The sequence below is a fragment of the Physcomitrium patens genome, chromosome 6 (genome assembly GCF_059467195.1).
Source record: "Physcomitrium patens ecotype Gransden chromosome 6, ASM5946719v1, whole genome shotgun sequence".
NCBI classification, from domain to species: Eukaryota; Viridiplantae; Streptophyta; class Bryopsida; order Funariales; family Funariaceae; genus Physcomitrium; species Physcomitrium patens.
In genome coordinates this window covers 19,598,949-19,671,037 of record NC_143415.1, presented here as the reverse complement: position 1 = coordinate 19,671,037, position 72,089 = coordinate 19,598,949, and the positions used below count along the sequence as shown (strand labels likewise).

General features: G+C 31.2%; 2 protein-coding genes and 1 pseudogene across 6 annotated transcripts; 2 read left to right on the top strand and 1 right to left on the bottom strand.

Annotated features, from left to right (window-relative positions):
• The first annotated feature begins 29,445 nt into the window (after positions 1-29,445).
• LOC112283891 (uncharacterized) lies at positions 29,446-33,494 on the top strand. 3 transcript variants are annotated; one of them, XM_024523213.3, is made up of 6 exons: positions 29,446-29,788; positions 30,120-30,235; positions 30,980-32,280; positions 32,595-32,691; positions 33,032-33,091; positions 33,304-33,494. In XM_024523213.3, the coding sequence occupies exons 3-6, from the start codon at positions 31,166-31,168 to the stop codon at positions 33,382-33,384; spliced, it is 1,353 nt and encodes a 450-aa protein (XP_024378981.1). In that variant the 5' UTR covers positions 29,446-29,788; positions 30,120-30,235; positions 30,980-31,165; the 3' UTR covers positions 33,385-33,494. The 3 variants fall into 3 exon arrangements, with proteins under 3 accessions (XP_024378981.1, XP_024378980.1, XP_090107637.1); XM_090251511.1 differs by having other exon boundaries at positions 29,650-29,788; positions 30,120-30,375; XM_024523212.3 differs by lacking the exon at positions 30,120-30,235 and having other exon boundaries at positions 29,557-29,788.
• Positions 33,495-34,051: 557 nt separating this feature from the next.
• LOC112283892 (suppressor of disruption of TFIIS-like) lies at positions 34,052-34,925 on the bottom strand (annotated as a pseudogene).
• A 29,916-nt stretch (positions 34,926-64,841) lies between these two features.
• LOC112283116 (spermidine synthase 1) lies at positions 64,842-69,755 on the top strand. Of its 3 annotated transcripts, none has more exons than XM_090251509.1 (11): positions 64,842-65,172; positions 65,970-66,374; positions 67,183-67,249; positions 67,374-67,468; positions 67,610-67,712; positions 67,823-67,911; positions 68,016-68,172; positions 68,347-68,422; positions 68,610-68,668; positions 68,835-68,974; positions 69,129-69,755. In XM_090251509.1, the coding sequence occupies exons 2-11, from the start codon at positions 66,172-66,174 to the stop codon at positions 69,205-69,207; spliced, it is 1,068 nt and encodes a 355-aa protein (XP_090107635.1). In that variant the 5' UTR covers positions 64,842-65,172; positions 65,970-66,171; the 3' UTR covers positions 69,208-69,755. The 3 variants fall into 3 exon arrangements, with proteins under 3 accessions (XP_090107635.1, XP_024377221.1, XP_090107636.1); XM_024521453.3 differs by having other exon boundaries at positions 64,845-65,172; positions 66,058-66,374; XM_090251510.1 differs by having other exon boundaries at positions 64,871-65,068; positions 66,058-66,374.
• The last annotated feature ends 2,334 nt before the right edge of the window (positions 69,756-72,089 follow it).

Sequence of the window (72,089 nt, the reverse complement as noted above, 5' to 3'; positions counted from 1 at the left end):
AACCGATAGGTCTCTAGACGTTACAGAGAACCCCGAACAATCCAAACTGTTAATCTTCAATACCCCTTTGTACTTACGATCTTGTATCCACTGATTGTCCTGTTAGATTAACCCAATAAATTTCATTCACTCCGCATACTCAATCCTATAGACACCCCTTTAATCTTTCAATCACAAATGTAACTCGATTTTACAAAACAGTCAAGAGTATTCAAACCCACTTCATTTAAAAATCCCGATTCACCATTACAACACTGACTTCAGCAGCAATTGCCTCAGTCTTCCCAAAACTCTACGAAGAAGAAAAATCCAAATTCTATATCTTTCCTTCCCCGACCCGAAGCATGAAGCTCCTCTCTCTAATTCCCTTGATCTTTCAAAAACCTCCAATGAAAAAACCGAACTAGTAACCTTGCAAAAGCTTGAAAACTTGCTCCCCCCCCGATTCCCCTGAAAAAAAACCTCCCCCTTCAAAACTATATCCCCCCCTAACCTTATCCTCTGAATTTCTTCAATCTTCCGTCTTAGATCTGGAATTGGCTCCCACCTCAAGCTTGGATCCGAAATTGGCTCTCGTCGTTAAGCTTTCTCCTCCGTTTTTACCTTTAAGAAATCCATTTACCGAAAATAACGTTCACTGAAACGGCACAGAGAACAAGACAGCGTGAAACAGAATCGAACCCCGTAATCGGGACCACATTGAGTCGCCCGACCAATTCAGGTCCTATATTGGGAGAGATGCCCGTAGTAACCTGGATGTTCCCGTAATTGGGTCAAATTGGTCCTCGCGTCAGATTGGCTAAGACCCGTAGTAAGACTTGGATTTCCCGTAATTAGACTGCATTGGGTTGACCGGCCAATTCAGGTCTCATATTGGATAAGAGGACCCGGATTGGATTATCGAAATTGGATCCAATTGGCTCCTCGAACCCGTCGTGTGAATTGGTCCTTCTCTTCCTGCTGACTCCCGTTATTGGAATCGAACGGAGCATTTCAGTATGCCCCGGCTGACTGTAACGGAGTGACTGAACTTGATCACTCAGTATTTGTACTGGAGTTGGTTAATGCTCCCAATATTCAAGGTAACTGAATATTAATAAAATTCCCCTTTCTTTTTATTTTCACTGTATACTCGTGTTACAACACGACAGCGGATCCATGAAAAAAATACCAAGTCTTTTTTGTTTGGCCATTCAACTTTCAGCAATGTATCAAGTGGTATATGATCCAAATGAAGAAGCAACTATAATTTTAAAATATACTGAAAGTTAAAAGATAACATTAACTTCGTTTTTTGAGACATGTGTAGCAATAACAAAATCTAAAGAATATACATACCAACAATTTTCACAATATTTTTCTTGGCATAAGATAAGAAGGATGTGGATGTTAAAAAAACATGGATTAGCTATTGAAAGATTATATTTTGCAAATCTGGTAATAAAAAAAAGATACTATTTGAGACTTTTGTTAATCCACATTAAAAATCTATAATTATTTGAGTACTTGAAGTTTATTTATGGAATTTTCTATCCAACATTTAAAAGTACATGTATATCTTTAGGATTGATTGAAGATGATAGAAAGCAACAACAATGTTAGGAAGGAGCATTAAGAATACAAACTGGATTTTAATTGAAGGTATTTTTTTTTATTTTATCATTGCATGAAAATTTGATAAATCTATTAAACATAAAAAGAGATTTAAAAAAATCATCTTGGATGATTTCAATATCCATTTATAAAGAAAACATAGAATTGATAATCCAATGGAGAAATAAATTAAAGATTTTAGACTTTTTTTGCTTGATAAGATTTTACAAGACTTTGACAAAACACTTGCATGGTTTTTTTTAATGCCATTATTTAGAAATAATTGAAATGCAAAAATTAATGGAAATTGATTTATTGCTAAAGAAAGAATATAGGACATTCAACAATTAAAAATAAATTTAGAGCAATATATTCTACAATTGAATCTTCAACAAAGAAAGGCATATAATGATATTATAGCCTTCATAATGGAAGAACATGGATGTATATTTTTCTAAAAAAACCTATAAAAATTGGTAAGATATTTATTTATAATATTTTGATGTCACAAATATATATCTACTGTAATTATTATCTAGATGATATAAATAGGTAGAAGTAGGTAAAAGTAGAATAATTTCATAATACTTCCCAAAAAAGCTTCTTAGAAGCTTTTTAGATACTATTTTGACTTTAAATGTGTTTGTAATTGATTGATAGGCTAAAAAATTAGTCAACAAGCTAATTAAGTATGACATGAATTGGTAGCTTGTGGAACAAGTTAACTATGTAGCGTCCATATAAAAAACTTGCCTTGCAAGTTAAGATACATATCATGCAAATTCAACATGTTTTTGGAGGTCCTATAGAATGTCACTTCATAGATCTTAGGTAGATAGTATATATAGAGCTAAGAGTAAAGTATTCTTCATTCTTATCAACTCGTTTTTTATTTCTAATTTAATTTCAAGTATTTCTAATTTCTTTATTTTTTAGCAATAGCTATTCTAGTTTCTTTTTTAATATACATAATTCTTTATTTTTATTCTAATATATTTCTTTGAAAAAGTTATATTTATTTATTTTTTTCCATCAAGTTCTTGTCCTTGATAAATTGACAAGAGTACACTTACAATATTAGAGCTTTGACTTTTTTTGATTAAGAATGAATTACATCTTTTTCTTGATAAGACTTAATTGTATTAAAAGTTATAGATTTCTTCTTTTAAACTAATAATGTCTTTAGTATTTTTTTCTTTTTTTTTAAGACTTTTCTTCTATTTGTCTTCAACAATATTAAATATCTTCTCTTCTTTAAGTATTATCATAGTAGAGCTTCTTGAAATAAAGAATGCAATAGCATAGATAGAAGAGCAATTGACAGAGTTAATGCTTGCAATGCATCAACTCAATTTACCACCACAAAGAGCAACAAAAATGGCAAGGAACAAAGTTATAGAGATAATTAGAGCTATTTCAACATCTCCATCAAATTATGTCACTTCTCCTATAGTAAAATATCGTTCTAGTATTAGAGAATCAAAGGTTGGACTATTTAAAAAGTTTGATGGTACAAGATCTAAGTTTCAAAGATTTATTAATCAAGTATAATTTGTAATTGAACTTCAACTCTAAATCTATAGAATTCTAAGATTGTAAATTAGATTCATTAATATAATCATTTCAGGTTCAACATTATCATGATTTTTATCTTTTTTTGAACAAGAAGATCCAATATTGGATAATCTAAGAATGTTTTTGGTAGAGCTTTAATCCATGTGTAGAAAATATGATGCAATTTGTATTATAATCAATAAGATCTGTATTTTGCGATAAGACAATTGATAAATAATATTATATGCATTATAATTTTGATAACTTGCAACTGATATCAAGTGGAATGATGCATTTGTTAGCCAATTTTTCTACAGATTACAATATGAGGCAAAAAAATTGATGCTCAACTTACTTGATCCTCAAACATTGAGTCAAGCAATTGGTTTTGCTATGAGATGTAATAATTGACTTTTTGAATTTTGATACGAAAGTCATACAAGTGTACCTCAATGTTACTATAATTCAATGAAAATGCCAATGTCTTTTCAATACACACATTTAAAAGTAGAGAATATGCAAATTGATGCATTATATTTCAAAATTCTTATTGAGCAAGAAAAGACTTATCATCATTAAAAAAGATTGTATTTGTATTATAGAGAATCTAAGCACATAACTCAACATTGTTCAACAAAATGATACAATCACAAAATAAGGAGTATAGTTGTTAAAGAAGATAGTGTGTTGGAAAACAAATTTATTCAACTACAATAGAGTGTTAGGGACATAGTCCTTAGACCTTTCTAGAGACAAGTTTCTAGAACCTTCTAGAAAAAAGTCTCTAGAAACTTCCAAAAGATTCCTTGAATATTCTCTTAAAATATTCTTTAAAGATTCCCTAAAGATTCTTTGAAGATTCCCTAAAGATTCTCTTAGAAGGCTCTAGAAGATTCTTAGAATATTCTAGTAGATTCTAGGAAGTTACTTGAGAAGCTTCCTAGCTCTTGGATAGTTGCTCGAGAAGTTTCATAGTTCTTGGGAAGCTTCTTGATGCGCTTCCTTAGAACCATAGGCCAGTAGTATATATAGGGGTCGAGGCTGAAGAGTTCTTCAGACTCGACAACACATCTCTTGAAACTCTAGCTCAATTCTCTTGGCGTTGCTCTTGTACTCATCTGATAATCTAGTTCTTGTCATTTCTTCTTGAACTTCTTGTTTAGATTTCTTGTTTGTATTTTTGGTCCGTAACAGTTTGTCGAGACTACCTTTATCTTAATATCAGAGCTGAATCCTTCTTGTTTGAGAGCGGATTACTCCTCTTCTTGAAGGTATTCTAGCGCTTTAGGGGTTGCGGATTACCTTCCTCTAAACTGATATTTTCTCAATCACAATATCAGAGCTTAGTTCTTTGAGGCAGAGAGTGGACTACCCCTTTCCTTGGAGATACTTGAGCGTTCTAAGGGTTGCGGATTACCCTCTCTTAGACTGATATTAATTCCTTCTTTTTGTTTAGCATAGCTAGTAAAAAAGACTGTTAACATCGATTTCAGAGCTTTGCCTTCTTGATAGAGTGCGGATTACCCCTCTTCTCGAAAGCATTGAGGCATTTTTAGAGGTTGCGGATTACCCTCCTCTAAAACTGAAATCGTTTAGTGTTTTTTATTTTCTTTTCTCCGAGTAGGTTTTAATGACAGGTAGTGCTACAATTTTCTCCAAGAGACTTAGCAATTTCTTCTTCTCTCAAAATCTTAATCCATCTATTATCTAAATATGGAAGTAGACCAGGTCATAGACAGTGCATCTCCACAAGTAGACAATAGAGTGGCAACTCTTGCAGATCTTCAAGCTCTTATGAATAGTGTACGAAAGGAGATTGCATTTCTTCGCAATCCAAGTAAAGAACCTCAAATTGATCTAGTGACCGAAGAAGCTAGACGCAAAATTCATAGCCTACAACAAGAGATTATTCAACTGAGAGAAGCAAGACATGTGTCACATACGACCTCTATGGAGACTTCAAGGATTAGTACGAAAGAACCAAAAGCGAGTATGCCAGACAAGTTTGACGGAACAAGAGCCAACTTTCGAGGTTTTGTGCAACAAATACGGCTTTACCTACGCCTATACCCTTCTCGTTATCCGAATGGATTTACCCAGGTTGCTTTCATAAGTACTCTTCTATCAGGAAATGCTCGCTCTTAGTTTGCTCCACTATTGGAGAAAGATTCTCCAATATTGTACGACCTAGAGGCTTTCATAGAGAGACTTACTGCTGCATTTGGAGATAGCGATCGAGAAAGAGTGGTTGAAAGAAAGATACAAAATTTGCGACAAGGATCACGTTCTGCTGCAATCTATGCTGCAAAATTTCAACAGCTTACATGTGATCTTGATTGGAATGATAAGGCATTCATGACACGATTTCGATATGGACTGAGAGATGATGTCAAGAACTTATTGATCACCATGCCTAAGGCGGATACTCTAGAAGAACTTATATCTCAGGCAATTATTTGTGACAACCGCCTCTTTGAATTACGACAAGAAAGACCATCAAGCTGGAGAAATGATAGAGCATTTGCTACATTTTCAAAAGGTCTAGAGAATCACTCCACAGATCCTGAATCCATGCAAATTGATGCGGTACGTTTCAAACCCCTCACAGCTGAGGAAAGGAAGCGACGGTTTGAACAAAACTTGTGTTTATATTGCGGAGAAGCGGGCCATAAAGCTGTAGATTGTCGGAAGAAACAGAAGCCTCAAACAACAAGACTCAGGAGTACAAGCATGCAGGAAAACAAGGATGCCCAGCCACAATAGGGACCGTGCGGCTGGACATCTCAACATCCAAAATTAATCAAGGTCCCTTTCTCTCAGCTCAACCTTCAGATTGTTTTATGGTACCTTTACATCTCGGTATTCAAGAACTACAAGTCGATGCTTTATTAGACTCGGGTGCATCCGCTTGCTTTATAGATGAAGAGTTTGCCAAGCTTCACAATATTTCTCTTGTAAAGAAACTTAAGCCTGTCCATGTAGAAGTCATAGACGGACGACCATTGTCTTCGGGCAATGTTATCCATGAAACTAAACCATTGAAGGTACGTCTTGAAAACCATGAGAGCAATATTGTGTTTAATGTTATCAAGACCCCTTCATGTCCTATCATTTTGGGACTATCTTGGCTTGATAGATATAATCCATTGATAGATTGGAAGTTGCGGAAAGTGACATTTCCAACAAACTCCTTGAAGATGGAATCTGCTAAGACAATGTCTAGAAACAAATCCTTGTTTATAGGTGGAAGGGCTTTCATGAAGGAAGCCAAGCAAAATACACCTCTTGTCATCTTCGCAACTCCGACTCGAGAAGATGCAACTCCGACTTTGGTTATTCCAAAGCAGTATGAAGAATTCAAAGATGTCTTTGAAAAGAAGAATGCTGATATGCTGCCAGAGCATCGATCCTATGACTGTGCCATTGAATTGCAAGAAGGAACACAACCACCTTTTGGACCAATCTACAATTTGTCGCAGACGGAGTTGACCGAGTTACGGAAGTACATTGACGAGAATCTAGCCAAGAACTTCATCCGTCATTCAAAGTCGCCAGCTGGGGCACCAATCTTATTTGTGAAGAAAAAGGATGGCTCACTACGGATGTGCATGGACTATCGAGGTCTCAACAAGGTGAAAAAAAAGAATGGCTACCCACTGCCTTTCATCTCTGGTCTTCTAGAACAACTTGGGCGTGCAAGGATCTTTACAAAGATTGACCTAAGGGGAGCTTACAACCTTGTGCGAATTAAGGAAGGAGATGAATAGAAGACAGCGTTCCGAACAAGGTATGGCCATTTTGAATACAATGTCATGCCATTTGGTCTTACTAATGCTCCAGCGGTCTTTCAACACATGATGAATGACATCTTTTGAGAGCATCTAGACGATTTTGTTGTCATCTAATTAAATGATATTTTGATATTTTCTAAGAACGAGGAAGAACATGAGAAGCACGTTCGTCTGGTACTCAAAATACTACAGGAGCGAGGACTCTATGCCAAATTGGAGAAGTGCTTATTTCACCAAACTGAGATGGAGTTTTTGGGATTCATCGCGACTACGGAAGGCTTGAAGATGGATCCAAAGAAGGTGGAAGCAATCATGTCTTGGGAAGTTTCGAAGACGGTTAGGGACGTACAATGTTTTCTTGGATTTGCTAACTACTATAGGATCTTCATCAAGAATTATTCTGAAGTTGCTGCCCCCCTCACTCGGTTAACGTGTAAGGACAAGCTCAAATGGGGACCTATCGCAGAAAAAGCATTTCAAGATTTGAAGATGGTATTTACTACAGCTCCAATCTTGGTACATCCGGACTTTACAAAGGCCTTTTATTTGGAGACAGATGCTTCGGATTTTGCTTTGGGAGCTGTACTTTCACAGATGGGCGTAGATAAGAAGCTCCATCCAGTTGCGTTCTATTCTCAAAAATTCTCTGCTGTTGAGATCAACTATGAGATCCACGATAAGGAACTCCTTGCTATAGTAGATTCTTTCCAAGAGTGGCACCACTTTCTCGAAGGAACTGCACATCTAGTGACCGTATATACGGATCACAAGAATTTGGAGTATTTTATGTCGGCTCGGGTTTTGAATCGGCGTCAAGCTCGGTGGAGTATGTCGCTATCCAGGTTCGACTTTGTTATTACTTATCGGCCTGGGAAGCAACAAGGGTTGTCCGATGCATTATCAAGGAGATCATATCTCGTGCCAAAGGCTGGAGATGCAACATTTGATCAACAGTGCACGACATTGTTGAAGCCAGAGAAATTTCGGCTCAACGTAGCTATTGTACCAATTGATGCTGACTTCCTCGACTAGGTACGGGCCGCAACCATTGAAGATTCTCTAGCCCTTGATATCAAGCAACATGCTAGTGATGATAAATTCAAGATGGAAGGAGATCTAGTATATTTCGAAGAGCGGTTGTATATCCCAAAAAGGCCAACACGACTCCGAGTTCTTCAATCTCGTCATGACTTTCCAGCTGCGGGATATTTTGGATTCAATAAGACCTTGGAACTTATTTTCCACGATTTCTGGTGGCCTCAAATGTGGAAGGATGTGAAAGATTTTGTTGTATCTTGTGACATTTGTTCAAGATGCAAAAACCCTCGACATCGGTCTTATGGACTTCTACAGCTATTACCTATTCCGCGTCGACCATGGTCTTCGGTTTCCATGGACTTTATTACGGATCTACCACCATCGAATTCATTTGATAGCATTTTTGTTGTTGTAGACCGGCTTACAAAGATGGCGCATTTTGTCCCTTACAAGAAGACATCGTCAAGCGAAGACACAGCAAGACTCTTTCTTGATAATGTGTATCGATATCATGGTCTACCAGATGATATCGTATCGGATCGAAGAACCCAGTTTGTGTCAAAGTTTTGGAAATCTCTTTTTGAAATATTGAAGGTGGATATCAAGCTTTCTTTGGCATTTCATCTTCAAACGGACGGCCAAACAGAACGGGTGAATCAAGTTTTAGAGCAATATTTATGTTGCACCATCAACTATCAACAAGATGATTGGGTCGCATATCTACCGCTAGCCGAGTTCGCATATAACAACACCCTTCATGCGTCAACTCAACAAACGCCATTCTTTTCTAATTATGGATACCATCCGAAGCTTGACTTATGGAGTTCGTCAACGATTAACAATCCGGCAACTGAAAGATTGGTGAAGGAGCTTTCGCACCTTCAAACTACATTGAAGCTTCAATTGCAAACTGCCCAAGAATCTTACAAGGCGTCCGCGGACAAATTTCGGAATCAGGCACCTAAATTCACGATTGGAGACAAAGTTTGGCTGCTTCGACGAAATATTAAGACCAAGCGGCCATATGACAAATTGGACTATCGGAGATTGGGACCATTTGTTATCCAGAAGCAGATCAATCCTGTAGCGTATCGTCTGGAGTTACCAGCTACTATGAAGGTACATCCTGTCTTTCATGTTTCTTTGTTGGAGCCTTATCGAGAATCGTCTTTTCCTGGAAGAGTACAATGTCCACCACCTAGCATAGAAATAGAGAACCACGAAGAATACGAGGTGGAAAAGGTCCTGGATTCACGGCAAAGACGGGGTAAATTAGAATACTTTGTGCATTGGAGCGGTTACGATATTAATGAACGAACATGGGAGCCGGTCGAAAATCTCGCGAATGCACCGTAAAAGGTACAAGAGTTTCATCGACGATATCCTGAGAAACCCAAGCCGGTTCGACGATAGCTTCTTACTGAAGCTTGCTCATCCAGAAAACAGAAAAGAAGAGAGAGCACCACCAAAATCCATAGTTGATGTAGTCATTCTCTCCAAGATAGCGTAGAACTTTGTTAGTAGCCCAAGTTTGTTCTTATTGTTTTAGCCTTTGAATATGGATAGCCAAGATACTACACTTGTCATGTCATCTCAAGCAACTAGCTCACGAAGACGACCGCGAGATGAAGAACCGCCTGCACCACGACGACGTCGAAGGATTTCGAGCAACAGATCGCTGGTGATTGTATTTGAGGTCGAGCCTGCCTACAATCGTCAGCCAGAAGGAGTGTTTGCAGGACAATTTCACAATGAAGACACGGAGGTTCATGCTTGGTCAGAAGTTGAAGGCGTGGGCTACTACCGTTGGCTTCAAGGACCATTAAATCACTTGCCTCGTGAACAACAATTGGAGTTCATAGCAGAGGATATGCGACAGATCTTCATTTTCTTGCGTTGGTATTGACTGACGATAACATTGCTTCTCGGAGACCTCGAAGCTAAAGGAGGAGGTGATGTTAGGGACATAGTCCATAGACCTTTCTAGAGACAAGTTTCTAGAACCTTCTAGAAAGAAGTCTCTAGAAACTTGCAGAAGATTTCTTGAATATTCTCTTAGAATATTCTTTAAAGATTCCCTAAAGATTCTTTGAAGATTCCCTAAAGATTCCCTTAGAAGGCTCTAGAAGATTCTTAGAATATTCTAGTAGATTCTAGGAAGTTACTTGAGAAGCTTCCTAGCTCTTGGATAGTTGCTCGAGAAGCTTCATAGTTCTTGGGAAGCTTCTTGATGCGCTTCCTTAGAACCATAGGCCAGTAGTATATATAGGAGTCGAGGCTGAAGAGTTCTTCAGTCTCGACAACACATCTCTTGAAGCTCTAGCTCAATTCTCTTGGCGTTGCTCTTGTAATCATCTGATAATCTAGTTCTTGTCATTTCTTCTTGAACTTCTTGTTTAGATTTCTTATTTGTATTTTTGGTCCGTGACATAGAGATCATGTGGCTAGAACCTTTGTACATCACCTAATAAAGATCTTATTTTCTTTTTAGATACCTCTTTTTATTTTATAATAAATATTATTTTAGGACCTAAACATCACAAAATCTTTACCTTTTTAGGTTTAGGAGCTTCAATATGTTTCTTAGATGAAGAATTTGTAAAAAGATATAATATACTTTTAGTGAAGAAAACTAAATTTGTTTATGTAGAAGTCATAGATGGTCATCCATTATCTTTAAGAAATATCACTCATAAAATCTTTCTTATAGAATTAAAAACTAATGGTCATAATAGCTTTGTAATATTTAATAACATTAGATCATCCTCTTATCTAATCATTTTAGGTTTATCATGGCTAAAAAAATATAATTCAAAAATAAATTAGATTTTTCATAGTCTTGACTTTTTTTAAAGTATAACTAAGAATATAGTTGATCAAGTAGAAAGTCATAAGTCTAGTGTAATTAAACCTGTATTTGTAGGTGCAAGAGCTTTCTTTCATGCTACAAAAGAAAGATTATCTTATATCATTTATGCTCCATTTGTTTTTAATAGTGAAAAGTCTTTAAGTAGCTTCTAAACCAATATCAAGATTTTTGAGATGAATTTGAAAAGAAGAATTTAGATATTCTATCAGAACATTGTCTTTAAGACTACTCAATTGACCTTCAAGAAGGAATTCAACCGTCATTTGTACCAATTTACAATTTATGACAAAATGAATTGGCTGAATTTAAGGAATATATTGAAGAAAATCTAGCCAAGAACTTCATATGTAATTCCAAATCTCTAATAGAAACTCCAATTTTATTTATAAAGAAAAAAAATGGATCATTGCGGATATGTATTGATTATGAAGGACTTAACAAAATCACCATCAAGCAGAAAGATCTCCTATATTTGATATCTGGACTTGTTGATTGATTAAATTAAAGTAAAATCTATACAAAAATAGATCTACAAAGAGCATACAATCTGGTATGCATTGAAAAAAAAATAAATAAAAGAATGTGTTTTGAATAAAGTATGGATATTTTAAATACAATGTCATACCTTTTAGACTTATAAATATACCAAAAAAATTTCAACATCTAATGAATGATGATTTTTGAGAGTTATTAGATGACTTTGTTGTTTGATACTTAGACAATATCTTAATCTATTCTAAGAACATAAAAGAAAATAAACTTCATATTTATCATGTGTTACAAAAATTAAAAGATGCAAGACTCTATGCCAAGATAAAAAAAAAAGTATATATTCCATTCTATTAAAATTAACTTCTTAGAATACATCATTTCAAATGATGGACATATGATAGAACTTAAGAAAATTCAAACTATTATGAATTAAAAGATTCTAAAAATGATAAGAAATCTCCAATATTTTTTCGAATTTACTAACTCCTACTAAATTTTTATGAAGAACTTCTTTTAAGTTGCAACTCCACTTACACATTTGACTTTTAAAGACAAACTTCAATGGAATTAAGAAACAAAAAGTAGCATTTGAAGCCTTAAAGACAACCTTTATTTTTGCACTAATCTTGTATTGTATCAACTTTTTTAAGCTATTGTTTATGGAAATAGAAACATTAGACTTTACTTAAGATGTCATATTATCAAAAATAAGAATAGATAATAAATTTCAGACAATAGTTTTTTATTTAGAAAAATTTTTAATAACAAAGATCTACTAGAAGATTTATGACAAAGAACTTCTTGTTATTATAGATTTATTTAAAGATTAGTATTATTATCTAAAAAGAGCTTCTAATCTAGTCATTGTTTATAATGACTATATAAATCTTGAATACTTTATATCAACACTTGTTTTAAATTGTTGCCAAGCTTGTTAAAGTATGTCTTTGTCAAGATTTGATTTTAAGATCATTTACTGTCCTAAAAAATAATAAGTTTTATCAAAAATGCTTTCTAAATATTCTTATCTTATACCAAAAAAAAAAATGGATCTTTTGATCTACAAAGAATAATTCTTTTGAAGCCGGAGTATTTTTATCTTTTAGCAATAAAATCAATATTGACTATTGATTCAATCCTTATCAAATAAATTCAATTAAGTATGTCCTCACATCTTTTTATTAATAATATCAAGAATCCTTCTTCTAAGTCTCATGATACTTTCAAGTTTGAATTCAAAAACAACCTACTCTATTTCAAGGGGCACCTATACATTCTAGAAGGAGAAGTACATTTATATATTCTTTCAGCATGTTATGACTTTCCAAAGGTTGGATCTTTTGGATATAATAAGGCTTTAGAACTTATATTCATAGATTTTTGGTCGTCACAAGTGTAGAAGGTAGTGAAAGACTTTGTCCAATTATGTGATGTTTATTCAAGATTAAAAATTCCTCAACATTGACCGTATAGACTTTTTTAACCATTATCCATTCTAAAACAACGATGGTCTTCTGTTTCTATGGATTTTATTATAGAACTTTTGGTCTCAGGTTCTTATGATTCTATATTAATGATAGTAAATCATTTCATCAAGTTGGTACATTTTTTATCATATACAAAAGCCATCACAAGTGAAGAAACACCTAAATTTTTCTTTGACAATATCTATTACTATCATAGATTGCCTAAAGATATTATATCAAATAGAAAAACTCAGTTTATATTAAGATTTAAAAAAATACTTTTTAAGATTTTAGAAGTGGATATTAAACTATCTTTAGCTTTCTATCCTCAAAGTTATAGACAAAGTATGTAAATCAGATTTTAGAGTAATATTTGAGGTGTATCATTAACTATCAATAAGATAATTAGATAATTTTTTTGTTATTGGCAAAATTTGCTTACAATAACATAGTAAATTTTGTTATATAATAGACATCTTTTTTTGTTAATTATGATTATCATCCATGATTTGATACTTTTGATTTTTAAAAAATTGATAATTATGGATTAAAACATATGGAAAATCATTTATTTGAGCTATATATAATAATAAAGGTGCGACTAAAAGAAGCTCAAGAATAACAAAAGAACAACGTAAATACTTATTACAAGAAACAACCTTATTTCTATATTGGTGATAAGGTTTGGTTACTTTGTTATAATATTAAAACTATTTGCTCTTGTAACAAATTGGATTATTATAGACTTGAACCATTTTTTATTTGTAAATAAGTTAATCTAGTCACTTATCAATTTCATCTATTGAAGTCTATAAAAATCCATCTCATATTTTACTTGTCTCTTTTAGAGCCATATAAAATAATGAATATCTTTAGAAGAATATAAATACTACTGCTTCTTATAAAAATAGATACTAATCAAAAAATTGATGTAAAAGAAGTGTTAGACTCAAGGAGACATCGACATAGGTTGAATTATCTTTTTTATTGGTATATATATAATATTAGTAAATCGACATGGGAGTTAATAAAAAATCTTAAAAATATAACAGAGAAGGTCAAAGCTTTTTATCAATGATATTTATTGAAACTAAGATGAAAGATAGCAAACCTTTACTTTAGAAGAAATATAATTTAGAAAAGATTACATTCAATCTTTTATCCTTGTTTGTAGTTTTTATATAGTTGTAGTAATAAAAAGATGAAAAATCAACAACCAATAGATTCAACTCAAGAGCCATCATTTATTGATTTATCAGCTGAGACATTAGAATTATCATAACCTTCAAGATTATGTAATAGTGATGAAGACCTTCAAAATAAAAATGTTCTTTTTCAAATAGATGGTAAGATATAATGCATTTAATATCATGATTTGAGAAGACACTCTTGATGTTTGGTGATTTTATTGGAGGTAGAAACAATTCCTAATAGTATTATAAATATTTTATTTAGAAGAAGTTAAGAAGGTTTTAACAATTATGAAATAATAGGATGTTTTCTTGCCTTGAAATAGAACATTATTGATAGTTGAGAAGACCTATCAACTGCCTTTAAAGGCAATAAAGATCAAGGTATGTGACAAATATAATTCACCACATCTTAGACTTCCTCAACATATGATCACTGTTCTTCATGGTACTCATCTCTAGAAGGCATGATAATATCACACATATATATATATATATATATATATATATATATATATATATATATATATATAATTAAATAATATGAATAGGTAAAAATAGATAAAAGTAGATTATTTCATAATATCTTTTAGAAAAGCTGCTTAAATGCTTCTTAAATATTATTTTGGCTTTATATATATTTGTAGTTGATTAATAGATAAGAAACTTAATCAACAATTTAATTACATGCTACATGTGTCAGTAGCTTGTGGAACAAGATAACTATGTGGCGCCAATATACATAACTTGTCTTACAAGTTAAGATACATATCATGCAAAGTCAACATATTTTTGGAAGTCCTATAGAACGTTGTCACATGGATCTTAGGTAGATAGTATATATAGAGGCAAGAGTGAAGCCTTCTTCACTCTTGTTAACTTCTTTCTTACTTCTAAAGTCTAGTTTCAAGAGTCTCTATTTTTTTGTCTTTTGCCAATAGCTATTTTAATTTCTTTTTTAATATACATACTTCTCTATTTATATTTTGTCATATTTCTTTGAGAGTCTCACTTGTTTATTAACTAACATTGAATTCTTGTCCTTGAAAATTCTATCATAATCAATTCTTTTTAAAATTGGAGGTATCAATAATAACATCTTTAGTTTTTGCGTTGCTTTAGTATACCTTTTTTCTCATTTAAATCAAAAATCTTAACGTAATAATTTTTACAATGGATCTATTATATGAACATAATAAAGGATCCATATTATGATTGCTTGTTTTACTTATTTCAAATTAATCTAATGGGAATAAAGCCGTATAGGGGGATTTGAATACGGAAAATGACTAGTTGCTTAAGCGTTCACATTAGGATCACACAATCAATTACCTCCTGAATGTATTGTCTTTATTTCTAATATCTGAACACATAAGGAAACTATAATCTCCTCCTTCACCTTATCGGTCTCTTCCTTACAGCAATTCAGTCATACCAATAACTACTATTTCCACCAATATATTCACCCTCATAATCTCCAACTGTAATACTGCACCCTCACAGCTTTCAGCACACAATTACCCTCATTCCAATTAATGGAATTCTTCACACAGAACTGCCATTCACATTACAGTGTTTCACACAAACACAGACTCATTCTCTCTACTAAACTACAATCAGATTTCAGCATTCAATCTTTCTTCTTCTTAAATAATATCAATCACATTTCCATTCCATAATTTACTTCACAATATTCAGAAACTCTCAATCCTCTTATTCAAAGAAAATAACAAACAAAAAAAAAGAGATAGCACTAAGCTTACCCTGGCTCACAACTATCACAACGATGGCACCTTAATTAACTTCTACAATTCCTATATACTTTCTCCTGATTCTCCAGATTCTAACCGTAATTTTGTAATTAACCGCTTTTAAGAACTAAATCACTCATCCGTCCTCCTGAATTTCCTATTATATGGACTATTAATATATCTTATTAATATCTTTCAAAAATGAATTAATATCTATTCTATACATATATTATAAAATATACATCTTCTTAAAAATCTACATCCTTTGATAAAGAATCACATGTATCCTTCATCCTTCTAATTGCATTATCTTTACTTGTATCTAGTTTTCTTTTATAAAATCCACAAAAATATCCAACAATGACAACTTCTTGTACTCCAAATGTAAATTATGCTCCCAAAAAAGTAAGATGAATTTCTTCAAGTTGAGTTAAAATCTTTTTAGAATCTTGTATATATTCAAAAACATACTTTCAATTCCTCCTCTCATCTTAAGTCTCATCTTTTTATTCTTCTTTATATCCTTTGATAGGAACATCATTTAAAAAAGACATAGTTTTTTTAAGAATGAAATCTCTCAATACCTTCTTCATCCTATTTATTATATGTGCAACTAAGTTAATAGCATCTTGTACAAGAGTACACATTTTAAATAGTCTAAGTGGTGTTTTATTGTTGTTAAATCTCTACTTCTATATAAAAGTTGAAATTAATCATAGTCCAAATATAAATCATATATTGAATAAATTTCCCTTTTTATAAATGTTTCTATAAATTCATCTATTAAAGATCCTATACTTGCATTTCTAATAGTTACTACATTTACTAGTTGCATATCTTGAATAAAATATAATGATCTATTTTTCTTAGACACTATAAATCAATAATTAGAATATATAGCAAAAAAAGACTCTAAAATCTTTATTTACATCATTTCTTTTAGTAATTCTATTAATTTAGGTAAGTTTACCTTTGGCATAGGAATTAGCCTTAAGTTTGAAGGTACAAGTGCTCTTGTAAAGATAATTATAGGAGTAACATCATTAAGATCTATACATCCTATTTCATGAGGTCCAAAGACAAAAGATTTATCTCATTTTGCAAGAATTTTTTTGTAATATTTAATTTTTATTTATAAGAAGAAATCATCACATCCAATCTTCAATTCTTCAAAAGTCTCCTTTATAAATTGATGTCTAATATTCTTAGAATCACTTAAATTCTCTTTATTGGATACTTCTTTTATTTGTTCTATAAAATCTTTTGATAAAGCTACAACAATCAATTTTATCTTTTTATCTATGATTTTATATTTTATTTCTATAATAACTTTAGGTACTTGAAAAGATTCAAGTATAGAAAAAACCTCCTTTAAATGAATTTTTTCAATTTTATCATCATCTTTTAATCTAATAGATCTAATTAAATTCAAAAAATCTTCCATTCTATTTTATTTATAAATTTTTAAAATACTTTCATCATCTTTTAATGTTTTTAATTTATATAATTATTTTTAATATTTATATATTTTTTTTATTTCTTTTCTTTTCAAATCTTCAAATTTTTTACACATAATACTTTTATATTAAAAAATGCCAATAAAATTTACATCAAAGGCACCTACAACTTACAAGAGTATCTCTTCTTTTGTACCTCTATAATCTTGCTTTATAGTGGTACTTCTCCAAAATTCTTAAATCCTTCAATAAATTTTAACAACAACTTCTTCTTTAATTTATCTCGATTTTGTTTATGATTAAGAAGCATAGTTAAAAATTGTACCACTTTTCTTCCATCTTCACTACATATCCATACAATGGCTGATCTATCATCAAACACTTTAGTTTCTATATGTGTTGCCATAATATATGGTTTTCCTAAAATCATTAGATAAAATTTTGTATCTTAAACAAAGTAATATTTCTCTATTGCAACATCTCTAATCCAAATTTTAACATCTAAGCAAGTTCTATATAATTCACTATGTATATTATAAGATACTTGTATTACCCATCTATGCTCCATATCAATTACCTACCTCCACTTCTAATAAAGATCCTTGGACATAATATTTGTTTTAGAACCATGGTTGATTAAAATAATAATTGGTTCTTCTATATCTTCTATCTTTATTAATACTTTTGTAGTTTCCGTTGCGTAATTCTTTCAAATATAATAAGTTAAAGCTTCTATTTTCTTGTCACTATAATCTTCTAAATGTATTCTTTGATTATAACCATTCCTTTTATTTGGTGGTTGATTATAAAAATTATCAATCTCTTCTTCATCCTTGTATATCTTCACATCAATAACATGATTTATTCTAGCTTCATTTATTAATTATTTCTTTTTTTTAATGTTTTTAATAATAATATCATAAAATTATTTCTTTGTAATTTTTTAAATCTCTTTCAAAGTGAACTCCCTTTCAATATTTAATACATATTCTTCCAACATTTCTTTCAAATTTTTTTGTGATTCAATATCAAAGAGTAATTTATAAGCTATTGATTTATTTTTATTTTTTGTCTTTTTTTTTTTCTTCTAATATTTTTGAAGTATCTTTTGTAGGTAATTCTTGTGAAGCTATCTCATGAGCTTTATTTCCTTAAATCTTTCTCTTAAAAGAATTTTCTACTCTTATATCATCAAAATTTCTTCTTTTTTTTTTCTTCTATTAAGGCTTTATGTTGGTTCTTAGTAATATATGCATGAATTGAAAGAATCTCTACAAGATCTTTTCAATTTATTGCACCTTTTATTCTAGCTGCAATACTTAATAATGCTTCTTTAGGCATCTTTCTTTTTTGCATTGTAAAAATGGCCCAAGTGCAAAATCTACTTTTCTCTATATTTTTGTCAAAATCATCATCTATCCTAGTACCATAACTTGTATTTTTTTTATATTGCTATTCTATGTAAAACTAAATAGTCTTAAATTAATGATCTCATATCTTCTTTACCAAAACTCTCTTAATAACTGTGTTGTTTGTAAATTCTTGTTAGGCTATTCAATCCATATTAGAAATAATTTCTTAATGACATGATTAGTATCTTTCAAAACATATTCATCTCTTAATGCATGTAAAAATATCTTCCATGAACTTCCATAATGCTTTATAATTGATATAACATATTTTCGTATCTCTAGTACTATGGCAAGTCCAAATAGCTCAATTATCTTCGTTTTAGAGATCCAATTTAATTCCATTTCTTGAACATAATATCTTAGATATTTTGAGATGTCTCTTCCATTAAATTGGTCAACCTTGTTAACCACTACTTGCAATACTTTGGTTGCTAAAGCTTCCTTGCAATCATTGCTTTGCTGTTGTTTTATAGATTATATAAAAGATTGTAACATACTTGCAATTGTTGAGTCCATATACATACTTTGTTCTTTAGTGAAAACTTCAGTAGTAGCTCTATTTGAAGTTCTTCTCATAGTTTCTTCAAAATTCTTGCTTTTTTTATCTATTAAATAAATAAAAATAATTAATAAGCAACTCCAATACCTCCTACTTAAAGATTTTACATTGGATTTACTACTTATATTGAATTACATGTATTCTTGCTTGAAATATATCAAGTGCCTAGGTATAAAAGATAAGTAGAAATGCAAGAATAATCCTATCAAATCTAACAAAATCTTAAATAATCTTAAATATATACTAATAATCCTAATTGAACTTTGATCAATCAAAAATAAATTTAAAAGAAGTTATAAAAGAAATATAAAGAAGTTTCAAACTAATTCCAAAAAAAATAATAAAAAACCTTAAAGAAATATAAAAATAAATCTTAAATAAATAATAATAATTTAAAAAAAATACTAGAAATAAAAACCTTTGAAAAAATAAAAAAATATTTTTAAAATATTAAAAATAAAAATCTTAATGTAATCCTAATTAAAACTTTAATTGAATTTTAACCAAATCTTAAATCAAATCCTAATTAAAACTCTAATAAAATCCTAAATCCTTGAAAAATCCTAGATTAATTCTAAACTAAACTCTAAGCAAATTTTAGACCAAATTTAAAACCAACTCTGATAAAATCCTAGATTTTAAACAAATTCTTAATAAACTCTATAGCAAATGGAATCTCAACAATTAATAATCAAACTATTGATGTTAACTCAAATTTTGCATACTTCTTAATTTTTTTAATTAGAAATAAAGGCAAAAAAGATGAAATCAATAACACTAACTAATTGAAAGAAAAGCAAGATAATTCAATCAAGTATTAAGCAACTTCTTACTTTAATCTCAATACTGAATTTCCAATGCCAATATTTTCTTCTTGAACTATTGAATTTCTTCCAATTTTCATCTAAAATTTTGAAAATCAAGGCTAGTATCCATACAAAAAAAATTCACTTAAATCCAATTAATAGATTCTTAGAGATTATAGAAATACTTACTAATCTTCAAATTCTAATTTTTGAGAATTCAACCCACAAAAACCTTCACACACTTCAATCTAACCATTCAATTGACCACAAGGCCTTAATATTATCTTCCTAACAACCTTCAAGGTGCTACAATCCATATGGAATTTGTGCACCTTCATTTTTATAAGATTACACTAGCTCTTGGTTCTCCTATTTTTTATTAATAGATCCAATATTTTTACAATTTTGACTTCACCATGGTATTTAAAAATATCCAATTAGCCTAAAATCTAGAGTGGCCTTCAAATCTTGCTCCATTTCTTCATAATGGCTTCCAAAGTAGTAAAACTCATTTTTACCAAAGTCTTAAAAATTGCTCTAAAATTTCTAAATAAATTCTAAATAAATTCTAAATAAAATTTAAAAATTCTTATAATTATTTTATAGTATTAATATCTATTTAAGGCTATAATTTTCTATCTTAATGATTTTTTATAGTAATAAAATCAATTTAGATCCACTATAAATCCTACTTTTTATATAAATAATTAAAAAGACATGAGGTTCTTTTTCATGCTTCTTCTAGCTAATAACTAAGATTTATAGTTTTTTATAAGTAACAAATATAGATAGAAGAAAAATATAAATATTTAATTTAATAAATAATAATTAATACTCAATAATAAGTAAAAAATATTAAATCAATTAAGGTAATTACCTCCAAGACTTACCAAGACCCGATTTCTACAACTAACATTCTAATTTTCTATTTGTCTAAAGATTTCTATACTATTTACTATGTATTATGATTTTAAGCATTTTGAATATATCTTTTTGTCTTAAAATAACTAGTGAGTTGATTTAGAGACTCACAAAAGGATTCCAAAGTTACTAGATGTACATGGTTTTGTACCTTGAGATCTAATTTTGATCCAAGTTAACAACCAATCTTCTTTAGGTATCAATTCTTGGCTTTTTGAGATAAATTTTGCCAAAATCTACTCTTAATTCTTTGCTACATATGCTTATATCATTTCTTATCTCATTTATTTTGATTTGGCTCATTTTTGGTTTTACAAAGTAAATAGAAGTCCTTTCTATAAAAAAATAGTATTAAGATTAAATATTTTACTATCTTTCTATTATTTATCCTTATTTTTCTACTACATCTTTTTGCTAGGCTCTTCTATAATCACATCCATGTTTTTATTTTTTTCTATATAATCATATTATCACATGACACTAATGCATTTTTAAGTAAAAATACATATAATACAACAACATTGTACGTGAACTTATAATGATGTAACTTCTATATCAAATCTATTTCATAAAATCCAACAAAAACTTGATAAAATAGAATAAATTATATTTTTATATAATAAAATAAATTATATTTATAAAATATAATAAATTATATTTTATATAATAAAATAAATTATATTTATAAAATATAATAAATTATATTTTATATAATAAAATAAACTATATTTATAAAATATAATAAATTATATTTATAAAATATAATAAATTATATTTATAAAATATAATAAATTATATTTATAAAATATAATAAATTATATTTATAAAATATAATAAATTATATTTATAAAATATAATAAATTATATTTATAAAATATAATAAATTATATTTATAAAATATAATAAATTATATTTATAAAATATAATAAATTATATTTATAAAATATAATAAATTATATTTATAAAATATAATAAATTATATTTATAAAATATAATAAATTATATTTATAAAATATAATAAATTATATTTATAAAATATAATAAATTATATTTATAAAATATAATAAATTATATTTATAAAATATAATAAATTATATTTATAAAATATAATAAATTATATTTATAAAATATAATTTGGCTTCTTTTATTGTAATGTATAATTTAGGGATATACAAGATGCAATATTTAAGTAATGTAATTACATTCTATGAGATGACATAATCCAATTAAAAAATAAAACATGCTTGCAAATTGTTGTCTTTGCATAGATTCTATATGAGACTCTATCACACTAGTATAATAAATTATTAATTAAAAAGTAAAATATCAACATTCAAATTTTACATCTTATAATGGATTAAAAATTAAAATGATGTATTTTAATCAACTTAACATCTAAAAAGTCTCTTTTATTTTTAAACTATACATGCAAGTATACTTCTATATAGTTTTTATAATAGGATAGACTTCCTCTTCTTTGCATTACAATACAAGAAAAAATTGAAATCACCAAAAAAATTAGATATTATCAAAAAGATGAATTAAAATATGATGTATAAATCAATGAAATCCATGTCAAAGAAAAAGTAACAAAATAAAAATAAGGAAGTAAAGAAACTAGAATGGCTTATTGCCAAAAGTCAAGAAAACTTGAGACTCTTGAAACTAAACTAGAAGCAAAAAAAATAATTGATAAGAGTGAAGAGGGCTTCACTCTTGTCTCTATATATACTATTTAACTAAAAGCTACATGGCAATGTTCTACAAGACCTCCAATATATGTTGACTTTGTAGGATACATGCCTTGACTTACAAGGCAAGTTTTTCTATATATTCGCCACATAGTTAGCTTGGTCTTTAAGCTACCAAGATGTGTAGTACATGGTTAACTTATTGACCAAGTTTCTAATCTAAAAGTCAATAATGAACACCTATAAAGTCAAAGAAGCAACTGTGAAGCTTCTAAAAAGTTTCTTTAGAAGATATTATAGAATTAATTTACTTTTATCTACTTCTATTTACTTCTACCTATTTATATAGGTAATTATTGGCTTACATGTGTATATCCATGATATTACCCTTCCTTCTAGAGATGAGTTCCACAAGGAGTGATCATCATATGTTGAAAAAATCTATGATGCGACGAATTATATTTGCTACATACTAAGATCTTTGTTCTCTTTGAAGATGATTGATAGGGCCTCTCAACTATCAATAGTATCTCATACCAGGGCAAGAAGACTACCCTATTATTTGGTCATTGTTGAGGCCTTCATAACTTCCTTCAATTAAAACATTTGGAATACCATCAGGAATTGTTTCTACTTCTAATAAAATTACCAAATATTGAGAGTCTCTTCCAAAGTTGTGATACCAAACACATTGTATCTTGCCATCTATTTGAAGAAAAATATATCATTTTTGAGGATCTTCATCTTAATTGCGTCGTCTTGAAGGTTATAATAATCGTGATGTCTTATCATGTAGGTCAGCAAACGAAGGTTTTTTAGTCGAATCCATTGGTTGTTGGTTTTCCATCTCCTCGGCATCATAAATACAAAGAAGCTACAAACAAGGATTGAAATTAGAATGTTATCTTGACTAGATCTTGTTTCTTTTCTAGAGAAGGTCTTTATCTTGATTTTGATGGATATCATCAATGAAAAGCTTCTACCTTCTTTGCTACATTTGTAAGATTCTTTGTTGGCTCCCATGTGTGTTCACTAATATTGTATTCACACCAATGAAGAAGATATTCTAACTTATTTTGGTACTGCCTAAAGTCTAAGACTTCTTCTACTTCAAATTCTTCATTATTATCGTCTTCTATAGAAAAAGATCGCACTTCTCTTCTTCTTGGTATGTCCACTGTCTTGTATGGTTCAAGAAGAGATACGTGGAATAATAGATGGATTTTCATTGACTATGATAGGTGTAAATAATATGCAACTAGATTGATTTGTGAAGAAATAGAATATACTATATTATTATAAACAAACTTTATCAATGGCACAAGAGTTGTCCAATCATCTTATTAATAGTTGATGGTACATCTTAAATACTATTCCAAAACTTGATTAACAAGCTCCATTTTTCCATTAATTTGAGGATGGAATACCAAAGATAATATCCTTGAATAATCTATGATAGCGATAGATGTTGTCAAGAAAGAATTTAGCTATTTCTTTACTTATGATAGATTTTATATATGGTATAAAATGTGCCATCTTGGTAAAATAATCTACTATTACAAATATAGAGTCATAAGAACATGAGATTGGAAGATCCGTGATGAAATCCATAGAACCAAAAGACTATGGTTGTTCTAGAATAGATAATGGCTGAGGAAGTCTGTAAGGTCAATGATGGAGAGTTTTTGATCTTGAACAAATGTCGCATGATTGAAGAAAGTCTTTCACATCCTCTACATTTGTGGCCACCAAAAATCTCTAGATATAAGCTCTAAAGTCTTGTTATATCCAAAATGTCTTGCTGCTAGAAAGTTGTCAAGAATACGTACTCATGCTTTTCTTTTTGGAACATTTAATCAACTTTTGAAATAGAGTAGGTTGTTTTTGAACTCAAACTTAGAAGTATCTTGGGACCTAGAAGAAATTTTTTTGATATTGTGAATAAGAAGATCCGAAGACATACTTGATTGGATTTTTTTCACAAAGGTAGAATCAACAATCAATGTTGATTTCATTACTCAAAAGTGAAAATGCTTTGGTTTCAAGAGAATTATTCTTTGTTGATCAAAAGATGCATCTCCTTCTTTTATTATAAGATAAGAGCATCTAGAAAGGGTGTTTGACAAACCTTATTATTTTTCGAGTCAATATGTGATCTTGAAATCAAATCTTATTAAAGACATGCTCCAACGAGCTTGGCAATAATTCAAAACATGTCCTAACATGAAGTATTCAAGATTCTTGTGGTCCATAAATATAATGATTAGATTGAAAGCGCCTTCTAGAAGATGATGATATTCCTGAAATGAATCCATAATTACAAGAAGCTCTTTGTCGTGGATTTCATAGTTAATCTTAGTTGTTGAAAATTTTCTCGAATAAAAAGCTACTGGGAGAAGTTTATCATCTCTTTCTATTTGTGATAATACATCACCCAAAGCAAAGTTTGATGCATCTGTTTCCATAAAAAATATCTTAAAAAAGTTGATGCAATATAAGATTGGTGTAGAAATGAAATCTGACTTCAAAGCTTCAAAAGATACTTCAGCTTCTCTACTCTACTCAAGTTTGTCTTTGCAAGCTAAACATGTAAGTAGGGTTGTAACTCGAGAAAAGTCTTTGATGAAGATCCAATAATAGTTAGCAAAGTCCAAAAAGCATTAGATATCTCTTACCATTTTTGGAATCTTCCAATCTATAATAGTTTAAATTTTGTTAGGATCTATCACAAGTCCATCATTTAAAATAATATATCCTAAGAAGTTGACTTGAGTAGTGTGGATTATATACTTTTCTATCTTGGCATAGAATTTCACATCTCTTAATTTTTGTAACATATGACAAATATGAAGTTCATATTCATTTGAGTTCTTAAAATAGATCAAAATATCATCTAAATAATAGATAATAAAATCATTCAAAAACTCTCAAAAAACATCATTTATTAAATGTTGAAAAGCTGCCAATATATTTATAAGTCCAAAAGGCATGATATTGTATTTAAAATATCCATACCTAGTTCAAAATGTAGTCTTCTATTCATCTCCTTCTTTAATACGTACTATATTATATGCTTCACATAGATCTATTTTTGTGTAGATCTTAGCTTGATTCAGTTGATTGAGAAGTTCAGACATCAAAGATAGAAGGTATCTATTGTTGATGGTGATCTTGTTGAGTCTTTGATAATCAACACACATTCATAATGATCCATCTTTCTTCTTCACAAATAAGATTGAAGCTCGTGCTAGTGATTTGGAATGGCGTATGAAATTTTTTAGCAAGATTTTCTTCAATATATTCTTTGAATTCAACCAATTCATTTTGTGATAAACTATATATTGGTCCAAATGGTGGTTGTTCTCCTTATTGAAGGTCAATTGAGTAATTATAGGGATGATGTTCTGGAATAGTATCTACATTCTTTTTCTCAAATACATCTTGAAACTCTTGATATTGGCTTGAAATACTACTTAAAGTCTTTGCATCATTAGAAACAAGTGTGGCATAAATGATACAAGGTGATCCTTCTTTTGCAGCATGCAAGAAAGCTCTTGTATCTACAAACATAGCTTTATTTGCACTAGACTTATGACTTTTTATTGGATTAATTTTACTCTTAATTATGCTTTTAGAAAAGTCAAGAGTACGAGAAATCCAATCCATATAAGGATTATACTTTTCTAATCATGATAAACCTAAAAAGACTAGATTAGAGGGAGATCTAATTATATTAAAGATTACACAACTACTATGACCATTTATTCCTATATTTATAGGAAGTCTTTGATGAGTAATATCTCCAAAAGACAATGGACAACCATCTATGATTTCTACATGAACAAATTTAGTTTTTTATACTAACGATATTTTATTACTTTTAACAAATTCTACGTCTAAAAAACAAGCTGAGGCTCTTGAATCTATGAAGACAGAGGCTTTATAATTATTAGGTGCTAAATGCACATCTATTATAAAATAAGGAGAGGATTTTGAAGAGAAGATAGGACCTTTATTAGAAATTATACAAGATTCTAGCTGCATGGTCCTAACTGTAGTTGGACAAATTTGTTTTTTAATACATTGTCTTCTTTGACAATTGTGCTCTTTATTTTGTAGTTTTGGCGCTTCTTTGGATAATATTAAGCAATGTATTTAGATTCTCTACAATATAAGCACAATCCTTTTTGACAACAATAAGTCTTTTTTTGCTCGATAAGAGGTTTAAAATGTACCATATTGATTTATATATCCTCTACTTCTGAATATATGTGTTGAAGAGATGTTGATATTACCATCAAATTGTAATAATGTTGAGGCCCATTTGTGTGATTCTCAGATCAAAATTCAAAAAGTTGATTATTGTACTTTACAACAAATTCAATTGCTTGACTCAATGTTTTAGGATTAGGTAAGTTGTACATCAATTTCTTTACTTCATATTGTAATTCATAGAAAAATTGGCTAATAAGTACAACATCATCCCACTTGATATCAGTTGCAAGTTATCAAAATTGTGAAGCATATAATGTTATAAATCAATTGTCTTATTGCAAAATATGGATCTTGTTGATTGCAACATAAGTTATATCATGTTTTCCATACATGGACCAAAGTCTTGCCAAAAATACCTCCAGATTATTTAATATTGGATCTCAACATTCAAGAAAAGATAAAAACCATAATAGTATTGAACCTGAAAGAAGTGTAACTTGTGATCTTGGAGTTGGATAGCTTTGAGGTTGAAGTTCAATCACAAGTTGTACTTAATCAATAAATCCTCAAAATTTGGATCTTGTACCATCAAACTTTTTGGACATAGTAATTCTTGGTTTTCTAACACTTGAAGGATGTTCTACCATGGGTGGAGGAACATGATTTGGTGCAAATGTTGAGATAGCTCTAATTATCTCTATATCCTCACTTTTTGCCATTTTTATTGATTCTTGTAGTAATAAGCTAAGTTGATGCATTGCAAGCATCAACTCCCTCAATTGCTCTTGCATTTGTGCCATTGCACTCTTCATTTCAACAAGCTCTCTCATAATAATAATCAGAAAAATATGTAATACTACTCAAGATAAGTAAAAGAAAGGACTTGAGGACAAAGAAAATACTAAGAATAATATTAGTTTAGAAGAGGGTAATCTGTAATTTCTAATATGCTTATGTCTTATCATGAAAAAGGGATAATCCACTCTTAATTAAAATAAGACAAAGCTCTAATATTGTAAGTATATTCTTCTCAATTTGTCAAAGACATGAAGTGGAAGATGATGCATAAACCAATAAAATTCGTATCAAAGAAAAAGTGACAAAATAGAAATAAAGAAGTACGTATATTAAAAAAAAATTAGAATGGCTTATTACCAAAAGACAAGAAAACTTGAGACTCTTAAAACTAGATTAAAAGCAAGAAAAGAGTTGACAAGAATGAAAAGGGATTCACTCTTATCTCTATATATATTATCTAACTAGAGGCTATGTGGCGATGTTTTATAGGACCTCCAATATGTGTTGACTTTGTAGGACACATGCCTTGATTTACAAGGCAAGTTTTTTTATTTGTTCGCTACATAGTTAGCTTGGTCTTGAAGCTACCAATATGTATGGCACATGGTTAACTTGTTAACTAATTCTTTAATCTAAATGTCAACAATGGACACCTATAAAGTCAAAGCAATGTCTATGAAGCTTCTAAAAAACTATCTTAGAAGATATTATAGAGTTAACTTAATTTTATCTACTTCTATTTACTTCTACCTATTTATACAGGTAATTACTGACTTACATGTGTATGTCCGTGATAATATCTTATATGAAATGATTGCCAATAAATAAAGATTAAAATTGAGTAATTTTTACAAATATTGGCATCTTTATTATTTGGCACCAATTCTTTCTTATCAAATTGAAAGACCAAAATAAACCTTATAATTATCTTTTAAAAAGTTTAAAATAGTCATATCAATTTATCTATTTGATAGTAACTAACCATTGTATAAAAGTTACATAATTTATCTTAGTAGATTGCAAAAGTCTTAAAAAATGTTGTATGTGACAATTGCCAAAAGAAGGTTGTAAATTTTTCAAACTTAATAAGAAGACACTTTAACTCGTTGAAATCCATCTACTTTTGGGTATATCAAATAACAATAAAAGAGAATAAAAGAAGATATTTGAAAAAGTTGCAATCAAATTAGATATGTCAAAAAATATGAAGATATGATTGATAAAGAATTTATAGGTATGGCAACATTTGCAACAAATTGTTTATATTGGATTTCAGTATTTGCTTATATATCAATTATAAGGTAGGTCATTGCCAATTGGTGACTCATTGCATGAGCCACTATTAATGCAATTTAGAGTAAGTCATCAATTAAAAAAAGAGCAATATTATCAAAAAAAAAAGTGTGGCTATAACAATATTAGATGTGGCCTCAATTGCTGCCTAAAAACAAAAATAATAACAATAAAACCTTTATAAATTAAAAATTTGTACTTAAAATATAATAAAAAATCAATACAAAAAGCATGAGTATGGAGAATTTTTGTGTCATTCAAATCATTTGTATCGCTTTTCAAAAATATAGGAGAAGAAGTGAACTTCTTTCTATAAGTGTGTTTATATATTAACAAAAAATCATTGTTTGATCTAGGAAAAGCAAACAACCTACTCATAGCATAACAAAAGATGATTCTTATGAAAGCAATATTTTATCTTCTAGTTTCCATCCATCCTTGATAAGTGTTTCTTTTCCGTTCCACGAAGGGAGTTGAAAAGAGGCGAGAGCAGTGAGGGTGGAGGAGAAAGAGAGAGAGCAAGAGGAAGGGGGAGATAGTAGCAACACTTGGACTGACCCAAAAGAGAAATCACAAGGAAGAAAGGTTGAAAGGAAGGAAGAGTGAGTTACCAAGTGAGAGACTTACAGGCTAAGTTACTGAGTGAGGAATCGAGTGAGGAAGTGGGTGACTGAGAGAGGGGCTTGGCTCCGCTGTGCTCTCCTCACCTCCTCTGCAGTGCTGTGCTTTGCTGTGCGCTCCTCTTCTTCCCTTTCCTCCCTCTTCACCCCCCTCCTGCTCCTCCTCCTCCTACTACTCTTCAGCCTCGCCGCTTCCCCGCTCATTGTCTCGCCCACCATCCCCCATGCCAGCGCTTCCTCTGTTGCTTCGCCCCCGCGTTTCCTCCACTTTTGTAAGTCTTCCTCTCGCCTCTTCTTTAGGTTTTGTTCTCCACTAAACCCCACTCTTCCTTTTTGGGTTCTTCTGCTGGTTTTTCCCCTCTATTTCTGTGCTTTCTGCGGACTTTCTCATGTCACTGCTCTTCTTGACCATACCCTCTCTTCGTTCCTTCTTTTTCTCCCAGCTCGTTTCCTTTCCTCGTTTGTTTGTTTGTTTTTGTTTTTGTTTTTTTTGTTTTGTTTTGTTTTGTTTTGTTTTTTTTTTTTGTCTTTCTTCTGCTGGATGCTCCTGGTTTTTGTTCCTGTCTTGCGGCGACTTACGCCTGTTCTCGAATGAATGTGTAGGATAGTGTCGGTGTATGTCAAGCTCATCTAGTTGTTGCATGAATGGGAATCCCGTTCTTTTGAGGCTCTGCAGCCGGAAGCAAAGGTTGTGTATTTCGGATTCTAAAGAATGGAAGGTATGAAAGAATCCGGAATGTGTGACAGTGAGAATGTTACTTTTGCTCGCTTCCCTTGCTGCATGTGCTCGCTGTCCGTGAGCATTTTCATACCACAATTCCTCGCGCTTGGACGTCATTCTTCCCCCAAAACTGGTCGGGTGCGCATTCCTTGAGAATTTCTTATTTGCAATCACCCTCGTGCATCTCCAAATTAATTGACCTGCCATATTGCGTCGTTTGGGATTTGATTACATTGGTTGGATGCCTTGAGAGTGTTGACAGTTGGAAACAGTTGTCAGAAGGACTGCAACAAAGCAAGAGCAATGTCCCATTACTCATTTATCACTATCAATGCATTACTGTATGCTGAGATTTTCTGGTGTTTGGTGCAACCTCTAGATTGAGATTCATGGTTATCTTGCATAATAATTTCTCAATAGATTACTTATGCTCTACCTTTTAAATTATGTGGAAGACTTCGTATCAGTAGCAGGAGCAAGGAAAGCTACTTTTCTCATCTTTGTGGATTTCCCCTCTATTATTTTGTAGGAGTGATTCCTGAACATGATTGAACGTGTTACTGATAGAAATGATCTGTTTCCTGTCTTGGGTTTATTGAGTTCAGCTGGACAAAGTTCTTCAAATCTCTAACACCCAGCAATAAGTTTTCACTTATAGCAAAGTGCTCGTTCTTATAAAGGAGTACCCTAATCTTATCATAATTTGTAGCACCCACGGATTTTTTTGCGTTTGGCCTTGCAGGTGCAGCTGACATACTAACCTACTTTAAGTGCTGAAGCTGTTCATCATTAGTAGTTGTGGTGGTGGAGCAACATTGCTCTGTATGCATACTTGACTGTGTGTATTAGAGGGGAATGGGTGACGACCTTGATTGAATATTGAGTGAGTTCCACAATTTGAGGAGGTGAAGGAGTTACACATTTCACAATGCCTCCCAAGCGTAAAGCTCCAGCTGCAGCGACCAAGGAAGTTAACGATGACGCTCCTGCTGTAAAGAAGCGAGGTCGCGCCAAAGCTGTTGCCCTCCCTCCTCCGTCAAGGTCTGATCATGAAGCCGCTGACCCTCCTGTACCTCAGAGGAAGTCGGAGAGGAAGCCAAAGGAGATTGTTAAGGAAGTAATAGACAAACCTGCATCTAAAACGAAACCTCCACCAAAGGAGAAGGTGGTGCCCAAGGACAAACCTGCAGTCAAAGCTAAATCGGTACCTGAGGAGAAACCTGCTCCCAAAGCCAAAGCAGCCCCCAAAGCAAAACCCACAGCAAAGAAGAAAGCAGCACCTAGGAAGACGTCTAAGAAGGCTAATGAAGTGGAGGATGAAGACGAGGGTCAAGAGGAGGAGGAGGAGGAGGAGGTTGTAGCCCTTAAGTCTAAAGCTCCCGCGAAGAGGAAGGCTCCAACAGCGAGGGGAGCTAAGAAGGAAGCTGAGGTGGAGGAAAGTGGGGACGAGGGTCAAAAGGAGGAAGTTGCAGCTCCCAAATCAAAATCCCCAGCAAAGCGAAAGGCTCCAGCACCAAGGAGTGGTAAGAAGGCCAAAGAAGAGGAAGAAGAAGAAGGAGAAGAAGATGATGGTGAGGACCAAGACGACGATGTCGTAGACGCAAAAGCGAAATCTCCAGCTAAGAGAAAGGCTCCAGTAGGAAAGAAAAAGGTTGCATCGGTGAGGGAAGCTAAGAAAGCGGTAGGACCGAAGGCGAAAGAAGAGAAAATAGAAGATGAGGGTGAAGCTGAGGATGAAGAGGAAGCAGTAGCTCCCAAAGTGGAAACTCTTGCGAAGAGAAAGGCATCCTCAGTCAAACCTGGTAAGAAGACAAAAGAAAAAAAAGAAACTGAAGAAATGGGCAGCGGAGTGAAACCTCCGGGTAAGGGAAAGGCTACACCGCCAAGGGCAGCAAAGAAGGCAAAAAATGAGGAAAATAACTCCGAGAAATCGGAGAGCGCGGACGAGGATGGAGAGGAGGGAACGAAGAAAATTCTGGAATCCGATGTTAAATCTGTAGAAGATGCAGTTGGAGTGAAGAAGTCTGTGATAATTGAGCACTGGTACGTTAAAATCTGATTCTTATTGCACGTTGTAGGCTCTCTTGCCAACAGTGCAAGTTGGGATCTCAGTGAGAGGAGATGTTAAGTTTTAGGACCTGGATTCACCTTTATCTCACATACGTGGTATAAGTAAGGCAATTTTGAGGACCCACAGATTGAAGGTATTCCTAGCTTTATTACCCTGTAACTAAATATTACCATGATCTGATGGAGAGGGTCTGGTAAGGTTATATTTTGAGCCGGCTTGTTGTAGTACTTTTCCTGATTGTATTCACTTATTTGTGTTGTTTGTTTGCATCGTTGCTGTTTGATAGTAAACAATGTAATGCCTTCAAGATACGTGCACTGAAAGTTCAAGAGTCTCTTAAGGCAGCAATCCCAGGCCTCGAAGTTTCAATCAATCCAGAAAAGGTGAGATTCTGTACACTGAACTGTAGGAAAAGGAATTCTCATGTGAAGATTACATAAAGGATCTGCGTATTCCATTTGAACCTTCAAAAGAAACAAGATTCTGTGACCTACGGGTCTGTAAGTACGATAACTACATTAATCTTGATTAGAATACCCAGGGATGTTGTTTTCGTTTTTATGTTTTTCTGTAGCATGGGATGCACTTTCCAGTTAAAGCGTAGCCTTCTTGGTTTTGATGGATCTGTTTGTTCTGTGTGGTTGGTAACACCGGCATCTCATTCGTCTTGTTAGGTGATAGTTGGTTGCTCTTCTTGACGTTCGCTGAAATTTGTGTTTGCAGCCTAGGAGAGGCTGTTTTGAAATTAGGGACAGTGCTGGAACTATCTTCATTTCGCTGCAGGTACTGCTGACATGTCATGCTTTTTTTGTTTGCTTTGTCAGGCCTTGCTTCTATGACTGTCTCCTTTAAGTACTTTTATGATGCAGGAGTCTAAATCTGGTCTTGTTGCAATGAAAAGGAATATCTACGAACTCGTGTCTTTTCTCATGTCGAAATAGTTATGTTATGTATGTACACCTTTGATTAAGCGTATTTGTTGATTGTATATGCAGGGTATGCCCAGACCATTCACAAAGCTGAAAGCTCTTGACCTCGACAAGACAGCTGCAGATATTGTGAAAAAGTTGACGTAGACATTTAGCACAGTATTGTGCTTTGATACAAACTAGGCACCTTGCTTGCAAGCTAGATTTGAGTAATCAATTTTGGATATTTTGGAACTTGAAGTGCAGCCATTCACAAATCTTTCGCACATTTCCAAGCTTTAGGTCAAATTTTAATTATGATTATTCACAGAAAATCAACACAACCAGTCTACTTGCACTCTTATTTGGTTGTAGTGCTACTCGTACAATTGATTGCTTTTCGAGGAGCTATAATTAGATTCTCTTCGCGATCCTCAAATCGGCCATCGAAAACGCGAAGTGTTACACGAATGCAGAGCGCTAGTCGATGGATATATCCGAACCATAGAATGGACGGGTAGCAGTGGATTGGTCGCATTGACACAAACAAGTTACGAAAGAGTTTCCCGTATGCTTGGCCGAAGTCCCACGGTCAGCAGGACATCGGGATACTTCATATCGTCTTTGGGAGAAGAGAAACCCAGTCCATGCTCTGGTCTGATACATTAAATTACACTAAAGAAACGTATTGTTGCATCGTGCGCTACATACTTTCACTTGGATCTAGTTCAGTTTGAAGTACGTACAAGTATTACGCACAATTCTCGTAACTAATCACTGCTGAAAAGCTCGTCCTTGCGTACAATTCAGGCGACTGTAGCTACAGCAATTTCGTGAGAGATCTGGAGAGGTTCGATAAAGCGCGGTTGAGACCAAATTTCAGGGATAGACTCCTTCAGATTGTGAATGCTCACAAAGATATGATCAGTTCCATTACACTTGACAAGGCTGCCCACCAACACCGTCTGCAATTCAACCGTTTACCACCCAAGATGTTTCTGGCACTGTCATCGAAGAAGAGGGTTTTTGAGGGATCCAATTGCATCAGCTGGATGGCCTCCTGAAAGCATGCTATCGCTGGTTTGCATACAATCAGAACACTAGTGTCGAGTTTTACGTCGACGTCGTCATCCGCATCTTGGCAAACTTGTCTGTCCTTAGATATGGCGCTGTGACAGTTGAAGCTCTCGAAGCAGAGGAAGCCTTCAAATATATCCTCCAACCCCAGCAGGTTTAACACCTTGTCCGCGTGGATTTTATCAGCATTTGTGAAGATGAACTTTCATTGAGGCATGCTTCGGAGAAGCTCACGGAGGACAGGGTAGGGGTGGAGATTGTGCCAGGGAAGGCGCCCGTGCACATACTCATGATAATCGTCGTGGTCGAAATAGTAGCCTTCAGCCCAAAGTCCTGCCATGGTAGTGCCATAGTTCCTGTAAAGAGCACCGCACAAGGCGGTTACGATGGCTGGCGCGATGCACAGTTTCTTCACCATGTAAGCTTCAATGTTCAATCGACAAGCCTCAGCTAGGCCGCTGCTGATGGGGTACTATGTGTCATCCAGATCGAAAATGAGCGTTTCATAGATCGGTGCTAGCTCCTCCTCGAATCCCACTAAGTCAGTGAATTCCATCGCCACACTTCACAACAACGTCGAAGTGAACCACAATCTCACGCCCAAACACCAGGTGGTCCTCACAAATACTCGTCTGAAGAATTTTCAGCGGTAAACTAAGAACTTGGTGAAGACACGCATGGATGTGAAAGGAAGCAGCTTTTATTTATAATCCTCCACCTTGAGACTGCAGCTGAGAGTTTGGGTGCAGACTCCCGCCGTCTAGTTCGTCTAGAGTACATGAGATTCGGTTATACTTAGCCTGGATAGCCTAAAGGGCATCCCGGTAAATATCGCAGTTTTGTAGGTGAAATAATGCAGTTTCCAGAAAAATTTCGGGGCGTCCTTGCATCGTTACTTGGATCGACGGGGTGCATTGAGGGACTAGTAACCCACCACCAAACCTTGTTACACATTCTTATCTTTCAGAAGTAAGTATTTATTGGGGTAGTTTGGCAATACCACTCTTATAACTATTGTACAAAGAATTGTGTCATATCTTATTATTATTCAAAAAAAAAATTGCCAAATAACTGGTATTCCAAGGTACTGGGGAAGCAATGGGTTAAACAGAAACCTTTCTTTGATTAATAGTTTTGAATTTTATATTCTTTTTATTAGCTGCATGGGTTAAAATAGTTGTTTGAGACCAACTTCTACAATCTTGAGATTAGCATATTAAACTTGGGCGTTGACAAAGAAATTTCAAATATTCAAATTTCAATTTTGAAAATTTTATTTTGACAAAGTCTACTACCTTCTTCTATTTTAGTCTTTTACTTATTTTTTCATCATCTCTTGTCTTTGTTTTTCCTTTGTTATGGGCCTCTTGGAGTTCTTCCCATTAGATCATAGATTTTGAGCTCCCAAATTAAACAAATAAGCTCACACAAAACAACTCAAGTTACAACAAGATCTGTAAACTAATTCAAACTCAACGAACAAATTACCGCACAAAATCAATTCTAATAGTTGAAACTTTTGTCTACTACCTATTAATCCCACAAAGTTTTAGTATCTTTTCAATATTCTTCTAGTATGTTCGATGTTGCAAGCGTTGCATCGGGTGTTTCCTTTGTGGGGACACCTGCATATTGCTAATCCACAAATGAAATACCCGATTGGATGAGAACCCCAAAGGCTTTGATGTCAACTTTACTTGGGTACTGGCCCTATATAGTTAACAACTTGCTGTGGGAGTGGTGGAAAGCTTCCAAGCACTTCAAGTTGCACGAAAACTTGTGGCACAATGGGTGTTGCAGCGAGGAACAGTCGCCGGGTGGCATGGATCGCGTGACGATCGAACAAGCGCACAGCCCCACAAACAGTCCAGGCTCCACTGCTGCAATTCTGCATATGAAACTAGATTGCCCGATCTACAAACAGAAACGAGTGGAGTGAGGTAAGAGACGCACACACAATGCACATGGTTTAACAAACAAAAACAACAATAGTTGTCCGTCGGAAGAACCGCCTTAGAAAACGTGCTGTCGACAGCACATCCACATGAACAGAGGTTACCATGGCGATTTACCTAATCTTACTGCTCGTATAACCAGAAAAACTTTCTGCCATAAGGTACAGCATAGCACAACAACCTATCAGCTTAAAAGTATATCATATCTGCTTGATGAAAGGATATGGGCTACCAAAAAAAAAAAAAAAAAAAAAAATTACTATCTGATATTTTGCCGTGGCTATATTCAAATCTCTCGGAAACCAGTTTTCTGGAATCTGAAAATCTAGATTTTTTTTTTTTTTTTTCATTCTTTTATTAAATTATTTTTTAAAATTATGCATAATTTTCACCAATCTAATTCACGCTGTAATGCTAATATCTACGTATAGTTTGCAAGGTAACAAAGTGTTGTCTGATGTTGGTGGTACAGAGACCAAAAGATATCAAAATCAAAACAGTTGAAAAAGATTTTGTTGAAGCAATTAATTATTACAATATTCAATATCGGTAAAGCCATGCCATAGGAAATTTGGAATCTTAAAAACTTATGTAATGTTTTGGGCCTATTAATACTAAAACATTTTGACTTAAAGATAGATATCAATAAAGTTATTATTAAATAATCAAAAAATAAAATCTATCAAACTTCAATTTAATGTCTACCTTTTATATTACTAAAATGGTTTTATATCAAGAACTGTTATAAAAATTTGCTTTAAGATTTATTGTATACTGTATTCTAGTCCAAAATATTCTAAAAAAATCAAAAAAATTAAATACAAGTTAATATAGAAGAACCATACAAAGCATTAAGATGGTTGTTGTTGAACTTAATATAAATATATTTATTGAAAGAATGTAAAATATCTAAATAATCTAAAAATATAAATCTAAATTTCTATTATAAATATTGAATTTTAAAAATATCCTTTAGAAAAAAAAATATATTTTTAATTTTTACATATATAATATAATAAACCTAAGTATAGTAATTAAGTTTAATTGTAGTACCACTAATAATTATATTATTTCTTTTGAATATTTAATAACATATCTTTATCTACCAAATAATACACCTAATTAAAATCTTACTTAAATTTTTTCAAATGTTTAAAAAAACCTTGAAAAAAATAATTAAATAAAATGACACTAATATGTATATTAATGTTTTAGAATAATCTAAAATAAACCTTTATTTTTATTTTTAAAATATGAATAAATTAAATTAAATTCTTCAAAAAAAAACCAAAATGGTGATTTTTACAAAATTACTATTTTTCTCACCTTGAAAATTGTAGGATATTCTTTTTATGTTTCTACATAAGATCTATCTATATACTTTCATTAACTCTTAATAAAGATCATTTTTTTTCCTCTAAAAGTTGTAGCCTTGATGTAAGTTCTTTAGAATTGAAATCAACATTAAATCAAGGACAATTATTTAGCTATTAAATTCAAAATCCAACTTGATCAATTTTTTTCTTTAATCTATTCTTTTTATATTTTTATGTCTTTGTCAATGTTGAAGTAGTCCATTGATTTTGTTTACTTCAAAGTAGAACATAACTTTTACTTAATAAACCTTGTCTTATCACCATCAATCTTATCTTGTCACTATTGGTCTTGTCTTCCAAACTCTTTCTTTTTTATGTTGAAAAACCTGAAGATCTTCATAAAACCTTTTTTGTAATACTTATGATATGTTAATAGATCAAAGAAGTATAATAAAATGACATAATAGAATGTCAATTAAAAATTCTTTATTATGATAATTATAATATGAATTTATAGCTATTTATAGCTATCTTAGAATGAGTTTTATTTAATACTATTGGAATTTAGTAAAACTAAACTACTTTATTTCTAACAACCTTAAATACCTAAGGTAGTTTTAACCACCTTATATTTTTTATACATAGGTAGCTAACTACCTTGCCTTTTTATACTAACTTCTCTTTTTTTAAACCTATTTATATTAACTTTCTTTTAAATTCTTTTTATACCAAGTCTTTTCTTTTTATTTTGACTTCTTTTTGAATCAAGGTTTTTTTTTTTTTTTTTTTTTTTTTTTTTTCCTAAGTCTTTTCTTCTTCCTTAAATCTTTTTTACATCAAGTTTCTTTATTATTTGTTTTAAAAAATTATTTCTAAATTATATCTTATAAATAGTATAAAATTTATTATTTTATCTTTTAAATTAGATTAAATAGTTTAAGAATTAAAGGTATTTTAAGGATAATCCTAAGTTTAATAATTATCAATTCTTTTCTTGTAATATAAGAGTGTATTGATCTCTTGATTCTTTATGATTCATGTCCTTAATAATTTAACAAGAGTGCTAATTTTTTATTCTTTATTTTTTTAGAAGACGTTGAATGTCTCCATTTATTTTTATTTTTTTGCTTTAAAATTTATGGACTACCTATCTTTAAATTAATATTTTTTTATTTCTAACATTGATTTTGTCCTTAAAGAATGTAGAGTGCCTCTCTTTACAGAAATTTTTATTTAATATTAAAGATTGTAGATTATCTTCTTCAAATTTGACTTCTAGATTTGTTAAAGTTATTTATTATAGAGATAGAAGGAAAAAATATAGATACTATATTTGATAAAAATAAGAATAAATTTTCAATTATTACAAATCTTCATAAACTTGTCAATGCTCTTAAGGTCAAAAACTCATGTATTATCAACATCAATTATAGAGATACTATTCCTATGTCTATAAAAGAAATCATCAATGAAATTTAAAATCTATACGAAGAAGTTGTATAATTGATAAAAGTAAATATATCAACATCACAATTGAATCCAAGAAGCCTTTCTACAACAAGTATAAGGAAGGCAAGAATTAGTATATAAGAAAAGTTTGATAGAAAAGATCAAAATTTGGAAGATTTCTATAAAACATCGAGTTTTATCTAAGATTGCATCTTTTTTAATATCTTGATGGATTTACTAAAGTTGTTTTCATAGGCACACTTTTATTTGATAGTGCTTTCTTTTTATTTGTATTTTTGAGGAAAAAAATATTCACAACTCATATGTAATCTAAATTTATTCTTAAAAGTGTTTAAAACTATATTTGAAGAAAGTTATTAAGAAATTATAAAAAAGACCAAATTCCTATCTTTATAATAAAGATTATGCTCAGTTATCATATATGATTTTGAATTATAAAATCTAGTTTGAAATGTGGATTAGAATGATAAAGTCTTTATTAATATATTTTTATATGGATTAAAAGATAATGTCAAAGATTTGTTATTGAAAATTCCAAAAGATAATTTATTATTCAAGCCATGATATGTAATAATCAATTTTTTTAAAGATAACAAAAATAAAGATTAGGATAGAAATGAACAAATCAAATCATAGCAATAATTCCTAAGTTTTTAAAACTTATTTGTTAAGACTAGAACCTATGCAAATTGATACAATATGTTTCAAACAACTCATTGAATAAGAAAAAACTTGGCATCTTCAAGAAAGATTGTACTTATATTATAGAGAATCTAAGCATACTATTCAATATTATCCAAAGAAGTAATACAATCAAAAATTGATGACTATGGTTGCCAAAGAGGACGATGTATTAAAGAACAATTTTATCTAGTTATAATAGAAACCATACAATTAGAACCTTATTCAACATCTAATAAAGTTTTTATTATCTTCATAGATACCTAATCTTGCTTTACAATAGATATTTTTTTAGGACCAAAAAAATTATAAAGTTTTTACTTTATTAGATTTAGGAACCTTAGCTTGTTTTATAAACAAAAAATTGGTTAAAAATACAAAATATCCTTAGTTAAGAAAACTAAGGCCATGCATGTAGAAATCATTGATAGTCATTTTTTGTCTTTTGGAGATGTTACCTAAAAAATTATTTATTAAGATTTAGCAACTAATGGTTATAATAACTTAATAATATGTAATATCATTAAATCTCCCTATAATTAAATTATTTTAGATTTATTATAATCAAAGAATTATAATTTTCAAATAGACTAAATTTTTTATAATCTTGAATTTTTTATAATGTAATCTAGACTTCTATTCTTTAAATAAAAAGGTATAAGTCTAAATTTTTAATAATAATTCCAAGAACTTTTATCCATGCAACAAAAAAATGGTCACCTTTTATTATTTATACCACACATATTTCAAATAGTAGAAAGACTCCAATCAACATTCAATGTTAATACAAAAAATATTAAGATGTTTTTAAAAATATATATAAATATTCTTTCAAAGCATCATCTTTATGATTGCTCAATTGATCTTCAAGAAGAAGCTCAACCACCATTTAGATCAATCTATAGCTTATCATAGCATGAATTGGCTATAATAAAGAAGTACATTGATAAGATCTTTATTAAGAATTTAATACATCATTTAAAATTATTAGTAAGAGCTCAAACCTTATTTTTGAAGAAAAAAGATGGATCATTACAAATGTATAGGAATTATAAAAATTTAATTAGATAACCATAAAAAATACTTATTTTTTATCTTTGATAGTATGATTTTTTAATTAATTAAATAAAATAAATATATATATATATAAAATAAATCTATAAAGAACATAAAATATTATATATATTAGAAAATAATATAAATAAAAGACTATATTTTAAATTAAATATAAATATTTTGAATATAATATCATACCTTATATATTTATAAATATATCAGATATTTTTTAATATTTAATAAATGATTTTCTTTGAGATTTTTTACATGATTTTATCATCTATTATCTATACAATATTTTAATCTATTCTAAAAATATAAAAAAATATGAATTTTATGTTTGTTGTATATTATAAAAACTTACAAATACAAGCCTATTTGCTGAGATAGAAAATTGTATATTTTACATAATTCAAGTTGACTTCTTAAGATATATCATTTAAAATGATGATCTTATAATGGATCCTAAGAAAATTAAGACTATCATAGATTGAAAGATTTTAAAAATAATAAAAAAAAAATTCTAATCCTTTTTAAAATCAGCCAAATCCTTTTGAATTTTTATTTAAAAGTTTTCTTAAATTGCCACTTTACTTACAAATTTGACTTATAAAAACAAAATTAAGTAGGATAAAGTAATTAAAGTGGCATTTCAAGCTTTGAAAAAGAGTTTTTATTTTTACACCAATCTTATATCAAATTGACTTTTCTAGAGTATCTTTCATCAAAATAGATGCATCAAACTTTATTTTTGCTGCGGCATAATCAAATATGAGAGCAAATGACAAACTTCATTATTGTAGCTTTTTATTTTAAGAAATTTTCAACAACCAAGAAATAATTACATATTTATTTTAATAAATTATTTAGATAATATAAATAAATAGAAGTAAATAAAAATAAATAAATTTTAATAATATCTTGTAAAAAAGCTTCTTAGAAGCTTTATAGATGCAACATTGCTTTTATACTTATTTATAGGAGATTGATAGGTTAAAAACTTGGCCAATAAATTGGCCATGTAACAGGATATAGATAAGATATTTGTATTATTAATATATATAAATAGATAGTTGGAGCCATATTTGAGAAGTTTATAGAAGTTTTTAGAATTTTGGCTAAATTAGTAGACTATGTAGGATCCATTATAAAATATTCTAAAAAGAATTTAAGATGGTTATCTAAATGGGGCCTATCATGAAATATTCTAGAAAGAACTTTGGATAGTTATCTAGATATGATCTATTATTAGGAATATTTTAGAAAGTTCCAAGATAGTTGAATAAAGTATAAATAAGATTGGCCATGACCATTAAGACAACTAGTCAAATATGGCTTTTAATTCTTTTTCTTAGTAAAGTTTGGTTTTACATCTTTTTCTTCAATTTTGTTTTATTTTCTTTTATTGTAGTCTACTTTGTCTTATATTGTAATAGAATTTATGTTGTTGTGGATTAGAAAGATTTTAGATTTTTGAGATAGTCCAATTTTTTTTCATTGAAATTAGAGCAAGTATTAGACTGTTCTTTGGTAGTGTATAGATAGCCATCGTCTAGTTTGAGGTCAATTATTATAGTTACACGATGTACTATATTGAGGCTAAGACAAGCTACTCTTAAGAAGTCAGCTGAAAGGAGAGAAGGCATTATAGTAGCAAAGTTTAGTAAAGAAACTACATCATGAAAGATATGGCAAAATAATTCAAGATAGAGATTCAAATATAATACCTCTTAGGCTAGATAGTTACCTTACAAGGGCAAATAAAATCCTCTAGGTCAAGGGAGATAATATTTGCTAGGCTAAAATTGAGTAAGCCTAGTACATACTCTAAGACTTTAAGGCAAGAAGATGTATGTCAATGGCTCTTTAGCATATAACAATACTTCTAATTATGTGGGACAAATACTATCAAAGAAATTATGTATGCAACTAGCTATTTGAGAGATCTGGTAAAAATTTGGTGGCAATATCGAGTTCAAAGCTATGGAGTTCAAGGTGGATTTTGTAATTCGGAGTTTGAGACTGAGTTTAGAAATTAATTTTGGTCCATCAATGCGGAGAAGATAGCATATGATTAATTAGTAAATCTTATACAGTTTAGGTTGATGCAAGTTTATATCTCTTAATTCAAGTTCTTATATCTTTAAATTGGTAATATTTTAGAGGCAAAGATGATGGATCAATTTCTACAAAGATTGAAACTTGAGATCCAATGAGAAGTCGAACTAAAGGTTCTATAAATATTTGAAGAGGCAATTAGGATTGCAGAGAAGGGTGATGCTATAGATTTCAAAAATTATGGAGTACGACTTAGAACACAAAGTCTTATGTCGCCATCTAATACTATGGCACAAAAATCAATACTAATAGAAATTGATGTCATACAAAGATCATTAACACCATAAAGATGACAAATATTAGTGCAGAAAGAATTATATTTTTACTATTAGGAGCTAAGTCATCAAAATGGAGGTTGTTTGAAATGTCAAAATTCAAGTACCAACAAATCAAGGAAGGTTCACAATTTCAAGACTTATCAAGTCAATAATAAGATAGAGTAGGAAAATAAGGTTTCTTAGTAAAGGCACCAATGGCCAATACTGAAAATAATTGTTATCTTTTAGAGACAAATGGCATGGCTTTAGATAACTATAAAAAGAATTTATTAATATATCTAATGGATCAATTGAAAAAACAATCATGTTGAGTGTTTGTAGATTGTGGCTCCACAAAAAATTATATTTTGATTAAAATTATTGATAATAATAATAAAAAAATATATCTTATAGATGACTGAAAAAATGTATTGAGTGTAACATGTGAAGAAAAAACCTTGAAGTTGAATAATACCTATATCTTAAGAGAGAAGTTCAAAGTAATAAAGCTAAGATATGATGTCATTTTTGGTATGCCATGCTAGAAGTGGAAAATAAGCAAGTTGATTGACTAGCAAAGATGATCGCTTTCGAAGATGGTAGACATAAGGTGACTCTTCATATCTCCATATGAACTAATGAAAAAAAAAAAATCTGTACCTAAAGACTTACTTGTAGAGATGACCTTTATGAAGAAACAAATACAATATAAGCAACCGGTATATATGGTGATTCAAAATCTTACATCATTGGTAGAAAAGACAACCAAAGGAATAGAATGAGTTGATTTCTTATTGGCAAATACCTATCATAAGAGAGGATATAAAAAAGATAGCATTTTGTATGCTCTATAGACATTTTGAATGGCTTATTTTACCTTTTGGCCTCACCAATGCTCTAGCCTCTTTTATGAATCAAATAAATAAATTATTTCAAGACTTTTTGGATAAGTATGTAGTTGTATTCATCGATGATATCCTAGTATATAATAAAATCTTTGAAGAGCATAAGCAACATCCATGAGAATTGTTGCATCAACTACAAGATAGTCACTTCTATTATAAGCAATCAAAGTGTAAACTTAAAAAGTTTGACATTACCTTTTAGGAGTATGTAGTGTCTTTTGAAGGCATGCACATGGAATAAGATAAGGTGAAAGCAATGGAGGATTAGCCAACCTCCAAGGATGCTTTTAAAGTTGATTCATTCTTAAGCCTTATTAGATATTATCATTATTTTGTTCAATAATTTACACACATTGTTGCCTCATTAATAAGCCTATTGGAGAATGGTGCCTCATTTCAATAGAAATTGGAGCAAAAAAGGGCCTTTAATAAGTTGAAGGAGGTACTTATTACTCTCATAATATTGCAATTGTATGATCTCAACCTTCCTTATATACTTGATATTGATGCTTCTGACTTTACTATTGGCATGGTTCTTCAACAAGCTTTTAATAGGGGCCTTCAATCTTTGGCATATGAATTCCGTAAGCTAAAAAAGACAAAGTACAATTACTCTACATATAATAGAGAGCAACCAACAAATATATATGCCACAAAAGTATAGCAATACTATCTATTGGAAAAGCTAGTAACCATTTGAATAAACTATTAATCTTTGCTACAAAATTTATATTTCAAAAATATAAAATCATGATATCATTGTTGGAAGGAACAATTGTAGCTCTTTGATATTTGACTTGAATACAAATAGACAAACAAAGTATGCAAATCAAACCTTAGAAGATATGCTACGAGTATTTATGGTAGTTCATCATGATAATTGAGATGAATATTTGACACCTTTGGAGTTTCTTATAATAATAATATTTAAGCAAATATCTGTCATTCACCATTCTTCTTTAACATTGATCAACATCCGATTATGCCAACAACTTTTTATTGTTCCATTGATACCAACAACCCAATAATAGAAGAGTTTATATAATGGCTTATAATGACCTTACAAGAGACATAGAATGTCTCTTTATTGCACAAAATTGAAAAAAAGGAGTATGCAGATAACCACTAGTTACATAAGATCTTCTGAAAGGATGATCAAGTGTTATTCTCCAATGCCAATTTGCTACTTACTATATCAATTCAAATTTGTAAGTTGGTACCTCAATGGCTTAGACCTTTCTATATTTCTGTAGTGATTTTTAATGTCGTATATTGCCTCAAGCTTTCACTACATATTTGAGTCCATTTGATCTAGCATGTTTTGCAATTTAAGGAATTTTATATCAATTCAATGCACTTTTTGGACCAACATTAATTACTACTACTACCAGTTGTAGTTGATGACCAACAAGAATATGAAGTGGATAGCATTTTAGAGCATTGCTACCTTTGTCATAGTAATGAATGTCCACAATTTTAGTACAAAATCCTCTAAAAAGATTATTCTATGCACGATGCAATGTGAAAATCTACATAGAACCTCAACCATTGCCAATAAACAATTTTGAGATACCATTGAGAGTGAAACAAGGATGTTTTGTATTAAGAAAAGAGGATTAATTATAACAAGATATAAATAAGATATTTGTATTGTTGATGTATAGGGATAGATAGTTGAAGCTATGTTTGAGAAGTTTATAGAAGTTTCTAAAATTAGAGCTAGGTTAGTAGATTATATAGGATCCATTATGGAATATTTTAAAAATATCTTAAGATAGTTATTTAGGTAGGATCCACCATAGAATATTCTAAAAAGAACTTAGAATAATTATTTAAGTAGGATCCACTATTAAGAATATTTTAGAAAGTTCGAAAATAGTTAGACAAAGTATAAATAGGACTAGCTAGGGCCATTTAGGTAGTTGGTCAAATATGTCTTTGGATTCTTTTTCTTAGTAAAGTTTGGTTTTGCATCTTCTTGTTCAGTGCTATTATATTTTCTTTTATTGTAACATACTTTATCTTATATTATAATAGAATTTATATTGTTATAGATTAGAAAGGACTTAGATTTTTAAGATAATCTAGTCTTGTTTCAAGCCACTTATCATACATATTGACTATTTATGGTACAAATTATACATACTATATATATATATATATATATATATATATATATATACTTTATAAATTAAGCATGTATCTTATAAGTTAGACATGTATCAAAGGTCTCAAAAATATTACCACATAGCTTATAATTAGATTTTATATATAGACGCAAGTCTCAAGAACAAGAACTTGATAAAAATAAATAAACAAGTGAGACTGTTTTCAAAGAAAGATGACAAAATAGAAATAATTAAATATGTATATTATGAAAGAAATTGGAATGGCTATTCCCAAAAGATAAGAAAACTAGAGATCCTTAAAATTAGACTAGAAACAAGAAAGAAGTTGACAAAAGTGAAGAAGGCTTCACTCTTGCCTCTATATATACTATCTACCTAAGAGCTATGTGGCAACGTTCTATAGGACCTTCAAAAATGTATTGACTTTGCACAACACGTATCTTAACTTGTAAGGCAAGTTTTCACATAGTTAGCTTGTTTCATAAGCTACTAATATGTGTGGCACGTGGTTAACTTATTGACCAAGTTTCTAACCTGTTAATGAAGCATAAACATATGTAAAATCAACATCTATGAAGCTTTTAGGAAACTTCTCTAGAAGATATTATGAAATTAATCTACTTTTATCTACTTCTACCTATTCATATCACCTACGTAACAAGTACAATAAATATTTGTTCGTGACATTATTCTCCCCTCCTTCTAGAGATGAGTTCCACGAGGAGCAATGATCACATGTCGAGGAAATCTAAGATGCAACGAATTGTATTTGCCACATACTCTAATCTTTGTTCTCTTCAAAGATGATTGATAGGGCCTTTCAACCATCGATAGAGTCTCATACTAGGGCCAGAAGACCACCTAGTTATTTGATCGTTATTGAGGCTTTTATAACTTCCTTCAAATAAAACATTTAGAAGACCGTCAAGAGTTATTCCTAACTCTAGTAAAATCACCAAACATCGGGAGTTCCTTCCAAGGTTGTGATACCAAACGTGTTATATCTCACGATTTATTCAAAGAAAAACATGTCATTCTTGAGGATCTCCATCTTGATTATGTCGTCTTGAAGGTTGTGACAATCATAATGTCTTGTCCAGTACGTCAGCAAATAAAGGCTCTTGAATTGAATCTGCTAGTTGTTAGTTCTCCATCTCTTCAACGTCTTAACTTCAAAGAAGCTACAAACAAGAATTGAAAATAGAATGTTATCTTGCTTAGATCTTATTTCTTTTATAAGGAAGGTTTTCATCTTGATTTTAATTGATATTATCAATAAAAAGCCTCCACTGCATTTGCTACATTTGCAAGATTCTTTACTAGCTTCCATGTACGTTCACTAATATCATATTTATGTCAATAGACAAGATATTCTAATTTATTTCGGTGCCACCTTGAATCTAGGACTTCTTCCACTTTGAACTCTTCATTATTATCCATTTCTATAGGATGAGTGTAGAATATATAAATAAATTTTGTGGTAAGTTACTAGTTGGTTATTAAAAACCTTTAGAATTAGACTTATGGTTAGGCAGTTTAGTTGGTAATAATAGGTTGTTAGTGGAACAAATGGTTAAGAACTCAAAGGTTCATTACCTTTGGAATCTGCTGGCCGAAGGTCCATCTTTTGATAGGATAAAGAGGTTGAGGAAAGGGAGATCGGGGCCAAACTATGAGAGTCGTAAGCCGGGGAGCTAGATTGTGAGAGTCATAAGCCGGGGTAAGCTTGGTGCTACCTCTTTATTTTCTTTGCTTTTATTATTTGCTTATGAAGAATTATGATTGAAAGAAATATTGTTGAAACTGTGATTAGAATATTATAGAATATAACTTTGGACTAACCGTTTTGGAGAAAATCTGTGACCTTGAGAATTGAGATTATCGAATTGTGTTGTGTTAAGTGAAGATATTGAATTCTGTGTAATGAATTGAGAAACTGAATATAATAAGTAAGTTGGAGATCAGTAATTGAATATATATAAACTGCAAAGAGAGTAAGTGGGAGATGAACCGATAAGAATATGGAAGTATTATTGAATTGATATTTGTAGAATGGATTATGTGTTGAATTAAGATGGAAGTAGTAAGCCTTGGTATTTTGTAGTTTGATAATTGATTTCAGATAGCCAGAATATAGTCAATTGTGACAGTAACAGACCCAATTCATATAACCAGTCTTTCTCCATGTTTGAATCCACCTCTATTAGTTCAATTGCTTTCGTATATTGAAGCTTGAACACAATGAGAACAACAAGGAGGTAGAGCTTGTCTTCTTCTTAGTATGTCCACTGTCTTGTATAGTTCAAAAAGAGATACATGGAATATTGGATGGATTTTCATTGACTCCGGTAGGTGTAAACAATATGCAACTGGATTGATTTGTAGAGAAATAGAAAATGGTCCAAGCTTTCGAGAGTCCAACTTATCGCAAGGACAAGTGATCTTAATATTGTGATGAAGTAACCATACTTTGTCACCCATGTAGAATGGTGGTTGTTCTGTTCGATAAACATTTGCATTGATCTTTTATAGTTCTTGAGATTCTTTTAACTGCACCTTCATTGTTGCATGTAGCTTTGACAAATGATTTGCCAAATCTTTTGCCACAGGATTATCAGTTTTTAAAAAGTCAAAAGTATCAAGTCGTGGAAGATAATCATAATTGGTAAAGAAAGGTGTTTGTTTTTGTAGAAGAATGTATCATATTATTATAAGCAAATTTTACCAATGGCAAAAGAATTGTCCAATCATCTTATTGCTAGTTGATGGTACATCTTAAATACTACTCCAAAACTTGATTAACACACTTTGTTTGTCCATTATTTTGAGGATGGAATACCAAAGATAATTTTATATCTACTTTTAGAATCTTAAAAAGAGTCCACCAAAATCTTAATATGAGTTGAGTTTCTTATCTGATATAATACCTTTGGATAATCTATGATAGCAATAGATGTTGTCAAGAAAAAGCCTAGTTGTTTCTTTACTTGTGATAGATTTTGTATATGGTATAAAATATACCAACTTAGTAAAACGATCAACTATCACGAATATAGAATCATAAGCACCTGAGATTGAAAGATCTATAATGAAATCCATAGAAATAGAAGACCTTGATTGTTCTAGAATAGATAATGGTTCAAGAAGTCCGTAAGGTTGATGGCGAGGAGTTTTTGATCTTAAATAAATATTGTATGACTAAACAAAGTCTTTCACACCCTTTTACATTTGGAGTCACTAAAAATCTCTAGATATAAGCTCTAAAGTCTTATTGTATCTAAAATATCCTACTATTGGAAAGTCATGACGAGCTCGAAGAACATGTAATCGTAATTTTTTTTTTTTGGAATATATAATCGACCTTTGAAATAAAATAGGTTGTTTTTGAATTCAAAATTAGAAGTATCTTAGGACTTAGAAGAAGAATTCTTAATATTGTGAATAAGAGGATCAGAAGACATACTTGATTAGATTTATTTCACAAGAGTCAAATCAACAATCAACGTTGTTTTCATTACTCGAAGATGAAAATGCTCTGGTTTCAAGAGAATTATTCTTTGTTGATCAAAAGATGTATCTTCTTCTTTTGGTGCAAGATAGGAATGACTAGAAAGGACATCTCACAAACCTTGTTGTTTTTCAAGTCGCTATGTGATCTTAAAATCAAATCTTAATAAAAATAGGCTCCAACGAACTTGGTGATGATTTAAAATACGTGCTGACATGAAATACTCGAGATTCTTATGATTCATATATACGGTGATTGGATTAGAAGTGTCTTCTAGATGATGATGCTATTCTTGAAATGAATCCATGATTGCAAGAAGTTCTTTGTCATAGATTTCATAGTTAATCTCAGCCACTGAAAATTTTTTGGAATGAAAAGCTACTAGGTGAAGTTTATCATCTACTCTTATTTATGATAATACAATACCCAAAGCAAAGATTGATGTGTCTTTTTCCATAAAAAATTCCTTAGAAAAATTGACGTAATATAAGATTGGTGCAAAAATAAAGATTGACTTCAAAGTTTCAAAAGATGCTTCAATTTCTTTACTCCACTCAAGTTTGTCTTTGCAAATCAAACGTATAAGTGGAGCTGCAACTCGAGAGAAGTCTTTGATGAAGATTTGATAATAATTGGTAAAGTCCAAAAAGTATTGGACATCTCTTATTATTTTTGGAATCTTTCAATTCATAATTATTTGAACTTTCTTAGGATCCATCATAAATCCATCATTCAAAATGATGTATCTTAAGAAGTCGACTTGAATAGTATAGAATACACTCTTTTCTATCTTGGCATAGAATCCCTTATCACTTAATTTTTATAACACATGACAAACATGAAGTTCAGGTTTATCTGTGTTCTTAGAATAGATCAAGATATCGTCTAAATAACAGGCAAAAAAATCATCTAAAAATTCTTGAAAAATATCATTTATTAGATGTTGAAAAGTTGTCGATGCATTTGTAAGTCAAAAAGGCATGACGTTGTATTCAAAATGCCTATACCTAGTTTGAAACACAGTCTTCTATTCATCTCCTTCTTTAATATGTACTAGATTGTATGCTCTCTATAAATCTATTTTTGTGTAGATCTTAGCTTGATTCAATTAATTAAGAAGTTTAGATATCAAAGTTAGAAGGTACCTATTCTTGATGGTGATCTTATTAAGTCTTCAATAATCAATATACATCCGTAATGACCTATTTTTTTTTTTCACAAGTAAGATTGAAGATCCTGCTGGTGATTTGGAATGGCGTATGAAATTCTTAGCCAGATTTTCTTCAATATATTCCTTGAATTCAACCAATTTATTTTGTGATAAATTATACATTGGTCCAAATGGTGGTTGTGTTTTTTATTGAAGGTCAATTGAGCAATCATAGGAACGATGTTTTGGAATAGTATCTACATTCTTCTTCTCAAATACATCTTAAAACTTTTGATATTGATTTGAAATACTACTTGAAGTCTTTGCATCATTAGAAATACGTGTGGCATAAATGACATAAGGTGAACTTTCTTTTGCAACATGCAAAAAACTCTTGCACCTACAAACATAGGTTTTATTATACTAGACTTATGACTTTCTACTAGATTAATTTCACTCTTAGTTATACTTTTAAAGAAGTCAAGAGTACGAGAAATCCAATCTATGCAAAGATTATATTTTTTTAACTATGATAAATCTAAAATGATTGGATTAGAGAGAAATCTAATTATATTAAAGATTATGCAACTACTATGACCATTTATTGCTACATCTATAAGAAGTGTTTTATAAATAACATCTTTAGAAGACAACAAATGACCATATATGACTTGTACATGAACAGATTTGATTTTTTTTACTAATGATTTTTTATGAATTTTAACAAATTCTACTTCTAAAAAATAAGTTGAGGCTCTTGAATTTATCAAGGAAGAGACTTTATAATTATTAGGTCCTAAATGTACATCTATAATAAAACAAACAGAGGATTCTAAGGAGAGGATATGACCTTCATTAGAAATTGTATAAGATTCCAGCCGCATGGTCCCTATTGTAGTTGGATAAATTTGTTTTCCAACACATTGTCTTCTTTAATAGATGTGCTCCTTATTTTATAATTTTGTTGCTTCTTTGGATAATGTTGAGCAGTGTGTTTAGATTTTTCACAATATAAGCTCAATCCTTCTTGATGGTGACAAGTCTTTTCTTTTTTGGTAAGAGATTTAAAACGTATCATATCAATTTACATATCTTCTACTTCCAAATGTATGTATTGAAGAAATGTTAGTGTTGCCATCAAATTAAAGTTACGTTGAGGCCTATTTGTATGACTCTCAAATCAAAATTCAAAAAGTTGATTGTCATATTTTATAGCAAAGTTAATTGATTGTCTCAATATTTGAGGATCAGGTAAGTTGAGCATCAATTTCTTTACTTCATATTATAATCCATAAAGAAATTGGCTAATAAGTGCAGCAACATCTCAAATGATATCAGTTACAAGTTGTCAAAATTGTGAAGCATATAACGTTACAAATCGATTACCTTGTCACAAAATATGGATATTATTGGTTGCAACATGAGTTGCATCATGTTCTCCATACATGGATTGGAATTCTACCAAAAATACCTCTACATAATTAAATATTGAATCTCATCATTCAAGAAAAGATGAAAATCACAATAGTGCTAAACTTGAAAGAAGTATACCAATGAATTTAACTTGTGATCTTCGAGTTGGATAGCTTTGAGGTTGAAGTTCAATCACAAGTTGTACTTGATTGATAAATCCTCAAAATTTGGATCTTGTACCATCAAACTTCTGGAGTAGGGCAACTCTTGGTTCTCTAATAATTGAAGGATGTTCCACCATGGGTGGAGGGATATAATTTGGTGCAGATGTTGAAGTAGCTCTAATCATTTCTATATCCTCATTTCCTGCCATTCTTGTTGATTCTTGTGGTAATAAGCTAAGTTGATGCATCCCAAGCATCAATTCCTTCAATTGTTCTTGCATTTGTGCTATTGAACTCTTCATTTCAATAAGCTCTGACATAATAACACTCAAAAAAATATCTAATATTACTTAAGATAAGTAGAAGAAAGGACTTGAGAACAAAGAAAATACTAAGAACAATATCAATTTAAAAGAAGGTAATGTGTAACTTCAAATATATTTACGTCTTAGCATGAGAAAGAGATAATCCACTCTTAATCAAGACAAGACAAAGCTCTGATACTGTAAGTATATTCTTGTTAATCTGTCAAGGACATGAACTAAAAGATAATACGTAAACTAATGAAATTATTCTCAAAGAAAGAGTGAAAAAAATAAAAAAATAAATAAAAAATAAAATACATATATTAAAAGAAATTGAAAAGGCTTATTGCTAAAAGACAAGAAAACTTGAGACTCTTGAAATTAGACTAGAAGCAAGAAAAGAGTTGACAAGAATGAAGAAGACTTCACTCTTACTTCTATATATACTATCTACCTAGGAGCTATGTGGCGACATTCTATAGGACCTCCAAAAATCTATTGACTTTGCACAACATATATTTTAACTTCCAAGGCAAGTTTTTTATGTAGATACCACATAATTAGCTTGTTTTGTAAGTTACTAACATGTATGGCATGTTGTTAACTTGTTGACCAAGTTTTTAACCTATCAATCAAGTATAAATACATGTAAAGTCAAAGTGGCATCTATAAAGCTTCTTGGAAGCTTTTCTAAAAGATATTATGAAATTAATTTACTTTTACTTACTTCTAGCTATTAATATCACCTAAGTATTAATTACAGTAAATATATATATCTGTGACAAGCTATTATTTGTTGATTTATTAGATGAAATATTATGATTGTTACAATCTTCAAGACGATATAATTGAGATGAAGATCTTCAAGAATGATTTATTATTTCTCAAATAGATGGCAAAATATAACATGTTTGGTATCACGACCTTGAAAGAGACTTTCTATGTTTGATAATTTCATTAAAGGTTAAAGTGACTCTTGATGGTATTCTAAATATTTTATTTGAAGGAAGTTACAAAGGCCCCAATAATGATCAAATAACATGGTAGTCTTTCTATCTTGGTATGAGATACTATTGATGGTTGAAAGAACCTATCAACCATCTTCAAAAAGAACAAAAATCAAAGTGTGTAGCAAACATAATTTGCCGCATCTTAGATTTCCTCAATATATGATAATTGCTCCTTATAGAACTTATCTCTAAAAGGGGAGGTAATGCCATAGACATGCATATTTACTCTAATATTTATAATTGATTGGTAGGTTAGAAACTTTGTTAATAAATTAATCACATATTAGTAGCTTACAGAACAAACTAACTATATAGTGTACATATAAAAAACTTATCTTATAAGTTAAGATACATATTTAATAAAGTCAACATGTTTTAGAGGTCCTATAGGACAGTGCCACATAGCTTCTAATTAAGAGTATATATGGAGGCAACAATGAAGCCTTCATCACTCTTATCAACTCTTTACTAGTCTTTAGTCTTGTTTTAAGACTTTTTAGTCTTCTTATCTTTGGCAATAGCTATTTTAGTTTAATACTATATCATCTTTGAGTGGTTTTTTAGTCTTTAATGAGTGACACAAGAATGTATTCACCTTTTAGTTCTTTGGGATTTATGTCCTTGTCACATACTCATTCAAAACTTTTGTCATTGTAAGTTATAGTTTTGTGCTTTTTATCTATCTTGTTACTATATAAGTTGAATCTCCTACTTTCTATGACTTATCATTTCAAACTAATACCATCTAAAAATTTATCTTAAAGAATCTATTTAAATCTTAAGAAATAATTCAAAAAAAAATACTACATATTTTATTTTATTTAATCAAATTTAATTACCTTACTTCTTCTTTCATTTTCTTTTTTAAAATATAAATTATACTTGATATTAATGTATTATCAAAAAAATTCTAAAATAAATTAGTAATCTTATAAATAACCAATGATAGCCAAAGGTGTATCGAATCTAAAATTTTGATGTCTTTTTTTTGTTCCAAAACTTTAAAAGTCCACCACATCTATTCTAAGTCTACTTAAAAATAAAAAATTTAAAAAGATCTAAAAGTTATTTTTTTAAAGATTCCAAAAAGAGATAATTTAATATAAATTAATTAAATAAACCAAATAAAAAATTCAAATATATATGCATATATACATATATACGTACATAAATAATAAATATTATTTTGTAATAGATCAATTTTAATATTTTTTATTCTAAAATAAGTGTCAAAAGTAAAATTTAAGTGCTTAATTTAATTCACATTGATATATCTATCTATCTATATATATATATATATATATATATATTTCTTGATTTTATCTATTTCTTTGAGCTTTTGTATTTCGATTATATTATAATTTTACTAATTATTTTTTGAAATTAATTATTTAATAGAGATCTAAATTTTATAAGCATTTAAATTCTTTATTTATTTTAGAAAACATTATATTAAAGCAATTTTTAAAAGTATAATGACAAATAATACAATCTAGATGAGTATATAGATTGATATTGGGATAGTTAGATGTATAAACATAGATTTGTAGACATCTTTTACTTTGATTTAAATTATGACTTTATTTACTTTATCCTTGTTTACCTATAGAAGAAATATCTTAAGAAATTTTTTTGATATTTTGCAATAGTAAAAAATTTTGATATTTTGTAATAGTACAAATTTTTAATGTTTAATTGTGAAATATAATACTATATAATATTTGGAAATTTTCATGCTTATTATATATAATCAATTATCTATCAATAAAGTTCTAATAAAAATAACTATTATTTTTTATTTTTAAAATATTCAAATCTTAAGATGACATTATTAAGGAATATATTTTTAGGGTGATGTTTATTAGAAATTTGGTTAACTATGTATTTATTTGATAAGTACTGAATCAGATTTTTGATTTTCCTATAATTTTTATAAACTATGTTATTATTATTTATATACAAGCATAAGTATGTATATATATATATATATATATATATATATATCTAAAATCAAAAAAAAAATTACAAATCAAGTTGAAATATATGATATTTATGATATAATCTTCTATATTTATTAGATATAACCTTCTTTAGGATTTTTTTATAATTATATTAAAAAATAAATTTAATTAAAATTAAATTATTTCAAAAAATTAACTTATATTAATCAATTTATAGATTCTCTTTACTTTTAGCAGTATTACTATACAAGGATTTTTACAGATTTATTTAATTTAATTGATATATGATTGAACTTTTTTATTATTCTAATTTTGAATAGTTTTTAATAATTATATTTGTTTCATAAGATCTTACATTTTATTTTAGATACCACATTATATTATTTATTGCCTTGGATTGAAAAAGTGAATTAAGAGTTAAATTATGATATAATAAATTTTTATGGTATAAATTAGAAATTGCAACATATTCATAATACATATTTTATTTAACTTTCAACCTTAATTTAAAGTGAATCACACTTAATTTTATTTCTAAATAGATAATATTGTGAACTATTTTTTTAGATGCATAATGTATCTGTTAAACTTTAAGAAAAATAAACTTAAAATTTATTCTTATAAAGTATTAATAAGCATAAGTATTTTTTGATTTCAAATTAACTTTTACTCAATAAGTTTCAGGTTTCTACTTATTTAAGTCTCATTCAATTATTTAACACATGAAAATTATTTTTTATTTTTTATATATATTTTTTTTTATATTATTTTTTAACATCAATTTTTTTTGAAAAGAATTAATCTTTGTAATAAAGATTTAAAATTTTTGAACTTATAACCTGGAAACTTTTTAAATAGTTTTGTAAATTTTAATGCCTTCAATTATTTTTTTATTATCTTTTTTAATATTTTATTTATTACAAATAATTATAAATTTTATTTTATTATGAAAACATTTATATCAGATAATCGAAAAAACTTTTTTAAAATTTATTTCAGTAACAAAATTAAGATTTCAAAAACTAGGTTTTTATTTAGATTTTATTTTTTTGTTTAAATTTATAAAAAATATTATATTAAAACAATTGCAAAGGCATATTAAACATTAGAATTTGAAAAGTTTTCAAATGGATAAGCTTTTCAATATGTGAACAAATGCGAGAATAAATGTGTTGATCTTTTGATAGATAGAAAACTTCTAACTTTAGTATATATATAGATGTATACAAATGTATCATTTGTATTATTTATTCATGAATATGTTTTTTTAATCTTATTTAGATAATATTTTTTATATATGTTTAGTTATTTCAATATTTATTTTATAATAAATATTTGAAAAATTATTTAAAAAATTATAATTTTTGAAATTTGTTTTATATTAATAAATACATCTAACTTAGTATTATTTAAAATAAAAAATAAATATTATAATCTTTATACTATTATTTTAAATGTAAAACTTAATAATAAATTATATAAAAGAAAGAGATAGTAATTACAAAAATCTATTAAATAACATATACAGATAATTTTTTATTATTTATTTTTATTAATTATTTTTTTAAATGGTTTTATTTTTACATAAATACAAATTGGTATTTTAGTAATCTTTCTATTAGCTTTTATTAATACTACGAAAAGTGTAAAAAATTCTCCTTGATTTAATTTACAAATATATTATGTCTAATATATTTTTGATATAAAATCTAAAATATAAACCACATAGACTATTTTATATGATAAAGGTGGTTGTTTATAATTAAGAGGTTCTAATTTTGATTGTAAATACTATTCCTTACATTATATATTGATTTATCAAGACTATTTAATATTATTTTGAGATATCAAATCTTCTCTTGGCCTACCAATCTAATTAAGCATGTTAAATCTTTTAAACTTGATTTAATACTTTAATCAAGTTGAATACAAATTTTAAATATTTGTTCTCTTTTAGTGCCTAATTTAGAATTTGGTTTCAAGTGTATATCTTCATAATCCATTTATTAAAAGTGATAAATAAAATAAGCTATTATTGTGCAATAATATACAATGCAATAATAAACTAGAGCATTAATAATATGACTAAGAATTCTATATATATATATATATATATATATATATTAATCATACAAATAAATTGTGAATTATATCATTTTTGAAGGATATCAATTTAACCTATTCTGTATTATTTTATCATGATTTTAATTCAATTTTTATCCAAATTCTCTTATATTATAATATAAAATTTTTAATATAAATATTTTATTAGTATATTTTATTTTTATTTTATATTTAAAATTTTAATTCTCATCTTTTACTGTTTTATAATTTTACAAAAAATATTATCAAGATTTAATATATTATTATAATTAGAGTATTAGAAGCTTAATCAAATAAGCTATTCTTAAAATAATGTTGTTTTATAAATATGAAAATTGATAACTTTTTGGTCACAAATGTAACTTACATATGTTATTGTATTTTTTTTGAAGTATTTAAATTACTTTATTGATGATTAATAGATTTAAAATTTAATTTAAATATCTTGCAAATTATATTCCAACAATCCATTTTCATTGGAATATGTTAATAATATCATTTGATAATTTAACGACAACAAATTGCTTATCTAAGTTGATGAAATCATGGGTGCAGATACATGAGAGGCATCACTACTTTATTCCATATGTATATATATATATATATATATATATATAATTGAAAAAGTCAGCCATGCATTACACACATGCCCTAGTTTCGATAGAGACCAGGTTTTCTCGCATTAAAAAGCTGTTGTTTTGCAACATCACGCGTTGCCAGAAGATGCAGTTTTGCGACACCGACACTAATATAAGCCGTTAGAAACAGGGACAAACATCCAACACTATCAAGTGTCCGAAGGATGCATGCAACTCCGGCATGTTTTGCTTACTTCTGCTGCTTTCGTTGAGTATTATGCTTCGTTCATATCTTCCCTCAATCCAATCTCACTTCTACACACGGTGGCATAATCGGTGATTAGTATGCTGTTCATTAACGAATGAACACGAGGTTCCACTGGGGAATGTGAACATGTGTGGAAACAAAAGGCTCTGAAACCGAGGACCTCTAAAAGCTGTCTGAAAATGTAGCTATGTATTGTGGACTGATGTCTGTTCATATGTCTTGGGTTTCTAGTCATAGAGTGTGACCATTGCTGGTGGTACATTGTCTCTATCTTTTCGAAACCCGATGTTTTGGTGCTATATGTATCTCAATGAAGGTCCCAGGGAGACGTCAGAGACTCTTCATTTTCTCATTTATTTTATTTTTTGTTTTTGTTTTTATTTTTGTTGACACGTGCTTAAGCACTGGAAATCCTCAGACATCACACATTTTCCGTTTGTAATGGATACTGATGAGGTTCTTTGACGACAGACACGTGCACTTAATCGAGAAATGTACGACTGAGTTTTTTTTAGCTATTTGAAAACAACGGTCTTCGTCAACAGCAGTGTTTCGTCTCTAGCTGATGTCTGGAGCTCATGTGTTCGATTCATTTTGCTAGATCCATGGTACTACGAGCTCCACAACTCTTTCTTGAGGAGGCCTGTCACATCTTCACGTCAAAACTGAACTTCTCATCCTCCGGGTTCCAGCCGCGTTGAGTCTTGCAACCGAAAGAAGAGTAACATAGGTCCGTGCCCCGTGAGTTGATTTTCGTGCAAGAGAAACCTTCAGCAACAAAAAGATTAATTTATATCAAAGAAAAAGCTTCAACTGCGAAGCCGAAAGTTAATCATTCTCATCCTGGTGCAACTTGTGGAAGCACTCCTGAAAGATGAAGAGTTGCTTTATATCAAAAACGAAGGAAGGACGGACAAACTTGAGAGGACAAGGAGAGTAGATTATGACAGCCTCAAGGATGGCCCCAGGTTTGGCTTGGAAATCTAGAAGGTACGGTTTCTCGACCTTTGTGACGGTCAGTAAGTCAAACGAAACCTTGTCGTGGAATCTCGTCTTTCGAGCATAGAAATTCATAAATGGTGCATTAAAAATACAGTTCTAGAAAATTAAAAGTTCTTGGAGCGCGAGCCAACTTTTCTACCAATGAGAAAGAAAACTGAATTCTGCACATTATCGGAATAAGTATCACTGCATAACTTTGATTCTTAGTCTACAGTGGCCGGTGGCAGAATTGTCATATCTGATTAAAATCCTGATGGTGACAGATTTGTTTGTAGCTGCAAATGTACACAGCTAAGTCATCCGGGGGAACGGCACCACCGCATCAACTCGAAACCATGATAACTTTATCCATACTGTGGACCCTACCACTCGTGGACGGTGCTCCTACTGCAACTTTGCTTGTGAATTCTCACCACTTTCTAGAGCAAGCAAGCTCCAGAACAAGGTGCTTTTTCTATGACTCTACTTGGTAGCAATTGATGATTTCGTGATTGTTGTTGACGTTATTACAACTGCGTGCATCTGTGCGCGTATGCAGCAACAACTGCTCAGTGGCGCCATGCAAGTAATTCTACAGGCCACTACCGACAAACTCACAACTAACTAAGTGTTAAGGCAAGCTCCTTTTTGCAACAAGCATCAGCTTCCACCTTCACTGCCGCCCACCATTCCTGCAGCAGCATCACCACTAGACCCAAGTATAGCTACAGTTAAGGCTGATTCAATCGGAAGCCTTCATAGCTAGCTAGCTAGCTGCAGCTCCTGCAGCGTCACAACGGATGGATTCAACTTCATCGCGAGGGTGAAGATCTAGCCCAGGTTCTCGGCGAAGCTGCAGCTACCTGCTGGTCTCCTCTTTGCCCCAACCCGCCGCGAATTCACCCAGAGCTCGTCTAGATGTTGGAATCTACGCACTGCAGTTGCACTTTCAGGTTCAACCAAAGATCATTGTCCCTGGACCTGCAGTGCTGGAATCGACACCTTGTAGATCTAAATGTCTGTCGCAAGTCTGCCGCAGAGATATTCTCAGCATTGCCAGGAATTAAACAGGCTTCTGCAACAGGGTCTGATTCCTCCTCAACCTAGCAATGCCATGGCCTCTGGATTCTCATTCGCAGCTACTTTACCGTTATGATCAAATGCTGCTGGCGACGCAAGCTTGGGGTCTGAACTTTCACGCATTTGCTGCATGTCGATGCTCTGATCTCGCGGTGCCGGATCAATGGGTTTTATGGTCACGGGGGTTACAGGGCTAGGGTTTCGGTTGGACCGTGCTGTGATTGTGTTGCGAAACAACTGATCTTATTCATGATAACTGTTGATCTTAATAAACATTTAAGGTTAAACTGTATTACATGTGTGGGTGAGGTTGTTAGCATGGCACGAAATTAAAGAGTATATGTAACAATGGATTTTGGCAAAGGAGTAATGTGTGTGTATATGTATATATATATATATATATATCAATGTTTTTGCGATTTGCACAAACTAAGAAATATTTGCATATGATACTGTACAGATATGAATAAGGAAATAAATTGAAAAGTCCTGTTGTCTTTATGATGACAACAAGCAAAAATAAAATCAATATATACATGATTAAAATAATTATATTTATATCATAAAACATATTCAAAAATAAATCAGTTACTATTTTGATAGATTTAAAATTTACAATCATTTTAAAATCATCATTATATATTATGATAATTAATATTTTATTTTATTTCATTGTTATAGTATAAATTATCTTTATTTTTTAACTCAAAATTTATTGTATTATATATATATATATATATATATATATTTTTTTTTTTTGTATATATATATATACATATATATATATATATATTTGTATTCCTGAAAAGGTATGTATATATGCAATCTAGTCAAAATTTTAAAATATATGAAGATAACTGAAAACACACTTTTTGCTTTATAAATCAATTTGATTCCAATATTTTTATAGAGTCATTTGAATATTTGATTATACAATTGGAGATGATCTAATATAAATCTAATTATGAATAAAATCATATATATACTCCAGAATTTAAATTCAAAATAAAATCATATTTTGTTTCATTTCATTATTCTATATATCTAAAACATTAGTATTATTAAATTATTTAAATTTCACAATAATAATTTACATTTTATATGCAAAATTGATATTTTTAAAACATATCTTTACAAGAGAAATTTTTGCGAAATAAAATTTATAAACTCAATTTGAATAAATCGATTTTGAAACGAATTAACTTAAAGATTATATTTTGAAATACGTATGGTTTTTGTTGTGAGATATATGCAACATATTAAAATTGCACGCAATTGTTTTAGAATATTTTAAAGCTTTTTACGATCTTTCACATCCCTTCTTTTAGACCTTTGGAAACCTTTAAAGCTTTCTAAATTCTTATTTAGGATTTTAGAATGTTCCATTACTGTCTGTAAGTTTGAAAGAATCTTTCAAAAAGCCTCTGTGGGTGTCATAAACTTTTCTGATTTCTAAAACTTTCCATAAAAGATTTTTTCAATTCTAGGATATAGATGTTAACACTTCTAGCAGGTTCTTTAAAAGTAATTTTTTATGGTATAAATTAAGAAGCAAAATGTAACACACTTGCTCTTCAGATGAGAAGTTTTGAAGCAATATTAGTATTGCATTGTTTCTAATATAGTATTTTGTTTCTCTTGTACTTATTCATCTCATGGTCCCTAATATAGACATTCTTGATACTTAAGAGTCAAGGCAAGAGGTTTTTGCCTTTAAATTCTTTAATTGGGTGAAATTAAGAAGTTCCATTTAGTTGGCTTTACACTTTGGAAGTTGAATCCAATGGTCTTAAGTAGAAAAAGATGTTGTCTCTTTCTCTCTCTCTCTCTCTCTCTCTCTCTCTCTTTTTTTTTTTTTTTTTTTTTTTTTTTTTTTTCCATCTATAGAGCATTAATAATATTGTTTCTTAAAGTATGTCCTAGATCCACCCAGAAGATGTGTTCTATTAAAAAAATCAAGAAAACCATGTCTGGAATTGCTGAAATAACTATATATATATATATATATATATATGAGTTATTTGTAATAATTCTTACAATCAAGACATGAACTCATATATTTAGACTTATAAAATGTGTAGTAACTGCTTGGACTCAGGTAAAATATATATGAAAGAGAATGTGGGTAGAGAAATGAAGGGCTTAACTTCTTCCACACTTTAGATCTACAAATCATTGAGATCTGACAACATGGATCAAGCTTCCTACTATGATATGGTTATACAATATTAATAGATGGGATTTGGTGATTTTTTTATATATTGTTAAATATTTTACAAAAATTATATCCATGCTATAAACGAACTTAAACCACAACAAATGTTTTGTCAATAATGTTTTAGTCTCTAAACCAATATATATATATATATATATATATATATGTATGTATATATTAAAAATTATTAAAAAATAAATTTTACTTGAAATCTTTGTATTGATTTCATAAATAAAATTATTATAATATGTTAAAAATAAAAATTCTGTAAATAAATTTACTTTATTATTAAAATATAAATACAAAATTTATCAAATATTCAACATAAAAAAATTGGTGATTTAACCATATTCAAATTAAATATTATAAAATATCTAATTATTTTACTCTTGAAGATTTTTTTTTGACTTTTTTTTGACTTTTTTGACTTTTTTGATTAAAAGCAATATAAATTTTGTTGGATTTGCCAAAGTGATATTGAGAAGACACAAATTAGGCTATATTTTAAAGCTACTTGATTATTTATTTAATAATTAATTATCTCAAATTTTAAAGTACCAAAATAAGATATGGAGTACAAATATAAATTATTTACATGTTGATAAATGCCTATATTTATTTTGCTAACGTATATATAATTCTTAATTTAAAATTAAATTTATGAACTTTACATGTCTTTATTCATATATACATTTGTATATAAACACATAATTATAATTTAATAGAATCATTGTTGGCCAAAATCACTAAAAATATATACTCTTTTACAATGAAAAAATATATATTACTTTTTCATGTATGTTGCCTTTCCTAACATGTTGCCCTTTCACAATACACTTATCTAAATATTGTCAATATATTATTCCAAAAATAGAAAATCCAAAAATACCAAAAATAAATGTAGTATTTCCTTTTTTATTTTTTTAAAGCTAGCTATTTTAGATGTTGAAGTAAATAAGAATTGCCTTTACCAACAATAAGAAATAAGAAATAAAATAAAATGGTTCTGTTGTTATTTGATTTTTTTTCTTTTCATCTTTTCATTTTTCTTTTTGGATTGACATTTCTTTAAGAGTTGTTGATTTTTGGCTAACAAATTAAAACATTATAACCTTTTTGTGCCCAACAGCACGGATTTCCACTAACATACATACATACATACATACATATTTATACACACATATAATTTACATGTTATATACACACACAAATACACAATTTTACATGTTCAAACAAAACACAACACACATACATACATAATTTACACACAATTTTATAGTATTGAAGCATGTACAGAGATAGATATATATATATATATACGATGTACACTTTCTGATGTCATGGAACAACCAGGGATACAAAAGAATAACACAAAAGAATGGAATACGAGAGAAGCAGTGGCATGAAACCAACCAACACTCCCTCACCAAAACTAACTGGATTTGGGTTCGTGTCGTCACGCGCCGTCGCAGTTAGGCTGGTTCGCCACCATATGGGCGGGCATCCATCGATGCCCTTGGCTCGCACCACAATCTACACACATCGCCGCCGCAGCAGCCGACGCAGCCCCGAAGCAGGCGCACTATTATAAACAAAGGGGAGGACAAGGGAGGGTGGATGCGAGAGATCCAGAGACACCCCCCAGTAATAGACAAGCACAGAAGCAGCGGGGGAAGAAAGGGGCGGGGGGGAGTGAAGGAGCCCGGTACTGACTTACAACAATGGAGATCCAAGCTTTGGCATGGCTAGACTGGTCGTGATACTAAGGCCGGATGTCAAGCCCAGATTCCAAAACAAATGCCCTTATTTCACGCAGTCGACGAATTGCTCCCGCCACACAATCCGTGCTTGCAGCCATCCGGGGCCCCACTCGCCTCCGCCCGATCTTCACTTCCTGTGCCGGCACAGAGACGTATTTCAACTGAATACCTGTTTATAATCGCAGACCTCCTACACCTGCGTCGCTGACTAGATGTGCGGCTGCCTAACTGCTACGTCTACCCTTCCTCTCTCTCTCTCTCTCTGCTAGCTTCGTACGTCATTGTTGCCATCGATCGGTAGTTCTTGACCATCAGCATCGACACTAATAGCTCCTAGCTCACGCATCCGCGCTGCTGCTGTTGCAGTTGTTGTTTTCGGAGGACTGGGCCAGGTGGGCGGCGGCTGTGTGTGTCACCACATTCCTTTGTGCATTGATGTCGAAATTGGCTGCTAAGCCACCTTGAGAGTCGGGGCGTCTGGTTTCGGGAATCGAAGGTGCGTGTGTTTCCGCGGCGGTGGGTGAAATGAGAGTGTTGGTTCGGGTTATTTTTGGAGTCTGGTGGTTGGTTTGGAATTGGATGTGGCGATGGGATCCGGCGGCTGTCGTGGACTCGGTGGACACGGGCCTTCATTGAGTGATCTCGTGCTGAATGGATCGGGCATGGGCTGGTTTTATGTCCAGCTGAAGAAGAATGTCCGTAGTAGCGTGCGCTTGTTGGGTCTGGTTTTGAAAAGTTGATTATGCCTGAGCTTAGGTTGTCTCCCTCTTGATTTTCCTGCGCGCTGCTTCCCGTGTGCGGCTCTGCATCTTCACCGACTCATCACTTGCATTGTGTGCTACTTGTGTAGCTGGATGCAGTCTATACTTCATGTCAGATTCGTGCATGAGGTCGTTCGATGGGTTAGGACACGGTTCCGTCGTGTGGAAACATTCACTCTTCCATAACCTTTTTGGAGGAAGGATGTTTTCTGCACTACGCACCTATTCTTGACTGGTTGAAATCGATGTAGGCCAAGGGATTATTGCACGCGGGTGTTCTGGCTTGGGAGTGTGTCAGCGGGGGTGGTTTTGACTGTCTGGGGGCTTCTTGCAATATGCGATGAAAGTTGTGGATGCCAGGGTTGATTTGTCCTTGACAACAAGCCCACTTTGTAAGCGACGTGCAAATTCTGTCTCACCCTCTTAGACAATTTTCTTCTGTCTCCGCGGCTGCCATTTCTAAACGGATGCTGTTCTCTCCAACATCGTAGCGCCTCGTTGACTTCATTCAATGCGTTTCTTGTGTGTTCAGTTGGTTGGCTAACGGCGTTTTCTAACTGCGGCTAATTGTGTATAACGGCTGTCATCTTACACTTGGTGCCCTCTACCTATGCCCTTAGATTCAGCGGATGGATTCAAAGCAGTAAGCATAAAGACTGAGCGGTGGTTGAATTATCACTGAGGACGGCGGTTTGCAAGAAATTTGCAAGGAAGAAATTTAAGCTGTAGATACGATGGTAGAATTCTTTGAAGAGAGCTCCAGCAATGGTGTGCATGTCAATGGCACTACTCATCAAACGTCAGCATCCAACAGGACATCTCATCAACCATCCGCCACCAAGACAGCAGCAGCTGCCGAAGCGGAGCCTAAAAAGCGATGTTTGTGGTTCGAGGAGGAGCTGGAAGAGGACCTGCGTTGGGTGTTCGGTGTCTCCAAGTAAGTTTCTTTCTTCTATATTTCGTGTTTGTTGTCTTTTTACTAACCTGGAGTGAAGGTTTTGTCAGCTGTGTGTGGAATCTTTCATAAGAACACTCAGTTCCGATTTGCTCCGAAGGGAATTCTTTAGACCAACTGAGCAGTAGGTGCCTTCTGAGCACGGTCTGTAAGGACGCCATGTCCCCATTGTAGCAGTTATCTTGTTCTCTCCGTTTTTTTTAAGTTACGGTGCTCTAGAATCGACATCGTTTGTGAAAATGGGAAACTCAATAGATTCCTTCCATTGCCACACCTAATGAAGTAAACCCACTCATAACCCACTCATAACGAGAGTCAAATGGGAGTGCGTCCAGCAGCCTCTGAGATGGAGAGATGTATCCAGCATGGCACTCATATCCGATCCGACCACTCAACGGTTGCTGTATAGCCTCTAATAAACTCTCAGGATTTCAAAGGTGTAGGGTTCTGCTCTGATAAGCGTGCTTGTTTTGCTTCAACACGCCATTCCTGTGCTCCAGCAGTGCTGCTTGTTCTCGTCATATCGCCTAACGGCAAAACCATTCTCAATCCCACCACCATCCTTCTTGGATGAGGATATTAGGGCGGCCTTCTGGTCTACATCCTAAACTTAGAACACCCAACTTTATACATCCCTGACGTTGGTCAAGTTGTAAATTTCCTACGCGCTATCTCGATGAAGTTTTTAGAAATCGTGGAATGTCCAGGACGGGTTCAAGCATCCACTATTTGCTCTGAGATTCGAGACCTGTGTCTAATTTTAATGGCTGGATTGCACTGTCTCTGGCAGGATCCTGCACACTGGCGTCAGCGAATTTCAGGATATTGAGTTGGTGGAGAGTGGGCCTTTCGGCAAGGTTAGCTCACCTGGACGCAAGTGCCTTCCCTACCTTGTCGCTTCCTTTTTTGGCCACTTTTATTTTAACAGCATCCATTGTTGTTGCAATCTCTCACTGGGTTAAGATAATGGGCGACATACAGGTCTTGATATTAGACGGCAAACTTCAGAGCGCAGAGGCAGATGAGTTCGTCTACCACGAGTCCATTGTGCATCCAGCTCTGCTATATCATTCCAAGTAATTCAACTCTTTTCCTGAGTAGATTCCTCTTTCAGCTATTGCAATACCACAGGGTCGATCAAGAGTTTATATAACCCCAGTTTTAAAATGGAGAATAGGAAGATGATGTGCGTACTGTTGTATCTCATGATCTTTCAGCCCCAAAAGTGTGTTCATAATGGGTGGTGGTGAGGGATCAACTGCACGTGAGGCTCTTCGACACAGAAGCGTAGAGGAGGTTGTCATGTGTGACATCGACGAGGTGAGCTTGCCCTCTGGTCAAATCTGAGTTGTTGTGATGTGCAGGGTTTGATTTACGTTGTACTAGAGAAGTGATCGCTGAAAGGGCGTGAGTTGCTGGCTATTGCGCAGGAAGTTGTTAATTTTTGTAGGAAGCATCTCACCGTCAACGCTGAAGCTTTTCGCAGCAACAGACTGGAACTCGTTATCAACTGTGCCAGGTTTGTCAGTTTTGTCCCACTCCACGCTTCAGCTCTTGTTCACCAAGGAGTTTATTGGTTTTTTGTTACTTTTTTTTTGATGCTGGATGGGTTGAACATGACAGGGCAGAGCTGGAAAACAGAACCGAGCAGTTTGATATTATAATCGGTGACTTAGCAGATCCAGTTGCAGGAGGCCCTTGTTACCAGCTTTATACGAAATCTTTTTATGAACACGTTCTCAAGCCAAGGTTGAAAGACGGTGGTATTTTGGTCACACAAGTGAGATGTCTTACTCAGATGTCATATACAGGATTCTTTGCTCGACGCATGATTAAATGCTTTTTAAGCTACGTACTTGTTCTACACGAATGTTTCAATGCACTGTGAAAGCATTCGCAGTTATTTGTCTACTGATATGGTTACTATTTGGCACAATGTTACCCAAAATGCCAGGGAGGGCCTGCAGGTATCTTAACACACACAGAGGTCTACTCCTCTATTTACAACACATTAAGACAAACATTTAAATGTAAGCAAATCCCCATGCTTATTCCACAATGGTCGTCTCAACTTCGACGGGTCGTATTGCATCTTATGTTCTATTATATTCTGTTGCTGTGTTTTCAAGTGACTGGAATTCGGGTTTACCTTATAGTCTGTCATGATATATCAGGTTGTTTCCTGCTCTCATCTTCAACTGAAATCTTGGCTTGCAGACGTAGTACCGTATGCAGCACATGTACCGTCTTATGCTGATACTTGGGGCTGGATTATGGTTAGTTACCCTTCCTTACTTATGATGCATCTATGATTCCGAAGTTTCTGGGAAATTTGTTGTGGTTACTTTCGAGCTATTTTGTTAAAATAAACAAAGCAAAATAAATTCAAGGAATTGTATTTATCTTCACATTTCGCAAACTGGGGTTTGAACCCTTGTACAGGCTTCAGACCAGCCTATCCCGGCGATCAGTGCTGAGGAGACTAACCTCAGAATAAAACAACGGATTAATGGGGAACTCAAGTTCCTAGATGGGCAAACCCTGTCTGCAACCCATGCCCTAAATAAGCATGTCCGAAATAGGTATACAATTTCCCTCTCTCTCATATTCAATGATATATTCCAAGCGTGAAAGTTGTATCATCTATCATAAGTAGCGTAAGATGTGTTCACCATTAGAGAATCATTAGTTTAGAGTATGTCTAGTTTTGATGTAATGGAGTTCGTTCATCCACAGCTTAGCAGCAGAGCGACATGTATACACCGAGGAGACGGCACGATTCATCCATGGACATGGTACTGCTTCGAAGAACTAAAGTTATGCCTCCTGAAACTCAGAGTGGTTATGGTAACCAGTATTTTTGCCGTGATTGCCAACTCTAGTCTGGCTGACAAATTTTGCTCATCTGGCAAGTGGAAATCCTTCGGTGGATATTTTCATACCATTCTTCCTTGTTCTGAGCTTTATCGCCGAGATACCTTAAGATCAGATTTTGTATCCACCAAATCGTGAATTTATAGTTTTTTTCTCAACTCCCTTCCTAGAATGTACCCAAACAGTGTGAGGACAGTTTTGGATAACCCTCCTTCACTGAGTGACCTGGGTTGATTGGCCTCTAAGTTTAATCAGCACGTGACAAGGAGCTTAAATGGGAATAGCGATTACATGTGTTGTGATAAGGATCAAATTTGGGGCTCCGGGGAGTGATCGTATCCTAGAGTATTTGATGACATATCAGTATTTGCCATTTTGATGTTTTTGAAACGAGGTTTCGAAGCCAGACGCTTTAGGGTTGAGAAGCTTGGGCTTCCTGGTTTTTGCTTCAATGCCAAGTGTTAAGTAAAAGACCATATGTGTTATCTATGTTGAAGATTGATAGTGTTAAAAACTTGGTTGGCATGGGTTCTCGTTTTACGTTAGCAAGCAATAGGTGGTTGTCTGTATAAAGCTTATTACGCTGTTGAACAGGACACATCAAATTGCATTGTGGTGAACCCACCAGCTCACAGAAACGAATTCTTTCACTTTCACGAAGCACAACATTCAGTTCCCCGTGGGAAAGTACCTGTCACAGCAGGATGGGAAGGACCAGATAAATGCCAAGTCTTGTGACTTCGCAAGTTGAACCTCCGACTTCCATTTCGAAATCAGCACTTTAAACCCCAAAAAAGATACCTCACTATCGCTTGTGACCACATCCCTCGAACAGCGAGATTCTCCCAAACCACTCCTCGCAAAAGCTAGCAATAAAAAAATAGAAACCAATCCATCCACCAGACTTGCGAGAAATTTCAGAAATCTACAGCTTCGGAGATGCTCCTTTCTATCCATTTCACAAGGCTTCAAGTTCTGCATTCCCAAGCCTCATCCTTTTCTGGCTTCACTGTCGTCATACAGCTGCTTTTTTTCAAACATATTCCACACACGTGAAACTCACCATTAAATTAACTGGCAGAATATGCAAGTTGCCAGGAGATGGTATCGTTTTGCTGGAATGAAAAACTAGTCTCACTAATAGTTGGTAGGATTCCAGTGGGTTTCATAATCGTAACAATCACGTCTTTAGACCAGACTTTTTCTCACTTTCTCTACCACTGCAGCACACTGTGTACGTGCCCACTACAGTATATTGTGTGGAATGGTATAAGGTAGACAACCCATTTCTAATAACCCATTTCCTATAACTTAAGCATTTTGGCATATATCCAATAGATGTAAAAATGGAAAACAAATACCCCCATGTGGGAAAATAGAAACCAAGAGGATTCCAAGTATTTTCACACAATTTGTCCCCAAAAAGGAATTTATATATATCTTTTAGATGAAGATTTTATTTTGACCTATTCTAGACATTTGGGCCTACCTAATACTGACTGGGGGTGGATTACAAAACCAAGAATCCAACTTCTACAAAATTGTGATATGTAGCATCTATTAATGCTATCAAGAGAAGTGTGAAAGTATGTGACTACTTAGTTGTTTAGCTTGTATTAGCAAATTGAGAATTAATTAAGCATTTAGAAAAAAGATTTGTCTTTTATCAATGTTGTAACTATATTTTTCTTATACAAAGTGTTTTAAAGGTTCTTTTACATCTTGGGGCATTGTGGGGATTTTATTATGTGCAATTAATTTTGAAATTAAAAATAAATATATAAGATTTATGATTAATCATTCTAATTCAAATCTTGTTTCATAACTTGATAAGAGATCATTTGGATTCTTAAAATACTAAATTATTATATACTATCTAAAAATTCTAAGTAGTCTTTTAATGAATAGATGATAATATATTATGAATAGAAATAAACTTGTTTTATATTTGGTGGGAAAAAATAGATTGTGTTTAAAACAAGTCAAAGTAGATTTTGAAGTTCCTTCAAAATCTTCCTTCAGTTTGAAGACACCTTCAATTAAACTTTAATTACATTTAATCAAGTTTTTAACTTTTTTTTAGATATAATACTAATTGTATTAATTTTTTTCTATAATTTCATTATATAACGACTTGCTTTTTAAAATATTAAATATTAATAGCCTTATATTAGGTGTATAAAAAATATACTTTTTAAGCTCTCTATTTGTAATATATATATATAGTAATTATAGCCAATAATTTATAAAAATAATATTGGTCTATTTTATTTATTTATAACATAAAAATGATTATGCACCTTATCTTTAATATGTTGTAGTATAATTTATCTATAATTTATAAATGATATCTTTTTGAATAATTATTTTAATCAATTAGAATCTTATTTCAATAAATTTATTTTTCTACATAAGATAATGATTAGATTATTTATTTTTTTCTTTGACTATTTTCATATCTCCTACTAATAAAATCCATCTTTCTTTATTATTCATTAATTCATCTCTATTTTGATCTTATGTAATTGGTGCTAATTTTAAATCTGTAAAAGTTTATATCAAATAAAATAAAGTCATACCAAACATAAAATTCTTTATAATAGTACTTTAATTTTATTTTTCTCTAGATTAAAGAAAAAAAAGTCAAATTCTTAAACTTCTACTAAGCAGGTGGTTATATTTTTATATAAAAAAATTATACATATATATATATATATATATATATATATATATATATTTTTTAATAATTAGATGATTTTATACTAAAAGTATTAAATAAAATTAATAACTATAATTAGTATATTAATTTTATAAGATATAAGA

Bases quoted from the DNA above. Each gene is read 5' to 3' on its own strand.
- LOC112283116 (XM_090251509.1), top strand. From the start codon at position 66,172: ATGGTAGAATTCTTTGAAGAGAGCTCCAGCAATGGTGTGCATGTCAAT. The intron at 66,375-67,182 runs GTAAGTTTCTTT...TGTCTCTGGCAG, and splicing joins TGGGTGTTCGGTGTCTCCAA to GATCCTGCACACTGGCGTCA. The intron at 67,250-67,373 runs GTTAGCTCACCT...GGCGACATACAG, and splicing joins AGAGTGGGCCTTTCGGCAAG to GTCTTGATATTAGACGGCAA.
- LOC112283891 (XM_024523213.3), top strand. From the start codon at position 31,166: ATGCCTCCCAAGCGTAAAGCTCCAGCTGCAGCGACCAAGGAAGTTAAC. The intron at 32,281-32,594 runs GTACGTTAAAAT...GCTGTTTGATAG, and splicing joins TCTGTGATAATTGAGCACTG to TAAACAATGTAATGCCTTCA. The intron at 33,092-33,303 runs GTACTGCTGACA...TTGTATATGCAG, and splicing joins CTATCTTCATTTCGCTGCAG to GGTATGCCCAGACCATTCAC.